Source organism: Calypte anna, chromosome 1 (genome assembly GCF_003957555.1).
Source record: "Calypte anna isolate BGI_N300 chromosome 1, bCalAnn1_v1.p, whole genome shotgun sequence".
In the NCBI taxonomy this organism is placed as follows: Eukaryota; Metazoa; Chordata; class Aves; order Apodiformes; family Trochilidae; genus Calypte; species Calypte anna.
Genome location: NC_044244.1, coordinates 87,055,417 through 87,114,451, shown reverse-complemented (window position 1 = coordinate 87,114,451; position 59,035 = coordinate 87,055,417). Strand labels below are relative to the sequence as shown.

The window sequence follows — 59,035 nt, the reverse complement described above, 5'->3', positions numbered from 1 at the left end:
AACTCAGGCAAGACTGTGAAGTATCCCGGTGACCTGTCTAAACATAACTAATTCATTATTAGTTAGAACGAACATAATTCATTTGTTATGTTTAGGTAGCTTGCAAGGGTGCTGGGCCATATAATTTAAATTATATCATTACCTAAAAAGGTGAAGAAGACCTTGAGGTCCCCTCCAACCCGGCATTCTTTTAATCTATGATTCTATGATTATGATTCTATGACTACATCTAAGTGGGAGGAAAGATTTTTTTATCAAGGACCTATATGAAAGTATAGATAGTATAAACGAGTTAATGCTACTATGAAAATAATAGTTCTTTAATTCTTTATTAATGTATATTTCCCACTAAGCTTTAAAATATCACCTTATACTTTGCAATTGCTGGTGTGTTGCTTTTAAACAACCAACCAGCTAAAAATTTAATTTTTTAAAAACTGTAACAAAGATCTGCACAAAATAAGGACCTAAAGAGCACTGCAATAAACAGAAATTTCAGGAAAAAAGGTCATCCACACCTGTAAGAATTTACTTTACATTCCAAGTAGTTTTCTTCATACAAAATTATTTCTTGTTATTAATAATGCATCAGCTTCTACAAGCCTGAACACAAAGCAGGATACAGTGGTATTAGGTGTCAAAAGGAATTAAAGACTGTTACTGCTCCAAATACATTGATAACTAACTATAGACAGTATATGTAAAAGTGAACATCAGACCACACAAGGATATCCTCAAACCACAGAAGAAATATTTCAGAAAGTAAAGCAAATGTAATGGTGCCATGTAGTGTCATCTAAATGTACGACTTCTGTCTAAACATAACCCTGCATTTTATGGCCTAATACAGCAAGACCTTTTATTCACATCAGATCGAAGTTCAATGGTTTTCTCTTTCACTTTATCTTCTTGTTCCTTTAAAATCCTGGGGGAAAGAAATAATACTTTTTAGAAAAAATGTCAATAACACCCACAGAGTGCACACCAAAAACATTTCCCTCAAGCCTGAAGAACTGTCCCGTTATTAACAGAAAATGACAGAATTTAATGAACTTTCAAACAAACAAATGAAAAAATACAACCACCTTGTTCATTTAGTGAGAAAAATGTAGTTGGTGCTGTTAGCATTTGTATTATACTACAGATGCTCAAACAGTGATATTAATATGTTATTTTCAAGGCTGGAGCAAACCAAACCCACAACTTGCTATCTAGACATTTTTCAATTGGTAATTTCACTAACTTCAGCAAAAATACTGATTTGCCAATTCATTACCAATGCTTTCCCCCCTGCAAGTAGCTCTGAGGGACTGTATTTTTACCACTAGCCTTTATATAATTCAGAAGTCCACCTTTGCCTCTCTCCCAGCCCGCAGACACAGCAGAATCTGAGCTGCAATGAGCAGAGGGAAGAAAGAACCACATCCAGCATTGTGCTGCAAGAGCTCACAGCAGCATCCATTTCCTAGCATATTTCTCCACATCTCCAAGAACTTCCAGCAAAAACTTTCACAGCATTCAAAGCACTCAGCTTTCACAGAATCACAGAATGTTAGGGGCTGGAAGCTACCTCTCAAGATCATCTAGTCCAACACCCCCTGACAGAGCAGGTTCACAAGGACAGGTCACACAGGATGGCACCCAGGGAGGTTCTGAATGTCTCCAGAGATGGAGACTCCACAATCTCTCAGGGCAGCCTGTTCCAGGCTTTCCTAAGCAACATTTTTTTGCTTTCCTAGCAACAGTTCAGGCATTTCTGTGTCTATACAGTGCACCATCTTACACAGCACTCTTTATGAAGCTGAGCAACTGCTCAGTTGGAGCACACACCAGTTTAGAAGGAACAAATATTTCATCACTATAAGTTCCTATCAAACTTACTTAACAAATAGTGTTCACACTGTCATGAGTGACAGGGAAGTCAGGCACATACAGAACTCAGAATGTGTTTTCTTCTTACCTAGCCAAGTGAAGCACAGATTGTTTGGTATTGTACCCAGAATATGCACTGCATTCATAGAAAATTAAATTGTAATCCTAGAATCAAACAGAAAGACAATTTCAATTAACTTTGCACAGCATCTCCAGCTTTACAAAAAACAAAATAGTTATACTGAATTATGCAAAGAAGTAGAAAAAGACAATCTTAGGAAAAACAGGATTTAATTCTAGACCTAACAGTAAAAATTAACCAAAGGAAGTAAGTCCAAAAGTGCTTCCCAAATAACTATATGCATTTCTTGGCAAGTATTTGTTCTATACAGTGGCTTTTCCTTATCTCTCAAAGGCTCAAATGCAAACATGCCTTGTAAGGTACTGTAGTCTTGTGAAACTTCCTTGTGATATGAGGAAATTAGTGCATCGCCAAGTACTTAACAAAGCAGGTGAAAATAATTAAGATAAAATTTGACTGGCTCAAATTTCTTGCTAGCTATGCAAGTGGAAGTTTCAAATAAAAATTACACTTTTTTTTTTCTGCTCAGCTGATCACAACTCAATAGAAAACCTTCTGAGGTCAGAATCTAGGTACTTTATGTCAGTCAAGCACGAAGTGATACATCTTCCCTACATAAAACAGAATTTCAGTGGAGAACTGTCAGTGATTACATCATTTATGCTGGTATGGATCTGAATGAATTTTTCAACAAATTCCATGGATAGGGCAAATTCTTATTGGTGAATATTGGTGAATGATAACAATTTACAATTGTTATATACAGATAGCAATTTTTGCTTGTATATGATACAAGCAAATAATATTCATTGCTTATTTCTGTCAGTCTAGCAGTCAGATACTGATGGGGGAGTCAGGCTGGAAATACAAAGGGTCTTTCCTTTGAAACAGGGAGGAAACTACCTGATAGAATACCCAGCAAGAGCAATGTAATAGAATGCAGGACAGATAAGAGCTAAGAAAATGCCATCCATCTCCAGCCAGGCATACACTGTTAAAGCTGGGACACCACTTGCAATTACTTTATTTTTTAAAGTGGCATACAACTCAGCAGAAGTAAAGAACAAAGAGGAAAATGAATGATTACCAGAGGGAGCTGGGCAATTTCTGTCATGTAAAGTACTATCACTCTGAGAAGAATAGCTCCTTCATTATCAGTATTTGCCTAACAATGGCACTGACAGGTTGATAAAGGAGACACTTTATGAAGACAGTAAGTCTTCATCCCATGAAGCATGCAAAATCTGGAAAGTCAAGGCAGGGCATTGTTTTATAGCTGAGGAATAGAGATTGAGAAGGATTTATTGTCGCATCTAGGATCATTCAGAAAGTCTGTGCAGGGCCAAAATAAAATCATGCTGCCTGACTGCCATCATAAACCGTTTTATTTAAATAATTTGCAGTGGCTACACTAACCCACTCAAATAGAATATTGGCTGTTCCTGGATGCTCACAATACGATCTGAATACTCTCTGTATTGCGAACTCTTGATCAGCAAGCTAACTTAAGCAGAAATTTGTTAAATGGAGTTTTCCTTATGGACAATTTTCAATCAGGCCACTCATGTACTGCATTTAAACCTTTTGTTTCATGTCTGTTTCTCCCTGCAGTTAATACAGCAAAATTCTCCTTACCATCATGATCTTTATGCCTCAATTCAACTACAGATCAGCTTCATCAGAATCCCTATACCCTGTTCTCCTAATTCCTATTCCCTAATCCCTATACCCCATCCCTATAATCCCTATTCCCCTTTCTCCAGGAATACATACACAGTGCAACTACCATCTTCTCAAATGACAAGGAATTGAAAATTGAAAATTCAGGCTGCCATTGTTCCCTTCAATAATGAATTCTGCTGCCTGCTTTGTGTAGAAGTTATGTGGCACAGGCATTGCATTGTCAATTTTTGGATTTCTGACTGAATTTATACTTTGCTGGCTTGTAAGATGTGGGACTGAAGCATTCTAGCATCTGGGCTGGAATGCCCTCTTACAGTACACATTCCTCTCTGACTACTGAAAACCAAAAAATGATACCACCCTCGCAGACCCTGAAACAGGTTATAAAAACTGTTGGACTTCATGGTCAACAGGATGATGTGGTTCTTCGTCTGCACAAGAACAGGTTCAGAGTTGTCTTCACCAAATACGGATATAAATATTTGTATCAGCTCGGTATCTTAGTCACATGTATTTTGGATCAATTGTGAGTAACTCATGGGATTATTCACAAAAAAAGTAACCCAATTGCATTCATTAATAGAGGGAGAGGTATGTGGTTTCATAGGAATTACATGGCTATTTAGCAAGAATTAATATTTCATTAAAATGCATGGTTATTATCAGCTCAGCAAGTGAATTGTTAGAATTTAATAATATCTATGCTGCTTTTCAACTAAATCGTTGTCATTAATCATTCCTCCCCTTAGCTACCTCAGGCAGCACATTCAAACATCCAAATGAGTCATTCAGATCCATTTATTTAATTATAACAAGATTTAATTTGACAACTTTCATTGTTTTACCTCTGCAAAAGATTTTATTTTCTTGCATTATATGTTAGAATTCACAGCCTGGTGGGCTGTGAGTTCTACATACTAGAATGATTCATCTTTGTTTTACTAGTATAATTTTTCAAGTGAGTTAAATGACATGTAAGACACCTACTCTGCCATTATGTGTCATTTGTTTATTTCACAGACTTAGTGTTCAGGAATCAGGAATATGTGAAATCCAGCATATTGTTTAATTTAGGGAAATTCTGAACAACTCAATTAATTTCACTAGAATATTTGGATTGTTTGTTTCTAAGTAAATGAATATTCTGGAGGCATTGGTAGTGAAACTATATGCATTGCATAGAGACATTAAAAAGAAAAATGGGTTGGCATGGCACACAGGAATATAAATAACTATCTGCTATTTGCAGTCCCTTAATGCCTAAATTATGGCCACGGATCACCAGTGCTCTGGTAGATGGACGCTGTAAGCTCTACTTATTTTACCTCCTTGATGGAAAGTTACTAAAAGTAAACATGTTTTCTACTCCTACCATAGGAGTAACAGATGGTCTGCTGTGGTTTTACAGGAGGTAGGAGGGAGATAAGATCCGCAAATAATCTCTTATTTAGGAATCCATCCACAAAGAGGGGAAAAAAGAGAGAAGAGGATGGGGAAGAGAGTTACAGAATCTGCTGAGTTGGGAAGGACCCATCAGGATCCTCAAGTCCAACCCCTGTCCCTGTGTAGGGCACCCCAAGAATCACACCGTGTGCCTGAGAGCATCATCCAAACAGTTCCTGAACTCAGGCAGGCTCGGTGCCATAACTGCATCCCTGGGGAGCTGTTCCACTGTCCAGCCACCTTCTGGATGAAAAACTTTTCCTAATACCTAACCTAAACTTCTCCCAGCACACCTTCCTACCATTCCCTTGGGTCCTGTCATCGGTCACCAGAGAGAAGAGGTCAGTACCTGCTCCTCCTCCTCTCCTGCTGAGGAAGCAGTGCGCTGGCATGAGATCTCTCAGTCTCTTCTCCAGGCTGAGCAGACCGAGTGCCTTTAGCCTCTTCTCACATGGTTTCCCTCTAAAGCCTTCACCAGCCTTGCAGCCCTCCTCTGGACACTCTCCAGTAGCTCTGTGTCTTTTTGTCACTCTGGTGCCCGAAACTTCACACAGCACCCAAGATGGGACCACACAGGTGCGGAGTACAGAGGGACAGTCACCTCCCTTGACCATCTAGTGATGCTGTGCTGGATGCACCCCAGGACTTGGTTGTCTCTCCTGGCTGCCAGGGCACACTGTTGGCTCACATTCACCTTGCCATGGACCAGAACCCCCAGATCCATTTCTGCAGGGCTGCTGCCCAGCCTCTTGCTCCCCAGGGTGTATGAATACCCAGTGTCACTGTGGCCCAGATGCAAGATCTGGCACATCTCCTTGTTCAATTTCATACTACTGGCAATTGCCCAGAACTCTGATCTGTGTATATCCCTTTGCAGGACCTCTCTGCCCTCGGGAGTGTCAGCTGCTCCCCCTAATTTGGTGTCATCTGCAAACTTAATCAGTAAGCCTTCAAATCCTGCATCTAAGTCAGGCATGAATATATTAAAGAGAACTGGCCCTAAAATGGATCCCGGTGGAACCCCACTACTAACACGTCACCAGCATGATGTGACCCCATTTACTGTGACCCTCTAAGCTTGACCCACCAGCCAATTGATCACCCAACGTGTTATGTGCTTGTCCAGCTGGATGATGGACATTTTATTTATCAGCATTTTAATCATCAGTACTTATATCACTGAGAGCTGAACTGATGAGTGTGGTGGGGGTTTCCACGACTTTAGGAACATTCAGAGTTCATTTTAAAACCTTCACCTTCTGTAAAAGGCTCCTCCCTAAGTATTAGTACCTTAGCAAGATGCTCTCCCATTCCCAGAGGGACCTCACGTTCCTTTTCATTATCAGTTTTATTTCCCAACAAAAGCACAGGTACATTTTCCCCAGTTGTCTCCTGCCGAACAAAGAATAAATATAAAAAAAAAAAATACTGAATTTAATATTTCACAAATCAACCAGATAAAAACTAATGAATGTCACACTGAAAAAAAAAATTTAAAACATCACATGAGCCAGTTATTTGTTGCTTTAATTACAAATATGTTAGAAATTAAAGTTGGATAAAAGATAAGCAGAAGACAGAATGCTAGACATTGCACTAACAATATTTTTAAATTGCAACACAGAAGCTTACCAGACCCTGTATTAAAACAGGAGGAGAAAAATACCATGCTACACAGGCTCTAACATTGTGTTTATAGCTACTGCTTTTCTAATTACATGGACAGGAAAATAATGAGAACATCTGGATAAAATTATGCCAAATAAATTACATAAAGTAGTGGAGAGATACACACAATAGCTGCCAAAATACATAGAATTGGCACAAATAAAGTTAATTATGAAAACGAAGTTAGAATTATCACAGTCAGTACATTCAGAAAATGGGCTGAATGCTGCAGCAGCAAATGGACTTGTCTGTATATCTTCAATTTAGCAATAGCTTGTAACAAACAAAATTAGTCAGTGAAGAGGAGTAAACCATTACAGCTTGGAAAAAGATTTTGACCACAAGATTTGAGTTTTCTCATCTAAAACCCGGAATTCTCCTCTAGCTTTTACAATACTGACTTATATTGAGGACCTGTTCTTACAAAATACATGCTACTATTAATTCAGTAGAGCTACTTGGATGAGGAATTACTATGCCTGTTTATAAATATTTGAATGAATGAGTCCTGATTTCAACTCGCAATGCCACCTATTGGCCATTACAGAAAACAGTGTATAATACTAGAACACACACCAAATAAAATCACGCTAAATTATCTTTGCATACACGTTTGTTTCCTACTTTTTCAATACCAATACTCTGCAAAAATGAGCAAATAGCAAGTTATACTTTTTTGCCTCTAGTTACTCAGTCCTTTACAGCAGCAGCCTCAGTTTTATTTTTATTTTGATCCGAAGCAAATTTAGCTGCTTGCACTCTCAGTTGTCTATAAGCCACAGAGACATATCAAGAGAAAAATAAAAAAGCAAAATTGTAATTAACTGAAGCCATTCAATGTAATGGACTATGATTTTTTTTTTTCATGTGGTTGAAATGATGATCCCCAGGAAACTGTCTGCCACAAGACAGCTTTATAGGACTAATGTAAATACTATAGCTTTAAGTTTATGGATCATATTTACAACACAATCAATTTCCCGTGAGCTACACATTTGGTTATCAAACTGCTAGTGATGAACATTAATTATCAGACCAGCAGCACGGATCCAAAACACCTCTCCGTGCCAGTGGTGATCCAGTGAGAGTCACCGGCTAGATAATCTTTATGAGGGGTCAGGCTGGACTTTCCCCACCACTCATTTAAAGTCCTTTAAATTCTGGACCTGTGATTATTATCATAGACACAGATTCAAAAAACAGCTTTGCTGGTAACTGTGCTGACCAGAACTTAGATTTAATGTTATGCTTTCTTACCTCGATGCTTATCAGCCACTGCTTCACAGCTGTGAATGTGTCTTTTGCTGTTATATCATACATCACAATGACACCATCAGCTTTTCTGAAAAACTGCTTGGTAATACTTCGGTACCTACAAGTAAGAACCTGTTTACAGCTCTCTTCAACACAAGTATCAGTACAACAATACAAGTAATTCCCCCTAGCCCTTCCCTAAAGGAAGATGTTGCTATGCAGTTTCTTCTAATTGTCTAGTCTTAGTAAGGATTAAACTCCAGCTAATTTATTTTACATATGTATTCTAAAATTCTATTAACTAGACAAGGGAGAAGATGTAAAAATGATCTTCACTGCAGATCCTGTTCAAAAGGTGAGCTTTAGTAAGAATTGTAGTAAGCAATCCTACTCTTCCTGAATCATCAGATCCCTGTTCACATTCAGCAGAAGATTTGTGGAAGACACTGCTACCACAAATTACTGCAAATTCCCTCTGTCTTCATTAATTGATTTTGTGTTAGTCCAGATGATCAGCTGCATATCTCACCTTTCCCATCTTTCATCTTAAGCTTGGAGCAGAAATTTCCCCCTCACCAAGTGCCAGCTGTTACTAGCTAGATTTTTGTTTTAGGCTTTTTTTCACAAGCTTCCTTCGGAAAATATAGTTCATCATTACCATCCTTGCTTTTAGTAAAAGAAACATACGTGATAGGTGAGGAGATGGGGAAGGAATTTACCACTGGAAACTCAGAAAAATTGGAGATCTTCAACTACAATGGGATTACATTGGTGAGGAAAAAAGGAAAAAAAAGTAAAAAGAAAAAAAGAAAAAAAGAGTAATCTTTATTTAAGTATTAATTCATTTTCTGCTATAGAAATAATTCTAGGTGCACTTTTAAATCAGGCTTCCTCCTAAAGAAACTTTGCAGCACTAAATCTTCAAGAGCTTTATTAAGAATCTCTTACAGATTGTCAGTTTTTCAATGGACACTTATCAGCATATCAGCATGCTGCACCTGCTAGGGAAAGACTGTGAATTCACTGGCTCTATTAGGAATACTCCTATATTTCTTCATCTCCCAAGAAGGATTAGACCCATGCTTACTAGTCTTCAAATAGCAGAATCAAGGAAGCAAAACCTGGGGTTGGTTGGGATAGAGTTTTTGTCATAATTTTTTTCTAGATTTTCATCATTCTATCTTATATGGTGCTATGTTTTGGATTTGTGATTGAAACAGTGTTGGTAACACCCCGTTCCAGTTGCTGATCAGCAGTGTTTGCACTGTGTCAAGGCCTTTTCTCCTTCTCAGGCTGGCCTGGCAGTGAGTAGGCTGGGATGGGAGGGGACACAGCTGGGACAGCTCACCCCAACAGAGCAAATGGATATTCCATTCCATGTGACACCATTCCCAGCAATAAAACTTGAGGGGAACAGAGGAACAGAGGTTGGCTGGGGCTGCAGTTGCCTAGGAACTGCCTGGGCATCGATCAGTTGTTGGTGAGCAATTGGGGAGGGGTTGCATTACTTGGTTTTCTTGGTTTGTTTTGGGGGTTTTGTTTTGGTTTTTTGTTTTTTGGTTGTTTTTTTTTTTTGGTTGGTTGGTTTGGGGTTTATTTGTTTTGGTTTTGGTTTTCAGTGGTCAATTTCGGTTTTCTTCATTACTAAACGTTTTATTTCAAGCAATTCACTTCCACCCTTCTGATTCTCTCCTCCACCCCACTAGATAGCAGAATGAGCAAGCAACTGTGTAGTGTTTCTCTGACTACCAGGGGTAAACTACAACAGAAGGTATCTCACCTTTCCTGGCCAGCAGTGTCCCAGAGTTGCAGGGCTACCTGGGTATTATCTACCGTGATGGTTTTCACATTGTAATCCACCCCTGTAACAGAAATAACAAGGTAGGTTGTCTCCTTGTATGCCCAGTTTTATTTGGGGGAAAAAAAATAATATTTGGATCAAGAAAATTTGATCCAGCAAATAGGAACAATTTCAGAAGTGTAACAAGATAGATACTATATGAAAATTTACGTCCACAGTCTCTGTCAGAGAACAAGTACTTTTACTTGCCATAAATTCTTCAGTAATAAAATACTAATCGTTAATAGTTGAACTTCATAAAAGTTGTCAGTAAACTTCTAAAACAAAATGCACATGTCTAAGGTCCATATGACAGTCCACAGCAGTCCACAGTCATTTAGCCTGGAATTCATGCTGTACAACTTCAGTTGTCTGAAATACCAGTGTCTGAGATATCTCAGAGTCTCTGATAGCTACATAGGCACTTTCTACAGTTAATGGAAAAACAAGAGGGACCACACTAAGGGGACAGTGGAACGTAAGATAGATCCTGAAAATGGATGCTCTCAATATGTGAAGAACCTCCTCCTCTCTTCAGAATATAGAAGGAGACAACATGACTACAGTCAGGTTAGTCCCCTAATGTTTATGTGGCTAAATATAAGTGAGACAGACAAATCTCTCTGAACTTTTAAATGAATATTCTCCCTGTGATATAAGTATCTTCTGGATATTTACAACAATAATCAGAGTCTTAAATATTAGCCAGTCCCTGCTCCCTCCAAATGACAATCTGCATTTTTTGTATCATAGAGTCACGGAACCATAGGATGACTCATTGTTGATGACCTCAGTAGGTCATCAACAATTTCTTTTGGGCCATTTTCAACACCAACAGGACTTTTACCACTGAAATTAATGAAGAAGCATCCAAGCCCACATTCCTTCAATGGTCAATTAAGAAATCTGGATGGGGGGTATATCCACTGCTTATATCTCCAGGGAAGAAATCTGAGGTATTCTGAAGAAATTCAATGAGAACACTTCTCCACCTTGTATACTTGAGCTTTCACCTGTATGTATCTCTCCAGCTGTAGTCTGTACCTGTGAAACACTCTGTAAGACCTCAGAGTCTGGAGAACCACATCAGCCTTTTACAAGACAACATGGATAGGACGTACCACCAGAGTCTTAAGTGGAGACAATTGGATAGAGGTCTCTAAGCTCCTATTATAGATAATGAAGCTAAAAAGATTTAATAATGATACTGAAGGCTCGTCTAATTGGATTGATTTGGAGAGGATGGCAGGGTAGAATTCAACTGTTTGCTCACAGGCACTTAGTGTTACTTGAGATGCCATTTAGTATTCAAAATGTCTGTTTCAATCTGGCACATGACCCAGGAGACCTGCTCTTGTAAAAAGCAGCAGCAGAAAGGCAGGTGAAAATTTACCAAAATTAATTTAAATCCCTGTACTAAGATCTTACACTTTTAAACACTTGATGTACCAGCACTAATTTAAACTCAGGTGTCTTTGTCCTGTAAGCCAAGGGAGCTACAGCAACTGCTCACCTGAATATTCTTGGGTGTCACAAATGCAACAAAACCCCATTAATTTAAATACTTTTTAATGTGAACAACTTCTGTTTTGTATAAGCTGTGGAATAAATAAGGCCTAACCACAGGCTAAGTACAATGAATCTGGTCATCTACAGTAACTCAGCTTCTGGCAAGTTTCTGTTTGGACACAAGAGGAAGTTTTTTCACTATGAGGACAGCTGCATTGCAATAATCTATACATACATTTTTGCACCTCGATTATGTGTCTGACTTTCAAAAGTTTGGTTTGTAACTTCAGGCAATGTAATTACAACATAATCATTGAAAAGTTTGGCTATGAAAATGCTGGTCTAACATATTTCTTTGGTACTTAATTTAATGCTAAATCTTAAAAAATAATTCAGATATTCTGCTTTCTCTTTGAAACTAATTCAGATTTTTCAGAGGGATAGAGATGTGATATAGGGGTGTATTAGTAAAGTACATTTCAGAGGACAAGGTACTAGTTTCAGCACAGTAAGATCTACAAGGAAATTCTAGCTTCACTGAAATCAGTAAGATTTTTCTTATTTTTTCCAGAATTTCAGTATGGAATCTCCACTGAAACCTCTTCATCACTTACCTGCTTGCAAGTTTAGAACTCAATGAGCATGTCCTACTCTCCTTTTACAACATCTCTATGCTTCCATTTTGTAAGGCAGGGCCTGATTTCAGTAGAAGATGTTAAGGACTTTTGGAATAAAAATGATAAAAGTACTAATGTTTATTTAACTTACCTACAGTAGCAGCTGTACCTGGGAAAAAACGATCGTCACAAAATCGCCTTAAGAATGAAGTCTTTCCAACACTGGAATTGCCCACAAAAATAATCTTGAATAAGCGCTCTGGGACAGTGTTTATTCTCTCCTCCTTCAAGTAAGAGCAAACATTAGTCTCCAACTGATCCATAAATAGTGTTGCATCTCCAATTTGCCTTGTCTTGAAGGCTGAGATGTGAAAAAGAAGATATTTTGTCCTCTACTATGTCTCCATAATTCATAAAGCTGTTTCTTAAAGTTACTCAACATTTCTGATGCACACAATATTCCAGATCATTTGAAGTGCAGTGGACTGAGCTCTGGAAGTACACTGAATATGAACATACTACTGCATTGAAAAATGCAAGAAATGTTCATACCTGAAAATAAAACCTCATAGACCTTCACTTACTTTGCTCATTAGTTTCATCCTATACCAATGACACAGAGGAAACAGAATACCCTTCAACTTGATAACAGAAGCAAAGCCGTAATTTTTTTTAGTTTATGCCAGCTATCACCAGACTCTTCTCTCTGCTACTACTGTGGAACCAAGAGTTTCCATGGAATTGCTGCATCAGGCAGAAGCATGGGCAAAAGTGATAGGCAGAATTAGACACAGTTAATCAGGCTGTAAACATTCAGCTATCTTTCTGTCAATCTGTTTTTTAAGCAGAGGGTAGAATAACTTGTTCTCCCTATCCACATCTTGTTTACTGCAGTCTAAGCTAAGTGCATGCTGGAGAGAATATTTATATCCTCTCTTAATAGGTCCTTACTGCCCAAGACCTTTGTATATCGATCAGGACCTGCTTAGGGAAGAACACAGTAGCACCAGCTGGCTTGCAGGGGATGTCTTAGCTGGCCTCCTCTTCTACTTTGTGCAAAAGTGAAGGAGGAAGGACGAGATAGCAAGTTTGCCCTTAATTCTGCAGAGGAGGAGAAAGATCAAAGATGCTACTGGCATTAGTTTATTGGGTCAGGAACTGTGGGGAAGAGGTCAGGAGGGAGGGAGGGAAAGGCCACCAGCACTGAACTCACTGACTGACACTCCTTTGAATGAGACATTGAAGTCTGGCCTTGCAAATGTTTTTTACAAATACACTGAGGACTTGTAAAGAAAAGTAAAAACAATACAGAGCTGTACTTAACAGGGAAAAAATAAAGACAAACTCAAGCCACTGTCCTCCTTAGTGTGCTCTAGGTGAATATGCTTTAGCAGGGAGGGTTGAACTGGATGATCTCTACCATTCTATGAGTCCATGAGATTCTGTGAAAAAAAAATCATTCACTGCTGTAAATTTTGGGGACAAAATCTATGTATTTTTCATGAGCTGGGTTAATAGTCCATTACAACTACCAAGAGATTTCTTACCTCATTGTTTACTTCATTCCTATCAAAATTTCGAACTCCAGTGCAACTATAGGCTGCTAGTAATACATATACATCCATAAAAAGCATATTTTCAGTTCTGCAGAAAATATTCCCAGCTTATTAGTCTGTGTGCTCTGGGAAATAAAATAAGTTAACATGCAGTCATCAGCCTGGCACCATTTTCACAGTGCTTCTGAGAAGGGTAACTAAATACAAGGTCTCCATGACCTGAATTAATACTTTGTCCCCTGTGGTCATACACATTTCAGTAGCACTAAGACTCAAATACACCAGAGGCCTGCAGCTCAACTCCCAACAAAACAGGCAGTCTTTTTTCATTGAGATGTATTAAGTCCACTCAGGAAAGCAACCTTAATAATCAGACTTTATGCTAAAACTTCATCTGAACACAGTACCAAAGGATGAGCTATTCATAGTCAGATTCAACAAAGTGGTTATGGAAAAAAAAATTTGCAGTTGAATGCAAATTTACTTATGTTTACAATGAAGTCTGAAAAAAGTCTTCAGTAGATGTGTCTTTTGAGTGTCCTTCATGTAAACAGTAGCATGGTCAAACTAGCTTTTGTTAAATTTAATACAAATGTGGAAGATGGCAGGTATAAACATAGTTGTTCATATTCCATATTGAAAGAACAGAAGGGAGAAAGCTGCATCTCAGGCAAGTTTCAGACAGGGAATCTTACTTCAATTCCCATTATCATTCCTTCAGCTGCTTTCCCCATTACATTTCTTTTTATAGTAACTGCAGCTTTGTCTTTGCAGTTACTCAGAAAAAAAGTTCTACCTGACTGGTAACTCTGTGTTGCTGGCCTCATGTACTGCTGCAAATTCTTAAGACTTTCAGAAGTCACCTGCCATAGGATGGAAATAGACTTTTCAGTTCTAAAAGAAGAGAAAATTACATTTGTTCTACTCACCTACAAGATGCAGTGGTCAGAAAGGATTAGCAGCTAAATGACTGTGAATTAATATGGTGAATGGGGAGGCTTAATGCCAGTAGCTCTGAGCCTGAGTTCAGTACAGTTAGCAACAAGATCATGGAATGCAGTAATACAAAGCCATGTAGGCTACAGGAACACAAGTGGTGACAAATTACAAAAAAAGTTACAAAGAAATTACAAAATACAGGTTGTCTCAAAGCCTTTATCATGTCTTAGTGAGCTATATATTTAAGAACTTAATGAACAATCATTCAGCCTCCTTTGCTCCAGTATTTCTATATCCTGCACTCCTGACCCATTGAGCAGCCAGATGAGGGGAGAGAAGGACTGGGTGCAGAACACACTCCAGTTGATATATGGCCCTGAGACTCATTACCTCATAAATCATCATGCATCGAGCAGGGATTTATCTTTTTCTGAAATTTTCCTGCAGTTGAGATTTCTATGAAGAGATGCCCTGAAAACACTTACTTAGATTGAATACCACTCCTCCCAGCCCAGGTATGCTGTCAAGAGAGGGAACTGGTGTGAGAGCACTGTAAGGAATAAGATCACTTCTGATGTCTAAATGCCATGGTCAAAAAAGCAATGATCCTATGAGTCAGCACAATTAGGAAACAAAAATGTGTAAGAAAAACATCTGACTACAGCTAGTGAATGGAAGGAGATGAAGCACTACTCACACAAAGTGGCAGTGGTCAGACACACAGCCTGGAGACTGCCCCAGGCAACAGAATGCCATTAATTAAATAGTCATTTGCAAGCCTAGTCATCAGGCCATGCAGGATCATGCACGTATTTCAGTGACACATGGAGAGATTATCAGATTCTGCTGTGTATTCTGCTCTGTTTTTAAAAACTAAATTTGAAAAAAAAAAAAAAAAGCAAAATAACAACCCAAACTAAGGGCTAAGGCACTGACATTTCATTTAAAAGAAACAAATAAAAACAACCAGGCAGGATACATTTATTGTTTCCTCTCCCATTCCTGTTTGCTCTCAATTATTTTAAAATATAAGAAACAAGATTTGAGGGAATGTCATTTCCTATCCAGATGAGAAGATGTACCTTCAAGAAGAGCAAGCAGGCTAAGTTTGTCCTAGCTGGACCTAATGATGAAGTCCAATGATGCCATAATTTGAAAATGTGATAAAACCCAAGTCATACTGCAAGGAAAAGGTATGTATTACATTAAGTAATTTCAAAGTATGAAGCTCTGTCTTGTGCCCCAGACTTTTTATTAATATGTAACACATAGAAGTTATTATGTAACTATGACATAATTCTATCATTTTTTAAGGTATGCTTCTCTATTCTAGAAGAACTGTATAATTATGAAAAAGCCTACCTACTTTTCCTATATTTTAACCTTTTTTAAATGTGCTTCAAGAATCGAAAAATGAGTAATACTTAATGATAATACTAAAATTAGAATACAAGAACAGCTAGATCTGAAGCAATAACAGTGCAAAGAAGGCCTTTATATTCCAAGAAATGTACCTTCCAGCAGATTGTTTAAAGGAATATTACTGCATGGTGAATTCATTGCTAAATTGCACATCCAAGCTAGAGATGAAAAAAAAAAAACTGTATTTCAATTTGCTAATCAAAAGTCTTCTCAAAAAAATAAATCACTAAAAAGCATTAAAATTTGCTTTCATTATTTCTCAGGCAGGGTAACAGCTAGCAAAGTGGATTCAAAAGCATCAGAATATTGTGAAATGTCACTTTTTAGAAAAAAACATAATAACCCTCAGCTCCTCAGAAAAATAATTACTTCTTTTTTTAGTCAATTTCTACGTTTCAGTGGATCTTCTTGTGCCATCAATTACAAGACTTAGCTTCACTTTCTCTAAGCAGTGCTTCAGGACGTAACTCTATGCATATATTGGCTACAGCTACTGCTTCTTTAGGTTGGGTTTCCCTTCTTTGCACCTTCAACACTCATCTTCAGTGTATTCCCATCTCCCTCTTCATTCAGTCTCTAAATTTCACAGAATCACAGGAAGTTAGGGGTTGGAAGGGACCTCAAAAGATTGAGTCAATCCCCCCCGTGCCAGAGCAGGGTCACCTACAGGAGGTCACCCAGGAACAGATCAAGGTGGGCTTTGAATGTGTCCAGGGAAGGAGACTCCACAACCTCCCTGGGCAGCCTGTGCCAGGGCTCTCTCACCGTCACAGGGACAAAGTTTTTCCTTATATTTATGTGGAACCTACTCTGCTCCAGATTGTATCCATTGCCCCTTGTCTAGGCATAACTGAGAAAGAACTTAGCCACCTCCAGGCACATACCACACTGATTAGTAACAATAACAGGTTTCTCCCAATGATTTTGATTGATAAGAGAACCCAGAGCAAGTACTAATCCACTGTGTGATGGAGAGTACTGAAGGACTCTCATAAAAACAAATGTGGGAGGGGAGAGCAGGAAGTCAGCAGACAGAAAAGAACAGAAAGATTTTGTCATGCTTTAACTTAAAAACAGAAAACTAAATCATTTTAGATTCTAAGAATAATACATTACCCTTCAACACCATTTCATATTTTTCAATGTCCTTTAGAATAGAATAGAACAGAAAGAACAGAACATAATGGTTTCAGCTGGAAGGAACCGAAAGCCATTATCTAGTCCAACTGCCTGACCACTTCGGGGCTGACCAAAAGTCATGCCCATATTATTAAAGACATTGCCCAAAAGTCTCTCAAATACTGAAAGGCATGGGGCACTGATCACCTCTCTAGGGAACCTGTTCCAATGTTAGAACACCCTCTCACTAAATACATGCTTCCAAAAGAAATGCCTGAAACTCCTCTGGTACAGCTTTGAAAAATTCCCCCACAGTCTGGCACTGGATCCCAGGGAGAAGAGACCAGCAGCTCCCTCTCTGCTTCACCTCCTCTGAGGGAAGCTTCAATGAGCTCACACCTCAACCTTCTTTTCTCACACCAGACAAACCCAGATTTCTTGGCCACTCCTCACAGGACAGGCTTTCCAGACCTCTCATCCACTTTGTTGTCCTCTTCTGGATGCTTTCAAGGACCCTAACATCCTTCTTAAGATGTGGGGGTCCACAAGTGCACACAATATTCAAAGTGAGGACCCCTTTACCCCCTTACATTTGACAGTGTTTCCTTCCCTACAGGCTGCTCTCTGGAAGATGATGGTGAGTGTTCTATTAGTTGTTCTGTGTTTTTCTTATCTTTTTCCATCTCAGAAGAAGTATTTCCAGCTTCTCCAGACCATCTGTTCTGTTCTTTATCAACCAGCCTATCAAGAAGCTGGGGTAGGTGATCTTCCTCAATTGATATTATTCTTTGGAGAGGTGATGCTTTAGACATTCCTCCAGTAGCTCCAGCATCAGGCTCTACAGAGAGAATTCCATTCAGTCCAGCAGAATTCCTTCTCTTTGAGTTATTGAAAACATCATCTTCTTCAAATGAATGGCTTGACAGAAAAAAGAAAGTATGTCACAAAAAGATATTGGACCTGGATTCCTACTGTTTTATTCTGTTTTTTGTTATAGTGTTTTATTCTAGAATTTAATCTCCCATGGTTTTATTACTCACAGCAGGCATGGTAGATTCAGTACAATATCTACTGAAAAGTAAGCTCATCATGTATAGGCTATGTTGGTATATATATATATATATATATATATCTAGAGTGTGTGTGCTTGATAATTATAAGCATAATGGGGAAAGCCACTAACTTATGACAAAAAAAGAATTAATCAGAATGCAAAACATAAGAGTACCCTCATTTCTAACTTCAAGAAATAGCTGAATAGTAAAAGTCTGTACTGTGATTTTCTACTCCTCTACTCTGGAAGAATGAAGTACTCTTCCAACGCAGACCCTTTCTTTGTGTAATCTGATTCTCTATTTAGCAAATAGAAGATGGGTTTGTCCAATATGAAAAAAAAAGGGGTCAATTTTGGCCATCTATCTTGTCCACTCCTCCACAAAGGAGGGCTGCAGGTGTAACCTCTTTACTCCTTCTCCTTCCGGGGGGGTAAAATGTTCCTCAGAACTGAGCAGTGTCCTTGGCTCTGCATCCCAATCTCTTGCAGTATCTATAAACATCAAGTGCTATCAGTTCTAGAAGCAGACACTGTCTGAGAAACTTGCTGTTAATTTCTACTTATGAGAGACTCAGCTGAAAGCAAAAGTACAGGACAGAAAATTACCTTTATCCTGGCCCAAACCAGGACAGATCCCAATCCATGTGTTTCTGAACTTGTGTGTTCCTGCATCCAGCTCCACTCTACCGCTGACTCCAGGAACCCAGTCTGGGACTTGCCCAGGGCCTTCCCCGGTGGTGATGTGAGCATTATGGGGACTACGGGGGAGTGGGAGGATGGGGGGAGCTCAATATTAGGTTTGTAATATATTTGTATATATGTCATGATTGTCTTTTTCCATCATTTCCATGTCATTAAAGTTGTGTAGTTTAGTTTTCAACCTGCAAGTCTTTCTCCCTTATTATCTTTCCTTTCCCTTTCTGGGTTAAGAGAGAGCATCTTTCAGTCATGTAATTGCTGGTGCAGTGTTAAACTCTAACAGCTCTGTCACTGAAAGATTTCCCTCCTCACCCTTCATGATCCTGTGCCTGCAGAGACAATGTCTTAGCTGCTATTTCAAAGTGAAATACAAATCCTCTTCCCAGCTGCTCTTGTCTAGGAAACAAGCTAGTATTTCACTGAGAACACCATCCTATTCCTGTTGATTTCAAGTTTACAACCACACAGTTGAAAATTAAATTCTCCATGTTTTGATAGTTCCACATCCCATACTTGATAACAAGGCTTCTGTAATTTACAGTGGGATGGGAGAAGGTGCCTCCAAGCGTATACTCATCCACAGTGGGGAAGTCCATTGCCTTTGCAAGGGGAACACTTGTTTTATGTGAAAATTTCTCTTTTTATTTCCAAATTCTTCCAAATTTCAAAGTAATCTTATAATGACATTTGAGAAAAACATGCTTTGAAAAGACCAAAAGTTTCAAAAAGAAAACATTCCACATCTTCTTCCTATAAGCCTCATCACATTCAAACAGGGAACACATGAAAAAAGTTCTTACCTGCCAGGCAGCATCTTGCCCTCTATGTATTTCCCAACAACAGACCCTGATCTTTGCTTCCAGCTGGGTCTTGGAACACTTGTTTTGCATTTCTGCAGAAATAGAATACTTCTTACTAAATTACTCCTGTTGATTTGCACTAGTAGTTTACTGAAGGAATAAGAACAAACATAAATTAAGTGGCCTTGGCCTCCTTAAGCAGGGGTAATTTTGAAACTTCCTAGGGGGCCATTCACTGCTGCTAGACACAAAGTTAACATGATCTGTTCTTCACTAGTACTGACAGGTATTCAGGTACTGATTTGAGTAGTCAGATGTTGTAGTGTTGTATAAATGTTTCAAGACATTACATGCTCCTGACTGAACAGAATTTAAGGTTTTGTCGTCTGATGATTGCATCCTTAGCTTCTCATAAAATGCACTCATCTCCCTCAAAATAGTTCCCACTTTGTAATTCTAAAAATGTAGCTCTTAAAATTGTTCAGCATATATAAAAATCTTATTCTTAAGTGAGGACAAGAACACAATGAATTAAGAATGTGCAAGATTCAAGTAGCGCAAGAGTCTGTCTTCCACACAGATTTCTGATAGCTTTCTTTTGAGGTTGTTCTGATCTGTGTTTGCTCAACACTGGGGTTGACAGTAGTGGTTGTCTACCTGTAAAAATATGTCACGTTCATCTTTGAGGTGTTTGTTCCTCTCCCTGAAAAGAGAACATAAATAATAGAAACATTAAGGCCAAGTATTTAGAACTGCTGACTTTTCTACTCAGCACCAACAGACAGATTGGACAGTTGGCAGTGTAAAAGGCAAGACAAATGCACTATAATTTGGCATATTTTCACCTTTGATCATGATTTATTTATATTCTCACCACAGCCAGTTCCCTGTCTGTGCCAGTGAATCTCCCATAGGGCTGTGCTGACTAAATCCTCTTGGCATCTGGCCCTCATTCTGTAGTTTATCAAAACAAATGCTTTAACACATAGAAATCAGTTCTGGTCAAGATGGCTTCACTGAATTAGAACATTTAAAGCTTTTCCCTTTTTTTCACAGCAAAGATGATTTCCTAATGTGAAGAGATTGTAATGAACACCAGCTACTATTAGAGACAAAATACTCTGCGAGGTGTAGAGAAACAGAAAAAACTAACAATACCTTCTTCACACCCCATCTTCATCCCTTTTTCCCAGGATCAACTTCTCTTCTGCACTCATTTACAGTCCTGAGTGGTGCAGAAGGATGGGGGAATGGAGTGGTTGTGGTCAGTCATAAAATCATAGAAGTGTTGGTTGGAAGGGATGATAAAGAACATCTAGTTCCAAACCACCCTGCCATAGGAAGGGACACTTTCCACTAGATCAGGTTGCTCAAAGCCCCATCCAACCTGGCCTTCAACACTTCCAGGAAGGGGATATCCACACCTCCTCTGTCCAGCTTGTTGCAGTGTCTCACCACCCTCACACTAAAGAATTTATTCCTAATATCTTATCTAATATACCCTCTTTCAGTCTAAAACTGTTATCCTAGTCCAGCTTTCTTGTAGTCCCACTTCAGGTACTGGAAAGCCACTAAAAGGTCTCTCTAGATCCTTCTCCAGGCTGAACAACACCAATTCTCAGCTTGTCTTCATCTCCTATGAATGTGCTCCTTCCCTCTGATCACCTCCTTGACTCTCCTAGCTTCTTTTTCACACAGTGTTTCCTTACTCCTCTCTCTCAAGTGCTGCACAGTGTTTTTTACCATTTCAGATGTATGTTTTCCCAGAAGCACCAACATCTTGCTGAGACGCTCAGCTGATGCCTTGTGGTTAATCCATTGGAGCCCACTGGAACTCCTGTGTCTGTGCAGCCCTCTCCTCTCTGGCACAGAGGCCATCCCTGCGGTGCCTCCCTGCTAATACCCAGGTATCTACACCCAGTACATATCCCAGCATAATTTCATCCCTTAATGGGCCTCTTTAGAGTGACACAAGAAGTTCTTGAATGTAAGGTCTGCTTTACCTTAAAAAGTCCAGCTGCTTCAGAAGTCCTGACTTTTCTCTCTGTAAGGTTTCAGTCACTCGGTACACTTCCCTGTAATGAAAATAAAGAAATAACATTGTTCTAACTATAGTACAGCACTGCTAAAATGAGCATTCACATTTGAGACTTCAGCTTCTCCAAATCTTCATTCTATATGAGTGGTTATTCATTAAAAAGTTTTATTTAGTATAAGGCCCACAGTACCACAGCAGTTTGAAATACCAGAGGAAGAAACAGATCTTCTTTTTAAAGAAAGTTATAGCTTTATAATTTCCTCATATATGCTGATACTGGCATTTGCATCATTCAGAGAAGACATGCTGCTGAAATCCTCCTCATTCATGGATACTAAAGACCATTAAATGTTGTATTAAAAACTAGAATTTATCTTGCTGCCAGAACCATATGTCAGGCTGACATATCTACATTCTCTACAACTTCTTCTCAGTTCCTGTCTTTAACAGTTATGAAGCCTTAAGCATTGGGCACAGCATCTCGGATTTTTAGACTAGATTTACACTGTTTATCTTGACTAAATGTAGCTTGGTGTCTGGCCTTAAATGTTATTTGGTTTTCAGTGAAACCTCAAGTTCTTCCTGTGCATAGTCTGAACATTACACCAGCTTCAACAGCTCAGGTCTTACCAGACTGTTACAGATGTTTAAAGCAACACTGCAGGTGTAGTTGAATCGGACTGAAATCTAATTCCATAAAACACTATTAAATCCAAAGTTTTTTGCAAAGGCAGCAGTATTATTCAGCAGTCTGACTACTGGGCAGGTTTCCTTGGTAGCTTTACCATAACATTCTACAGACTTTGCTCTGTCTCTGAAAAGACATAACAAACCACCTTGAGGAAGAATATTCCTACTGCATATTTCCAAAGTACACATCAAACATATAAAGCTAAAAATAAAGTTGTAAATGCAGTGGCTGTTCTTTAACTATGATTTACAAAAAAAGTTCATTATTTACAGTCTAAAGACAAAATAAATCTTTAATAACTAAGCACTGTTTGGCAAAAAGCTTAACAGAAAAAAACAATTACATCTGATCTAATATTCTGCTCTATCATGAAGTCTGCCAAATAGCCATAGCTCTGTATATCATTGCTAAAATATAGCCTGGCAAGATATGCACCACAGTCTGCCATCTGTTTACTTTCATTGGCAACAAAAAGGTTTTACAGATACCTGAGCATTTTTTAAAACCAGTCTTCCATTAAATGGAAGTAAGCAGTAAGCACTTCTTCCAGTTATGGCTTTAGGAAAAGGTAACTTTTGCTTAGTTCAGAAAGCTGGACCAAGACAGGTAGATTCATCTGCCACTTAAAGGACATTTTTGTCCTTCAAATATGAACTGTAATTATTTCTTCTTGAGAAATGTAATTTAATGCAGAGTCAGAATCTGAAATCCAAAACACTTCATCTGGAAACACCAAAATGATGGTTCTGGATCAACTTGTGTAAACTGTGGTTTAGCTGCATGAGCTAGACTGTATCAGACTGATAAGGCTCCTTGGTCAGAAATTATGTATTAGACTTGCTTTTGATAAAGAAAAAATTCTAGTTGCCTTATTAACAGAGTACATTCTAAGAAGATAGTTTTAGATAGACTTAGTTTGATGAGGACGAGACACCATGTGCCACTGCCACAACTGTAATTTCTGTAAGGAATCACATGGATATTTCAAAATTAAGACATATGTTTTCACCAATTAGACTGATTTTCAACTTCAAACACCCTCAACAAATGGGGGTGAGAGAATGCTGAGTATTTTAAGAAGGAGCAAAAGATTCTGTAGAAGACAAATACATTACAGAAAACATGTTGAATTACTTGCAGGAAAAGGACTAGAACTGACACTTGGTTTTGCTTGGTTTCTTCTGCTGACACAGAACACATCACAGCACCAGATACCCTGAAAAGGCTCACTGACACACTAAGCAAATGTGCTATAACCACTGTAGCAGGAGGCATACATTTCCTTTTCCTCATGGAGTCTTGATGCCTCCTCCTGAAGCAGCTGTAGCTGCTGTTGAGCGAGGTTTAGTTCATGAGAGGTTCTCTCCAGGTCTTTCAGCAGCTCCTGGTTTGTCAGCTTCAGCTTGGTGTTCTCTACTTTGGTTTCTTCCTTGCCACTGAGAAGTTCCGTACATTGCTGCTCTAACTGGGGTGGAAGAAAAGAGAATGGAAAGTATTATAACTAACTGAGAGATCTTGGGTTTAAGGCTTTCATCTCAGGTCTTAGAGGTTAGTTGAATAAGAATGCTATTTCTGTTTAAGCTAAAATATGAATAAAACACATAGGGTGCTCTTCCACTCTGTATAGATATCATTTCAGTACACAAAAACAAAGTCATTCCACTCCATGATTTAATTTCATGCAGTTCAAAACTGCACCAGGATTAACAGCAAAAAAGCTATTAACAGAGAATATTGCCAGTATTTAGTAGATACTCACAACTGCTATTTTAGACAATTTTTTACAATGACAAGGCCTATAAAAAGTGATTCAGAGTTCTGTTGAAAAACTGTTAGATTTAAGTCTTGTATCTGATAAACGTTCTTCAGTAATATCAACACACAGTGACCTTTCTTCCATCTTAGCTATAATCTGCCAAAAAGTGTGAATAATTCCCTAGTTATTCACTTTTATGCTCATTCTCCAAAGTATATACAAAGGAAAAGCATAACTTCCCTGTGAAAAAGAGAAAAGCAAATGACTTCTGGTAGTTTCTAGTGTGTAAAGAAGCTCCATTTGCTTCTCCCTGTCTAGCTGAACAAATTAAGATGACACAGGAAAAGTTAAGTAGACTAAAATTAGTCCATCTCATAATAAAGAAGGCACTGCTGACCTGAAGATATAAATGCTTTTTCTTAGTTAAAAAAAGATGCTTTTCAGTATTGATTTTAAAAGATACAAAATGTACTAGGAGCATGACAATTACACCATTTCAGTCCTCCAGATGTGAGACACAGTGGAAGACTGTGTTAGAAATTTCATTTTGCATATACCGACACGCAGCGGGCACCCGAACCAAAATCCGTCCCCATGCAGCTCTGCCAGGCTGTTCATGCCCTACAACACTGTTGCTGTTCTACTCCTGGTTTTGAACGCAGCCTTAAGGTCTGAGTTTATAACAAAAGCAGAAAATACTCCCAAGCTGGGGTTGTGAAAGGTCAGGATCAAGAGTAGAGTGGGAGCAGCAGCAGCTTTAAGTAATCTCCGAGCTGCAGCCTCAGCAGCCTCACAGCTCATACAGAGCCCTGGCAAGCTGGGCATCAGGCTACTGCTAAGCTGCACTGGTTTACACTGGGAGATCACTTCAGTCCCTGAGTATTGATTCCATCCCGCTCCAGAATTAAGATATTTATTCTAAGTAAAAGAACAGATGCTTCAGGTACTAGAAGACAAGACTTTCTTACCCAGATAAATGGTTTGGGGAGAAGCAAAAAGTGTTTGCATGACGATCAGCTTTCAAAAAGCTTAAGAGCAATAAATTACAGGCAGAAATCCCACTTACAGAATACTGTGGCCAGCTGAAAATTTACAGAGAGGCTGGCCTGGAAATGTAACTGCAATAGTGACCTTCATTACCTTCCAGCATCATAGGTACTGATGTTAGTGCTTATGAAAACCACCTAAAACCTGGTGATTATTCTTGTGAAAAAAACAGTTTTTCTGAAACTGAGCTTTATAGCAGAGGCTTATGATACATAAACCCCAGGACACAGCAGGAGGAGGAGAAAGGGTTATTTTACAGCAAATATAGAGCTCCTTCCTTTCACTGTATCTATGTAATCCTTTAGGTAACATCAAAGATAATGCCAACAATTTTAAAGCATTCACTTAACTCCCAATACAGTAGAATAACTCATTAGGTGGACGCTCAGCTGGTATAGAATAGTTTAGTGCCTGCTGCATGTTGGATCTGTAAATTTGCTCCCATGGTCATCAAGATGATGAAAATTGACTGCGAAATATTCATGGCCCACAGTCATGCTCAGAAAATCTAGGAAGCAGAGAGAATTAGCCAAAAGCCACAGGCCAAGCAGAGACACAGTAGCTGATGGTGTATATTTTTTCTTGACTAAAATGGAAGGAAAACCCCACAAGTTTATAATCAAGTAAAAAGCTAGGATTGTCCAATATTAACAGTTACTGATGACAGCTATTGCTGTCCCTCAATGATATGTACATTAAGGACTTTCCCAGCATTCTCTTGTTCTCAGCTCAACATCTTTTTGTATTTTTTTATCTTTCTTTCATGTGCGTGTGATAGATGAAACATTTATAGTGTTACAAGGCTGGGGTTTATTCTGTTCTTTATACTTTTCTTGACAGTTCTATCACTTGTTTTGGATTTTTGAGAAATAAACTGATTTATGTTCTCATGGATCTCTCATCCAGAATTCCAAGATCATGGTCTTCAGTGGCTGTCATCAGCACAGAATCCACCATTTTATGTGAGAACTCCAGTAGCTCTCCTGCACTTTACCTGGTCCACAGCTGCTTTCTTTCTCTAATACAGAATTCTGTGCTTTAGATGTTATGCTGGACATCCTCTGTCCCCAGTGCCTCCTTCCAAGACATGCATCACACATCACTTGAGGAGCACTGCTGCTCCTACTACTACCTTGTGCTTTATTTAAGCCTTGAAGAGCAAGTAGACAACACAAGATCATGGTAGCCACCAAAAAGGCCTATCCAAAGGAATCTTGACCTGCAGAAGGCCAGTAAACGTGGAATCAGATCAGTCCCATCTGGCAGAATCCACATCCCTCATAATGGAAACTCTCTCTAGCTTTGTCAGCAGAAGCAACACTGAGCTCATCTAGAAGTTCCCTTTCACATTTTTGCTAATAATTTCCAACAGAGGAATAATTACATTGTATTTAATAAAAATATTTTTTTAAGTCACAACACTTTTCTATTACTCCCAAGAGGTTCTCTCATAATCAAGCATGGAAGATGCAATTAAACCAAGCTACTGTTACCATCTGCAAGAACAGATTTAATTATCAAAGTGTATCACTGTGCAAAAGGAGGTGAAAGTGACAGAGCACTCTGGATAAGGCAAACAATACATAGGTGGAATCTAACTTAGCACACATTTGTAGCTATGTGGATGAGTAGTACCAGGAGATAAATGAGGTTATATTATTATAAAAACAGATCTGAGGAAAGACAAGTCACTCTTGGAGATGATCATTAGGAATTAGAAAAATACATGTACAAAACACTGTCTCTAACTACACTGTGTTAAGAATTCACATAAGCAGACTAGACTAGACTGTTATACCAGAAAAAAAAAATTTCATATAAGGTTGACAATGGGAACCATTCTGATGGTTAAATGACAGAAGTTTCAAATTACATCAATCATCTGAATAAAATGATCTCTCTCATCACATATGTGATGATTCCTTTTATACAACATGCTTTTCTTTCCTTAAAAACAAAATGCAGTAACTTTATTTTTATGGTAGTACTAAGCTTAATATTTATGGTAGTATTTATGTAGTTATTATGGTAGTATTTATGATATTTATGGTAGTATTTACAGTAGTTATTTATGGTAGTATTAAGATCCTGTCCTTCAAAAGCACCCTGGTTAAAATTAATGCAGACTCATAAGGGAGCATGGAAATGAAAAAAGTATTGAATTTACAAATAAAATAGAATATACAGTAATAATATTAATAATTAAAAATGCAATTTGTAGAAAAATAAAATATAAAATTAGATTTTAAAATAATACTAACAAAATAACATAGAAATTGTTTGATATTCTTCAAGGCAGGCAATAGTAGACATAAGCAATGTAGACAATAATCACAAAATAAAAGATAAATCATATGCTAAAACTTTGTGATACTGCTGCCTGTATGACTTGATTAGACCAGGCTTAAAAGTAAATGTAAGCCTTTGAACAGCTTCAGTATTTTTTATACCAAATTTAAAACACATGCTTTAGAGAACGACAGGAAAAGGTACTGATTGATAACTAAGTTTTCAATAGTTCTAAAGCAAAAAAAAAACCAAACAAAGAAATCCACAGCCAAAAAAGGAGAATATTAAAATAAAATCGTTGCGAAAGTATAGATTGTGTTGCACTGGGATGAGCAGTCTGTATAAAACTACATCTATTCTGATGTGTATTCAGTGGTACTTGAAAAAAGGTAATTAATAGCAGGCATCTGATTTCTGTCATGTAATGGCTTTTTAGTTCAATCCTATATCTTCATCAGCTAAACTGACATAATTATAGTAAGCTGGAGGTTTGCCTCCCCTCTTACTCAAGTCCAATCCTACAGTAACCATCAGCTTGAGCTGCACTCAGATTCAGTCCTCAGAAGAGGATCTAAAAACTACACACAACCAGAAAAGCATCCTCAGACCTCTTTTTCCTCTTCCTTTGCTTCCCCTCTTACTTCTCTCCTAATTCCCAAAATAATCCCAAGACCAGCTGCCAAAAAAAGAAACTTTATATGTATTTTATATTCAGATTCCACCAAGGGAGTTGGTTTCAGCGCATTTGATTTCAGCCTTTTGAATTCCAGTGCTACCTCCTTTCCTATCTCATGTCTGTCATGCATTTTGCCTTTACAGCAAGTTTACATAAGCAGAAATACTCTGCTTTCCTGAGCAGCCCAGGCTTTTTGATAAATAAAACACATTAGGCCTTAATATGGGACCTTGACAAGCTGTTACCGTGCAAAACAACTATGCACTGCCAGCAAAGTATTAACACAGAGAGATGTATTTTGCACATCATTGCATAATATTTTTCCTAAGCACATATGTAGAAGACTAGCAGTGATAACTCCACTTTTCAATGCAGTCAGGTATCTACAGTCAGGATACAAAAGCACCAGAGGGTCCCAGTTTGGCAAAACCACGCTGCATCAGTTGTCCCATTTTGGGGGATATAAATTAGCATGCAGAGAAAATCATATGAAAAAAAAAAAAAACAACAAAAAAAACCACCCCAAAAAACCCGATCTGTTTTTTGGGTTTTTTTAAGTCTGAAGGATATTGGGTAATACCCTTTCGTGTTTCTGAACCAGTTGTTCCAGTTCTTGTTCTTTTGACACGAGCTTGCACTCCAGATCTTGACTGTAGGACTGAAACCTCTCTGTGTCCTGCAAAATTCAAAAGGTAAATGGATTAACAGAACAGAACAGAAGGAGACATAAAGAATCAGGCACGAAAATAATAGGCAAACTTTTCACAGTGAAGATAATAAGCTACTGAATTCAATTTAGGGATGGTATCCCACATGAATCTAGATTCAGAGCTTCTATAGTCCAGCAACTTCAAAGAGAGCAGCTGTCACAGGATGTGCTGATTGCACATGAGTAGGCATCAAATCTACAAAGTGGAGGCAAAAGTCTTCTATCTTAGGTACAAGCCTTAGGAGATTATACAATCTAAATCAGTGAAGCTAGAATGCATCCTCCCTTTCCAGCCACATACACTCTCATCCTCATATACACTATCATTCATGCTCATCTGTTGCAGCAGGGACCTGTTTCAGAGTGCTAAATAAGCAGAAGAAAACTAGCAAAAAAAAAAAAAATTAATAGATTTCTGCACATTTTTTCCTGAGTTAGACAACTGCTGGCACAGAAAAGTGATGAGAATGCATCGATGGAAGGAAGTTGGTCAAATTTAAAGTAATTCACAAAAAAGATACCAGGATTGACATGGGAGATACAGGTTACTGACAGACAGCATAGTAAGTTAGGTTGAAATAAAAGAAAAAAATACCTGCTACCTTTAAAATCCATCACTATCAGCAATTTGTCACAGATGTTCCACTAGTATAAAAAGTGATCTGGGCTTCCAGCTCTGCTGTTCACATAGCAATTATATCCATCTGCCCACTAAGTACCCTGCAATCACAAGGAACTCCAAGTTCTATCTGGGATTGCTCCTTCAGACACCCCTCAACTGAGACAAATTGTAAGACCTCCCCTGAGTAAAACTGAGTCCCACTAGTTCATATCAGATGGGAACCAGTCCTGTTCCTCCACAATAGGATTCTGCTCTCTAGGGTCCCCAGGAATATGCCTCTAAACAAAAATAAAACTTTCCTCAAGACAGCAGTGTAAACCACAATCTTCTCCCCTTCAGCATTACAGATAACAGAGTAACCCAATCAATGTTAACTGGCTTTTCATGTGAAAAAATAGATAGCCAAGAGAAAAAGACAGAATAATTGTCCTTTTTGTACAACTTTCAGTCATCAGGGTATTGTTTATCATAAATAGCTACAATTTTTAGTTATTTGCATCCTACCAGTGTTTTAAATGTATTCTCCAAGAACTGCTCTTCTTTCAAGCCATAATTAATTCCCCCTTTATATGGCATCAATGCATCTCTCCAGGCTGTAAAATCTTTGTGAGACTTTGCATTAGAGAAACAATTTAACAGTCAGATCTCCCCAAATCCTAAATTACTCATGCCAAGAAACAATACTTCTTGAACGTCTGAAAGCCATTAGTGTGAATGCTGACTAAACCATAAATAGCTTCAGTGGGAAGCTTTAACAGCAAAGACTGAAAGAAATGGCTTTACCACTTATATACAATTAATTAGGAGATCCAACGATAATTGCTTGTGCAAAAGCCTTAGTTGTTTTAGGATTTTCAATACATCATCAGTTGTGGGCTATTAAGATCATATAAACCATTTTGTCCCCAACAACTGCTGTCAGGAACGTTGCAAATACATTTTATCCTTCAACTGATGTACAAATTTCATATAAAGGGTTCATCTTATTCACCACTAAAAGCTTCTTCCAGCTTGGTATGAAAAAAAAATTATTGAAATTTATCAGTCAAGTTCATTACTACTACTGTGAAAGCAGTGAAAAGTGTAATTAATGAACATCCATTAGTTTTGACAACATTTTGTGTACTGTGTGTTCTCTGAAAATATATATTGATTTCATTTTTATGATTGCTTTCAAGGCAACAAAAAGGCATAAGCCAGTAACTAATAACAAGTCCCAAGCCAGCCAGAGAAGCTATGACACTTCCATCATTTGCATACTCAGAACTCAACTGGACAAGTTTCTGAGCAATCTGATTTGTTTTAAAAGTTACAAGAAGCAAAGATGCCTTCCCACCTAAATGATTCTAAGGTGATTCTTTCTTAGAGCATACTGGGAGTTGTTTTTTTAGTTTCCTTGGTTTCAGAGAAAAATAGGACAGAAAAAATCCAAAGAACAGAATATAAAAGCAGTAGAGGAGATTTAAAGGAGACTTAGTAAGAAAAAGGAATTTATTGGCAGGTGCTCTGGAAGCACCATAGCAGTGACAAAAGAATCTGACCTATGTGTTTATTTTGCAAATAGCTTTGGTGGTTTCAGAAATTACCATCACTTGATTTATCTGCTTTTGCTTTTCAGTGAAAATTTATACCCTACCCAAGAGAAGAACTCAGCACTCTTAGTGCTGCTCTGAACAACTTCAAAGACAATTTTTCCTAATTGTGACCAGAAGTTATAGCAGCATCAATAATACAACTGAGGCTACAGTTCAGTTGACTTTCAAAAGAATTCCAGCTGTTACTGTATTCAGTACCAACCACTCAGCACAAGACATCAATGCTTCCAATAAGTCACCGGCTGCAGAGATGACTCAGCATAGAAGTAGCAGTGAGGCAAATTATGTTTTTTTCTTATTCTATTGTTTCTGTTGGTTTTTGTGTGCTTTCATTTCACACTGTAATTGTTCAGTAACAAAAGACCACGTGGCCACTCTCTCCCCATCTTCCCTCACCCCTCCCTTTGCCCTTGGGATGCCGAGTAGAAAATCCACCTAAAACTTTGTGGTTCAAAACAAGGATAAGGATTAGGAGGGTTCCACTCACCAGTTATAGTCCCGGGCAAAAAAAGACTCAACTTGGGGGAAAAAAATCAGTTTAATTTATCATTACTGAAATCAAAACAAGGCAAAAAGAAAACAAAAACCAGAGCTGAAATACCTTACGCCACCCCTCCCTTATTACTGGGCCCAAATTACTTTCCTGTTATCTCTGCCTCCTCCCACCCAGCCACACAGGGGGACAAAGACTGGGGTTTACGGTCCGTTCGTCACACATTTTCTGCTGCTCCTTTCTCCTTAGGGAGGATTCCTCACAGTCTTCCCTTACTCCAGCACGGGATCACTCCTACAGGAGAACTTCCTTCCTTCAAGAACCCCTCCAGCGTGCGAGTCCCTCCCAGGAGATGCATTCCCTGAGGAACAGACTGCTCCAGTATGGGTGGCCCACACAGCCATGGACTACTTTGAGATCAAACACCTCCTCTGGTGTGGAGTTCTCCACTGCTTCAGGCCCACTTCTGTTCCATCGTAATCCTTCATGGGCTGTTCCTCCATGGGTTACAATGGCACAGCTGTCACCTACCCATGGGCTGCAGGGAAACCTCTGCTGAGGCACCTTCTCCTCCCCCTTCCTCGTTGACCTTCGTGTCTCTGCTCCAGCAGTGTTCTCACCTCTCTGGTATTGCTTTCCTTATCTCCTTTGCACTGAGGTCTTACAGCCCTGGTGCTGGTTTCCCCTTCTTGAATATGTTGATCATTAATTACAGAGGTGCATCCGTAGTCACTGATGGGCCCAACATTAGCTGGAGGTGGGCTGGACTTCCTTGAGCAGCAGGAGCTGTGGGTAGCTTCTCATGGGAGCCACCCCTGGCGCCCCTCCCTCTCTACATCAACACCCACCCATCCAGAATAAATACAAAGGCACTGGGAGTGAGAGCAGAAAACGTGCCCACAAGAAGAAGGAGACACTCACTTTCAAGAGAAACTGCTCTTTCTCCTTTTTGATTTGCTGTTCCATTTCCTCATAGAGATGTTGAATTTCTTCATCATGAGCAGCAATTTTCCTAGTAAGAGACAGAAGAAATAGAAGAGATAGTAAGAGACTGAGTAGGTCTTTGTAGCACTACTTCAAGTTATGGCTCCTGTTACAATGTAAGCCTCTTATTTCTGCCTTAAGACAAGACTCCAAAGAACGTTGTAGATTTAAGTATCCAAATATTTAATTGAATATCATTGCATTTTGATACATTGTAGGATCACACTGAGCAGTTGCCTTAGTTTGTGCAGAAAAAAATAAACTGTTGAAGGGGAAAAAGACGGTTCATAGAATCATAGAATCATAGAATTGGCTGGGTTGGAAGGGACCTCAGAGATCATCAAGTCCAACCCTTGATCCACTACTGCTGCAGTTAGCAGACCATGGCACTGAGTGCCACATCCAGTCTCCTTTTAAATATCTCCAGGGATGGAGAATCCACTACTTCCCAGGGCAGCCCATTCCAATGCCTGATCACCCTCTCAGTAAAGAAATTCTTTCTAATGTCCAACCTAAACCTCCCCTGGCACAACTTAAGACCCTGCCCTCTTGTCTTGCTGAGAGTTGCCTGGGAAAAGAGACCAACCCCCTCCTGGCTACACCCTCCTTTCAGGGAGTTGTAGAGAGTGATGAGGTCTCCCCTGAGCCTCTTCTCCAGGCTGAACACCCCCAGTTCCCTCAGTCTCTCCTCATAGGAGCTGTGATCTGTGATCAATTCTACTCTACTCTACTCTACTCTACACTACTCTAATTAACCCAGAAACTGGAAACTTTGCATCAGACTCATCTAGGGGACATCCCAGAAAAATTTGGAATATAAATTAAAAAGGTCTTTATATGACACTCCTCTATATTTCCCTACATTCCTCTTAGATCTGACCCTTAAGTAATCTGCAAAATACATCTGTTATAAATAAAAATACATGATCACCTAGGTTGTTCCTATCAATCAGAAGATGACAAGGAATATACACTAGGAAAAGAAGCCAAGTGTCTACTGTATCCTTTGTTCCTAATGCTCTACATACTCTATGTTTTCACTTTTTAAAGGCCTAATGATTGTCTTCTCAGTTAAAGTCAAAGTGGAAAGAACCTTCAGGACATTTACCTAAGCTAAGATGATTGAGGAACAATGGAAACAAATCTTTATTTTCCCCTTTTAAACTCTTGACAATGCCAGGTTGCATTTTCAATCACAGGTAAAAAATTAGAGGGGGAGGAATTTTATCAGCAATAAACAAATATCAAGCTACAACAATTTGAGGAAAAGTATTGATGCCACTCATATTTTTTCAAACTCTGATAAGCTGAGGAAAGCAGCCTACAAAAAGACCTCTTCATGTGACTTCAATGCTCATAGTATGAAGTCAGGTCATGTTTTGATCTTAAATTTTAATTTCTTAAAATTAAAAAAATGCTTCCTAGGAATCAGTATTCATCAGTGAAATAAAATAGCACTCCTCTGACAAATCTGACTTCTTCGAGCTGTTGATTACAAATAAACCAATATCTATATGCTGAAATTAAAGGTGTTATTAGCAGCAAGAGAAAGAAGAAATTAGCTAAACCTTATTTTATTACAATAACATAAAAATCCAATGTATTTTTAAGGCAGATTTCATGTCAGGCAGAAAAGTCAGGTAATGCTAATGAATTCTCTGTGCACCTCTGTGCTAATCACAGCTATTAGACAGAAAAATACTGACAAGAGATTAATTGACATTTTTAAATTGAAATAAGTAGCATCCTATTTCAGGACAACAGTCTGACCAAAACAAAACCTTACACACAGTCAAGCAAACCCCTTACCACACATTAACGCTTGTTAATAATCTCTAGACTAAAACAGACAGCACAACTCTTAAGTGTAATTTTGCATTCTATTTAGACTTACCATCACAATTTTTCTTTATATAGCTACATAGTAAAGGATGATCCAAATTTTTAGTTCCTATACCTGCGTTTTATAAATTTGCTTATAAATAAATACAATATAAAAATCTAGGGTCTTCACACAAACCCAATATATATTGTTTGCTATATTTCATTTCATAGAATCATAGAAAGTTAGGGGTTGGAAGGGACCTTGAAAGATCATCAAGTCCAACCTCCCCCTGCCAAAGCAGGGTCACCTACAGGAGGTCGCACAGGAACACGTTCAGGTGGGCACTCAAAGTCTCCAGGGAAGGAGACTCTACAACATCCCTGGGCAGCCTGTGCCAGTGCCCTGTCACCCTCACAGTGAAAATATTCTTCCTAATATTTATACAGAACCTACTATGCTCCAGTTTATAACCATTGCCCCTTGTCTTATTGTTAATCACCCCTGAGAAAAGCTTTACTTGTCCCCCTGGCACTCACCTCTTCCATATTTATAAACACTGATGAGGTAACCCCTCATTCTCCTCCAAGCTGAACAGACCCAGCTCCCTCAGCCTTTCCCCATAAGGGACATTTTCCACTCCCTTCATCATCTTGGTCACTCTGCACTGGACTCTCTCAAGCAGTTCCCTGTCCTTCTGGAACTGAGGGGCCCAGAACTGGACACAATATTCCAGATGTGGCCTCACCAGGGCAGAGTAGAGGGGGAGGAGAACCTCTCTCGACCTACTAACCACCCCCCTTCTGATGCGCCCCAGGATGCCATTGGCCTTCTTGGCCACCAGGGCACATTGCTGGCTCATGGCCATCCTCCCATCCACCAGCACCCCCAGGTCCCTTTCACCTTCACTGCTCTCCAACAGCTCAGCCCCCAGCCTATATTGGTGCTGGGGTTGTTCTTTCCCAGATGCAAGACTTTACACTTACCCTTGTTGTAGTTCATTAAATTTCTCCCTGCCCAACTCTCCAGTCTGTCCAGCTCCCTCTGAATGGCAGCACAGCCATCTGGGGTGTCAGCCACTCCTCCCAGTTTTGTGTCATCAGCAAACCTGATGATAGTGCACTCTTTTGCCTCATCCAGGTCATCAGTAAATAAATTTAATAGTACTGGTCCCAGTACTGACCTTTGAGGGACTCCACTAGAAACAGACTTTCAACTGGACTCCATCCCAGTGACTACAACTCTCTGGCTTCTGTCCTTCAACCACCTCACTAACTGGTCATCCAGGCCACACTTCTTTAGCTTTGCTCCAAGGATGCTGTGGGAAATTTTTTTTATATATTTGTTATCTTACATTTTCACTAGTATCTGTGCTTTGTACTGCTTTAACATCTTAAACCTCTCATTTTTCTGGCCAGTTAATTCAGATTTATAGCTTTTCTGTACACAGTGTTTGCAAAGCAGACAATTTACCAGCTTTACTGTAAATCTCAATGCTAATCTAATTGCTAATATTGTCTTAGAACTGCAATGCCATAATAGGCATCAGCAAAATAATCTAAATCAACTAAATCTGTTAACTCAAACAGGAAAGCTACGTTCAGCCAGTTCTGCATTACAAATAATTTTACTGGTATTTTCATAACTAATAAAAGTTTACAAAGAGAATTACTAACTTTTTTAGAGCACATTCCATCTTGTTCTTTTCATTATCTGCTTCTTGGAGCTGGGAAAAAATTCTGACCAGAAGCTCTTCAAAACTGGGAAGTAAATGAGGTTTGTCTTTTCTCAGCTGCAACCAAAGTTGCTTCATATCACTCTCACTGCAAGAAGAGATAAGAAAGAATTCATTAAGAGATAAGATTTTTCAGGCAGCAATGAATGTTCACAGCATGCTAGTGGATGGAGGCTTTAGGGCATCAGTGGTCAGAACACAAGGTTTATTAAAAACAAAGGCTATTTAGGCAGAGACAGGTTGAAGTGAGTGAGAGAAATTGAGAAACTGTAGTGGGTGAGAAATTGTGGAAATTGCATTTATTAAAAAAAATCATCACAAACGTTGGCCATGCATGGCTGAAAAACATCACAAGGACTGCTTGTTAAGTGGGTCCCTTGCCACGCTTCATCTGAACAAGAATGGATAAGGACACATGAGATACACTGTACCATCCTGTCACTTCTATTAGAAGTGAAGAATTTCCCACAAATCTAGTGCAGAGGGGGCAGTGGGAAAGCTAATAAAAAATACTTCATCATGATAAATGAATGAGACTCAATCTTATAAGTTACACAGACAAGTTAACAAAATGCATTTGTACTATCTACTTTCATTTTCAGCCCATTCTAATTACACAGTGAGACCACTACAGAAGTCAGAACATCTTGAAAAATTTGATTTAAAGATTTACCAAGGTAATGTGTTATTTTGGCTGGTTGGTTGTTTGTGCTTTTGGGTTTTTTGGGGGGTTTGGTTTTTTTGTTTTGTTTTGTTGGGGTTTTGTTTGTTTGTTTTGTTGGGGGGGGTTGTTTTGTTTTTTGTTTTGTTGGGTTTTTTTTCTTTTTTCTGTTCATCACATACTGGAAAAAATATTTTCTTTTCTGACTGATAGTGGATTTTTTTAGTCCTTTGCCAAAATTCTGCTGAATAACTTCTTTTGTTTGTTTCTTCCTGACTCATTCTCTTCTATGCACATTGTAAACTTGAACCTAGGCAGTAAAGAGTGAGGATAAGGATACAAAAAGTAGGTGATAAAGATCTTTTCATGATGAAAGCCTTTCAAGGATGATTGATGGTCAACTCTTTCCTGTAACAGGCAATCAGGTGAGAAGCAGTGAAGAGCACTCCTTGGACATGGCAAGGATCACTGATGCATTTTCTAAACACTCCTACTCTTTCTCCAGACTCTCCCATTTTCACCCCCTGCTTTTTTTTGTCATCTAGAGCATTGATTGTGATTGATCAATCAGTGTCAGGCCAACACACAAGAAGCTCTTTATGCAGCTTTTGCATTCCAATTCAAATTAGTCATCTTGGTCCTGGAAGAGGTAGTGTTATCAGAGTAATCACAAAATACAATGTATGGAGGAGAGAAAAAACACATTTGTTATTTCTTACAGTTAACTGGTGCACTTTAAACACAGCCCTTGCCAAAAAAGCAGTCATGGTACATTGTTTAATTGCAGTGGAACCCGTGGATTAAATGCTAGTAACTATCTATGTTCAAAACCCATGGCATGTAAGTAGAGTAATAGTATAGTTTTCATATGGCACACACGTTTCTTGTGCCTGCAATACAAAAGCTTTGCTCTTGGAAATTTTGGTTCAATTACATTTTAATGTCTCTGACAACCAAGAAAACTAATTTTTAAAGAATCAATGTGTTACTGAGCAGTGTTGGTTCTCATAATTCTCTTTGGATTCCATAAAAATCAAAGCCAAAGCTGAATCATAAAAGGCATACAATCTGTTACTATTGATGTGAAAACTCACTCATCCAAAATGTTTTTAGCCCCAAGCTGATCCATCAGATTTGAGAACTGGAATTCTTCATCCTCATCATCACTCGTGGTCTCTTTGCATTTAAGTGGGCAGGCTGTTTCACCATCTGATTGCTGCGTCATCTCATTATTCAAAGCCATCTGCCCCAAAAGAAATTGGCCTAAGAATTAAACATAAGACACATTAGCACTTTCAGAACTTATTATAATAAGCAATGTTATTGAAGATCAGCACACTAAAGATTGGATTTCACAGTAATTACAGCTTGTGAGGGAAACACCTACATTTGTTGACAAAGAAAGGAAGTAATGAAACAACAAAAGGATAAGGCATGGCAAAAGGATCTCTGAGTTCTATGCCTGACTGTGTCCCAGATTTAATGGCTAGCCTTCCAGAAATCACTCAGTTCAGAACTGACAAACATAATGGAAAAAATCAGACTTCCACAAGCAAAAGGCATAAATTGTAGGAACAAGCACTTCGTCAATTCCTTACTTCTTAGTATGCTTGTAGAGAAGTCAGAAATCTAAAATAACAGTGTTGATACTGATACAATGTACCTCCTATTTTAACATCCTTTTTAGTGCATGACTAGAGGCATACCTTGAATACTCTTGTATAAACTGCATATTGAAAGCTACGTTGTAAGCTACACTTATTTCCCTCCATCTGACTCACATGCATTTTAACTCCTCTAAACTTGACTCCTGCAGGAGTTTCTTCCATCTATTTGGAATATTTCTATTAATAACAGAAAGGCTGGATCACAGTGATATGGTGGGATGGCTCCCATGACTGGAGTGTTGCAATGGAGGGATACAGACTCTTTAGGAAGGGCAGGAAGAGAAGACATGGAGGGGGAGTTGGTCTTTTTGTGAGAGAATATCTGGAATGCATGGAGCTCTGTGTGGGGACAGAGGAGGAGCTGATGGAGAGCTTTTGAGTTAGGGTTAGAGAGGACAGGCAAAGGGGACAGTATAGTGGCTATCTGCTGTACCCAAACAGGGCAACAAGTGGATGAGGCCTACAGACAGACAAGAGCAGCTTTATGTTCACATGACCTAGTTCTCATGTGAGATATCTGCTGGAGGGACTATGTGGCAGGACATAAGCAAAGCAAGAGGTTCCTGGAGTGCATTGATGACTCCCTCTGGAATTAACAGAGTAGCCAGTGAGGAGAGGTGCTCTGCTGGACCTCATATCCACCTACAGGGAAGGTCTCAATTGGGTTGTGCAAGTCAAAAGAAAGCCTTGACTGTAGTGACCACATGTAGTGACTGCAGTGAAGTTCAGGATCTGGAGGGCAGGAAGGAGGGTGAAAAGAAAGCTCCTAACTCTGGTCACAAGACCAGACTGGCCTATTCAAATATCTGCTTGAAAGAGCAGATCCCTTGGGATCAGGTCCAAGAGGGAAGAAAGGCCCAGGAAAGATGGTTAATATTCAAAGTCTCCTCAGTGCTAAAAAGAGCTCCACCACAATTAATAAGAATCCAGGCAAAAATGCCAGGAGGCCTGCATGAATGAAAAAGGAGAGCTTGGCCAAAGTAAATACAAAAAGAAAGCACATGGAGAGTAGAAGCAAAGATGGGTAACCTGGGAGGAACACAGAAACATTGTCTGGGCATGCAGAGATGAAGTTAGGAAAGCTAAAGATCAAATGGAAATGCATCTGGACAGGAATGTTAAAAAGAAAAAGAAAAAAAAACAAAACACCCCCCCCTCCAAAAAAAAAAAAAACCAAAAAAACATTGCAGGTCCCAGTGGCCAGAGAAAAAGGTTGGAGCAAGGAATATACATGCTTAATGGAAGAGGATCAGTCAGGTCAGAGAATATTTGAGTAAACTGAACATATATAAATTCATGGTCCCTGATGGATGCATCCAGGAATGCTGAGAGAACTGTCAGATGTCACTCTGAGACCACTCTTGATAATCTTAGATTGACCACTGTGAGAAGTGCCAGAAGACTGAAAGAAAGCAAATGTCACCTTAGTCTTTAAGAAGGGCAAGAAAGAGAACCCAGGGAACCACAGACTGGTCAGCCTAACCTTGATCCCTGGGACGGTGGCGGAGCACCTAATGCCAGACATATTTCCAGACAAATTAAAACCATATGACCGTTTCCAGACACATTAAGGATAAGAAAATCACAAGGAGTAAAAAGCATGGATTCACCAAGGGCAAGTCATGCTTGATGAACTTCTACAGTGAACTGAGTGGCCTGGTAGATGAGGGGAGAGTGGTGGATGTTGTCAACTGAGACCTTTAGTAAGGCCTCCAACAAGATGATTATAGAGAAGTTGTTGCTGTACAGTCTGGATGAGGTGGATGGAAAAGTGGCTGAATTGCTTGGCCCAGAGGGTGTTGATCAGTGGTGGGAAGTCTAGTTGGAGGCCAGTGGCTAGCAAGTACCCCAAGGATCAATACTGGTCCCAATCTGGTTTAACATCTTCAGTGGTATTGACACATTTTCAACTTTGTCGTACATTAATCTCAGAGATAATGTTAGTTATCCATTGGGCCTTATTGACCTGATAAAAAATAGTCTGGTTCCCTGTGTGCATCATGAAGTGAACTGTAAAGATAAAATGCTTCTTTACTGATGTCAAGTATAGAAAAGGAGGAGAGTTTTATACAGGAGACTCACTGAATCCTGTGGTGAATTCCTTTGGGGTAAGAGAGCCATTGCCATCAGCATCCAATGTAATAAAAACTTTTTCAAGCTCTTCCAGGCTAAGAGGTAACTCAGGATACAGTCTCTGAAATGACAAAACATGCAGCAGTTTTACCCATTACTATGGAATGAGAGGAAGACTCGATTCTACACAACATCTATAAGAAAGAATAATAGTTACTTTTTTCTTTTTCCCCAGAGTGAAAATTCACATAGAACACAGATTAAAACAGCATTAACTGAGGGTGAATAATTTTTATGACTTTATTATTTGCCTTTATGAATCCTTTATGACAAAGTAGTGCAAACAATCTCTTTGTGACACAGATTTCAGAGGCAATGTGTAGAATCTGAGACAGTCTCAACATGCTGGTGAAATGGCTTGATTACCATGCAGCTGGACACAGTTGGCAGCAGAACTCTTCACCTAATTCCTCCCATGTCATGAGGTGCAAGAGACTCTCTAAACAAGAGCACTGAAGAGAGCATATTGTCCTAAATCAAATGTTTTAAAACGTGCAAATAAACAAATAAATTAAACAAAGCTAAGAAAATTGCATGGTCCAAGGAGCAAATCTGCTGCTTGTCTAATGAGTTAAATGTAGTTTATTACCATCTGTTTCTGAAATGCAGCATGCTGACACAAAAAAGGGCAAAACTTAATGAAACCAGTTCCACAAAATCACTTTTTTTTTTTTTTCCTGAGAATCTGAAGACAGGAACAAAACAAAACAAAACAAATCTTTAAATCTACTCCTAATGCTTTTATTGTAATTATTTTAACATTATAGATGGATTCCCAGAAACAGGAAGAAATTAAGAATGGCAAACTGCAGTAGCAGAGATTTCCACTGGGAGACAGCACTAAGAAGAGTAAAAGCTTTCCTCAGCTTGTGAAGCAAAATAAATTTACACTGGTGAAGTCCTCAGCTTTATTAAATACTTTAATCCCTTCCCTGAACGCCTATTGCATATGCAGCATATTAAAATTTCAAGCTGATAGGTTAATAAAGTTCATCAAAACAAAAGTGCTAATCTCTTCCATGCTGGGGAAGGGACTTGGAGCCAAAGAAAGTCTCTCCTGCAATCCAAGAACAATAGAAACCACAAGTCAATACACAAGGCCACAGAGCTGAGGTAAGAATTGGCTGAGTACATTAACCATTGGCTGCAAGAGAGAAGAGAAGAGAAAGCAGCAGAGCTTCTAAGGCACAGAACCATCTGGAAAAGTCTCGAAGGAATTTCTGAGCAGGATTAATTGTGCACTGCTGCCTACTTCCAAAAATGAAGAAAACTTGATGTACATTCAGTCTTAATCCATTAATTCATCAGCAATACACCCGACTTATTATGAGTTTCTTACTTAAACACATCCATCTTCCCACAGCTTTAGATTTTCATCTCCTAGATCTAATTGAAACTTTTTAAAATTAGCTTACTTTGTAAAATTCTTACAGTGTACACAGCACTGGGGAGGGAGGAAGAGCTTCACAGAAATTGCTCTTTTTACACTTAGAGAAACAGAAACTGTACTCCTACTGCCGGATCTCTGGGACCTACTGAAGTTGTGCTTCTGAGAGCTGGATCATTTAATAAACACAGACCCACTTGCTATTCCAGTACAACTGCTTGTGGGTCTTACTGCAAACGGAACTGATTAATGAATTTATCTTCTCCAACTACAGCTGAAGCCCCTTGTGGCAGCATTCAAATTCAGACACCACAGTTACTTGCATTTTATAGAAAGAAAAAAAATACATAGGAGATTGTGAAGAATGTAACAATGTTTTGTTTCATAAAATTCTCTGAGCATAATTTACAGATTTTGATAACTGAGATAACACCGCTGTTACTAAAATTAAGTCTATGTTTTCCCAGCCTATTTTTTTCTATTAAAAAAAGGTTAGGCTGGGTTATTTTGGTTAGGAAAACAACATGTCACTGTTGGCCTCATGATTGCGTTTTCATTTATCGGCTCATTTTGGGCTTGCTGTAAAAATAGAAAACATTTCAAAAACAGCGTCACCAGCAGGTCCAGGGAGGTGATTCTTCCCCTGTACTCAGCGCTGGTTAGGCCACACCTCGAGTACTGTGTCCAGTTCTGGGCCCCTCAGTTTAAGAAGGATGTAGAGGTCCTGGAACAGGTCCAAAGGAGGGCAACCAGTCTGGTGAAGGGACTCGAGCACAGGCCCTATGAGGAGAGGCTGAGAGAGCTGGGGCTGTTCAGCCTGAAGAAGAGGAGGCTCAGGGGAGACCTCATTGCTGTCTACAACTCCCTGAAAGGAGGCTGTAGCGAGGTGGGAACTGGACTCTTTTCACAGACGACCTTCAACAAGACAAGAGGACACAGTCTTAAGTTGTGCCAGGGGAGGTTTAGGTTAGATATTAGAAAGAATTTCTTCACGGAGAGGGTGATTAGGCTATGGAATGGACTGCCCGGGGAGGTGGTAGATTCTCCGTCCCTGGAGACATTTAAAAAAAGACTGGATGTGGCACTCAGTGCCATGCTCCGGTGGGTCAAGGGTTGGACTAGATGATCTCTGAGGTCCCTTCCAACCCGGCTAATTCTATGATTCTATGATTCTATGATTCTATGATTCTATGAATATGAATATGAATACTGAACCTTTCAATACGAATAAAAGAATCACCAAATTTCTAGGGTTGGAAGGGACCATAAAGATCACCTAGTTTCAAACCCCCTCCAATGAGCAGAGACCCCTCCCACCAGACCAGGTTGCTCAAGGCCCCATCCAACCTGGCCTGGAACACTTCCAGGGAGGGGGAAGCCACAACTTCCCTAGGCAACCTGTGCCAGTGCCTCACCAAACTCACACTAAAGAATTTCCTCTTAACATCTAATCTAAATGTCCCCGGTTCAAGTTTTAAACCCCTTGTCCTCTTGCTACACACCCATGAAAAAATACCTACCCCAGCTTTCTTATAGGTCCCCTCCAGGTGCTGGAAAGCCATTGTAAGTCACCTCAGGGCCTCCTCTAACAACCCCATCTTTATTTCAAAGTTGAGGACCTCTGATGTTTTGAAAAGCAATGAAAAATTCCAAACAACCATTATGAACGTAATCTCAAAATAATAAACCACATGATATAATCAAGGAGGAGTAAAGCTTTAATATAATTACTATGTTACAGACACATCAGTAAACATTTTACAAATCTGTCCCAATGATTGGATTTTATATACTTAGCACTTGAGATACACAGAACTCTCTGTCGAAAATCATGTCTCATATCACTTCACTGAATATTAAGAAGAATGTTAGTATCTTGCATTTGAAGCAATGCATCGCTAAGGGTAATTAGTACTGAATGAACAAAGAGCAAGATGATAATGGGATGAGTACTTGGTATATTATAAGGAAAAAACTGATTTTCTTGATCTATGTCTTTTCTATAAGGAGTGAATATAATGAAAAGTCCAATCAAAATCAGCTACTTCACAGTCATGTTTGCAATACAGGTATTAACTAGATAATCTAGCTAGTGACTAGTTAACTAGTAATTTTAATCAAGAATAATGCATAACTGTAGCAGTACCTGTCTAATGTAAAGCTGTTCAGTACAGAATTTCATTATTTTGTATATTAGTAAAAAATGGGTTCCAAATTGATTGGAATGCATTTGAGATTATTGCATTTTGTGTCCAAATAAGTCTCTCTTACTCCACTACAGAATTGCAAGGAAAAAGGGAAGAAAATTATGACTATCTTCAAAGAACCAGGGTTGCTGAATTGCTGGTATTAGTGTAAAAGACTTTGGCTTATAACTTTTATTCACCTTCACTGAATTATTTTAAAGTCAAATGGAGGAAATGGGTCTCACCCCAGTTTTTTGTCAATGTACCTGCACCAATTTCAGTTGAATTACTCTCAATTTACTAAAGTGTTGAGTGGAATAATGATAATTCACTATATCTAAAACTTCTGTATCTGTAATATTATCTTTAACTGATTAGGAAATAAAATAAAATTATAATTAAATAACAGAAAATTTTAAAAATATCTTAATTGTTCTAGGTGCCCTTATTTCTGTGTTTAAATGAACCAGACACTTACATAATGAAGTTGAGAGATATGATAAACAAATACTCCTGATGAAATAGAAAATATATACTTTATCTGTTCTTTGCAATCTTTTTCTATTGCATCTTTCACAACGTTGGTTTTAGAATCAGAAGTATAAATTTCTGTCTAAGAATAAACTCTATAATCCAAAAGAAATATGTTTTTAGATTCCTTGCAGAAACAGACATTAGATTTTTTTATACACACACACACATATATGTACATATGTGTATTTTATATATATATATATATATATATACATATATATATTCATATATATATGGATCTTCCATTTGGTGAAAATATATGCCATTCTGCTTCTGGGAAGACAATAAAATTATAATCCATTACATTTTTTATGATCCTGGATTTACCAAAATCACATAGAATCTTTTGTTTGTTTGTTTGTTTGCATTCAGTTGCTTCAATTAGATAACAGATGCTGGTAAAGCCTACAGCACAGCAAGCACCTGCACTCCCATCTTTTTTCAGCTTTGCAGAATTAGCCCAGGTCATCATAAAACTCAGCAACACACAGTGGAATAAAATCTCTTGAGAGCTAGTAACCTCAGCAATTTACTATGAGGTTTTTGCTTTTCCAGCATAGTTAAAAGTGTTTCTCTTGCGTTTTCCTACGTGCACACACATCTTTCTTTCTGAGGATACAAAAGGTTTCTAAATTTTATATTAGATGCTTCCACTGGTAGTAGTTTGCACTGAATTTATTTTGCTACCACTCCAGTCCTGTTTCATCTCTAAGTATTGAATTAGAAATGGATTAACACAATGAAATTTTGTCAAGAATATGCGTGTCAAGTAGGAACATATTCTTGTTTTCTGCCACATACTGGTTCAACTCATAGAGTCATTTCTGCAATATGCACCCAGACCCATTTTCAAAAGATTTTGTTATATAGCTTATATTTTCCAATCAACATTTTTTCCATCAGCATTTCCAGCATATCTGATTTTGAAACCTCAGACAATTTAAGAACAGTTTGGTGAGATTATTGAGAACACTGACTAATGCCAAAATGCTGTTCCTCTATATTTCCTACATACACACACACACATATATATATATATATATATATATATACACATATATGTGATCCAGATGAATGTTCACCATTATCTGGCAGTTGAAAGCAAACTGAAAGACTTTATTTGCAAAATTTTGCTGAAAAACAGCAGTAACTCTGGACTGAACCCATTCATTATGCTATGGCAAATTGTGAAGTAATTAATTTACTGGAGTTTCTAGTTTCTCATCAAGAACGGAATTAAATTTCTGGGACAAGTTTTGTTTGTTTGTTTTTTACTTTCCACTTTTTTTTTGCTTTGTCCATGGAAACAAATGCAAACATTATGTAACATTTCACAGAGATGATTTAAATCTAACATATCTCTTAAAGTTATCAGGAGGAAGTCACAGTTTTTAACTCTACATTAATCAGTCTCAGCTCACTAAGGGCATCAGCATCTTCTCTCATTGTGCATTTAACATTACCATATTTTACCTGCATGTCTTGTTGAGTGATGAAGCCTTTCCCTTCCTGATCACAAATTTGAAAGAACTCATGTGCTCTTCCCAACACTGTTAATTCTGGGTCTTGTTCTCCAGTCCTGCTGCTCGCTTCATTTCCTGGGGGCACAGGACCAGTACAGTCTCCTTGTGCTCTGTCCATTGTCAGTGTCTCAGCACAGGAATATTCAGGGATATTGCTGTCCCATTTATTCACAAAATCTGATCTGAAACCTGTGCATGGAAGATAAAGAGCAAATCATACCCTCTTAATGATGCTTTCCACAATCTCTTAGCAACTGTCTCTCTCTTTAATAAGGCACTAAAGCATTGAAGAAAACATTTGAAAATGCCTACACTTGATGGCTGTACCAAAGAGACTGCAAATGGGCACTGAATGAGGAGGATGGAGTCTGAGGGGAGGAGAAAACAAAACTATCTCAGAAATGGAATCTCAGAGCAAAATCAGCCAGTTCAACAAGAAAGCTAGACAATAGATTAACATGAACATGAAAACATAAGAAATACAGGTAAATGAAAAAATAATTTAAAGTATTAAACTGGTATGCTTTTGACTCTGATCATCTTCACACCACATATCACAATTTATCTCCAGTGCTCTGGAATACAGTTCATATGATAGCTAAAGAATGGAAGGTTGCTGACAACTGATGGAAACTGATGGACAATGGTGTTTAAATCAATTAAGTAAAATTAAGAGGATGACCAATTATTCTGGATTTCTGAAACGTTTCCTTAGATTCATCCTTATTACTTACGGCTTTGACTTCACCTGTAAAGAAGAAATTGCTAGTGAACTTGGTGGGAAGACTTCATAAGTTAATCACATCCTAAAGAGCCTCTGTGAAAATTTGTGTTATACTCCCTGCATGAAAATACTTGTACATATTCATGTCTATAATTTTATCTTAAATGCATTCTATGAGGTCAGATGTAGATTGCCCTCTCCAAACTTGCATAACACACAGCCTCCATAAAAAAGGAGCAGACTTTACTAAAAGCCTATGTACTCAAAGGTGTTATTGCCTGATCATGAGTTGTCATGCCTCACTTACATGCCTCTTGCATGTTTACAAGACTCCTTGTATGATCTTAATTCGTTATTATTTGTGTAAACTAAGTACAGAAACAGTTTATTTAACTGAGGTACTGTGTATCTGTGACAGGCTAAAACATGCATACAGATACTGAGGCTCAGAAGACAGGCAGAGAAGGCAAGATAAAGAATTTGTGTCTGCATCTTGAATTAGTACTTCTGTTTTTACAAACAGATCTACCTGAAGTAGCCACAAATTTCTCTCATAATTTTTATCAGAGATAGTTATTCTGAGATGTATTTGACTATTGCAAAGGAATGTAGCCTGGTTCTGATCCAGCATGACTGGCACTATCTGGAACAACACTCAGAGAGGCCGATGAGATTTATTTGAATCTGAAATGTATGTTGATTTTGGATTCCAGGTCTTGACACAACATGGATGTGAAGGTAGAATCTGAAGACACAAGAACTTCAGCATGTCTATTCAGCTTCTTAAGGAGAAAAGGCTCTGATCACATCAACAGAGCAATTGAGCTACAGTTATTGTATTTAATATATGTATTTATTCAATTTATTTTATTTATTCTGTTCTATCTTTATTCTATGCTTATGGTCAAACTAAAGCACTTTACCTCCTAAAACATAACATCTCCTAAGAACTTCTTAGAGGTACAGTTTGCCACTCTTGCAGCTTGCAGTACCTTTCTATGACAAAGTGACTTCCTCAAGAAATATGGGCCAGCTTGTTGGACTTTCCATGTTGCATGGAAGTATAAAAGGACTTCAAACAGGCCATTAACTTCAAAACCAAACTAGGACTTCAATTAGTAAACCAGACACCCCCTTTGAAACCATGTGGCAAAAATCTACAAACATAGGTAAGTTTCCCTGTCTCTTCCTTGCTCTCTTTTGCAGCTTGGATCATCTTAGGACTATTGTTCAGACACTCCCTAAAGGTGAAATAATTCTGGCTTAATGATCAAAGACCTCATCTGTCAAAATCCTTCTAAAAGCAGAGTTATGAGCAACAGAAGGAAAAACATTCTAAGAGAAGGCAAGGGGTGGCTATACTTAATACTATCCTGCTTTAGGAAAAACTCCTTCTCAGAATAAGTCTTACTTGGATTGTAATGCAGGGCAGTCAGGGGTGCTTTGTAAACCTCAAGAGCCACTGACCACTTGAGTGGGCACTGGGTACTGCAGGTATCTGTGGGGTTCCCCTTGCATCATGCTCCAACCAGTACGGGCACTGACAGAGTGCTCATCCCAGTGGACAAGCAGCCCTGGAAAACAAACAAGGCCAGGAAATGTTGTCACAGGGAATACAGGTCAGACACAGCAAGCAGCATCTGTTACAGCTGTACTCTTACAAGCAAAATTCCTAGCTGTGAAAGACTGACCAACAGTAGCTGGGAAGATAAATGAAAGAAAAGATCACTTTCTAACTGCCCTGCTTCTCAGCCCCTTTCCTGATGTTTCCAATATTAGGCATCCTAGCAAATAGTATATGACTTAATTGACTCTTTGCTCTGACTTTATGCAGCCACCCACAAGGGATCAGATGGAAATGCCACTGCAAGCCACACTTAAGACTCCAGTGTTATAATAGGCTGGATGAGATTCTGCTTTCATGCTGCATTTACACACTTAATCTTCATTACTTTTATACAGCTCATTTTTAACTGACACCAGTGTATGAGGTAATAAAGTCAGGCCATCAGTTTCAACTTTGCAATGACACTGACTTAAAAACAAGGTTAAAAATACCAAAAATCAGTGAGACAAGTGAAGCTTAAAGATGGTCTTGACAAGACCTGACTCCAATCCAGCTGTATTGGATGCAATACATTTTTTTTTTTTCTTTTTCACTTCTCAGCAATTTCTCAAAAGACTACAAGTGCAGGAACAGGCCAAGCTAACAATGATACTATGTGCACTAATCCCTATGGTTTCTGCACAGACTCCCTTAAGAAAAAGAAAAAAAAATTTAATTGTGCAAATCATAGGTAGCTAATTGCATATGAAAGAACAGAAACATGAAAACAGATTAAAAATGGTGAAACAAAAAGGCACTATATACAGTCTGATAAATTGTTTACATTTAGCAAACAGTGTAGGTATGATTCAGAAAACATCACCATACTTTCCACATACTTCCATACCACAGAATTAAATTATGTGCATCACAGGAGCCTCACCTTCTTTCAGTTTGCCCCACCTTTGATATACATCATAAAATCTTGCTACACAGCAAAAGTGTCTTGAATACAGCAGGAAATTAAATTAGACCATATACTAAAATTCTTAATCCTTAAGGCAGCTTCCAAAACTGGTACAGTTCATCTTAATTCCTTGAGTGTCCTGACACTTTGCAGATGCTAATAATAACATGAAAGATTAAAGCTGCAATTTGTCACACACGACTGGATCAGCAACATAATTATTCCAAGGAATGTTCTGAATAACATACGTAACTCCATTCATTCATCTCCTTTAAAGATCAAATGTCTTACAAATTCAAAAAGACTTCTGTAAGTCCTCAGACATCCATTCTTCTAGCTACAAACACTTCACTGTGTGAATTAAGTTGTATCATGAGCTGATGCAAGCAGCCATAGCTTCAAATAATAAGAGGATGTGGGCTTGATGAGGCTTTTACAGATGATTAATCATGAGTTATTTTTGGACAGGTTTGCAAGAGGAAGGTCACTGTTAGTATTTCAGCTGACATTTTCATCATGATTTTCCAGTCAGGTGTACTGTAAATCACCAAACTCTGAAGGTACAGAGCACTGCTGGCCCACAGATTTCACAAGTCATGACTTGTGATAACTTCATTCTCCCTAATTGTGATAGCTAAAACTCACTGAGCTGTTTTACCTGCATTCAATTCTCTGAGTTTTAGGCTTCAGTAAAATAATTTTAGCATCTGTCTATAGGTACAAACTTTCTGCAGCACACTTCAAAAACATCAGCAAAAAAATGTAGAAAGCTTACTTAATACTGAAATCACCATGGATTTACACAAAATACTCTTATGAGACATTACATTTATGTTTTATAAATTCTGGAAAATAAAAATTAGATTGCATTTTTTTGCTTCCAGACATACATATTCCTACAACAAAATTATCGTTGTTAAAGTACCCTGCAACTGTTCTGTAGTGTGCCTGACAGGGACCTCTTTAGAACTAAGTTAATGTCAGTTAGGTATCATTTAGCATTATGATTAAAAGATACTAAAGCTGCTAAAATGTACTATCAGATTATTTTAAGTTGGCACAAACCTCCTGAAAAAAAAGAATTCTGTTCCCTATTACTGTGCCTTGCCCTTGGATAAGTGTTGATCCAGTTAGACAGGGAAGTCTGATGTAGAATCCTTTCAATTTAATCTGGAAAACGATAGTTTATTTAGCCTAATTAAGGTCAAGTGGCCCATCAAGGAAATACATCAAAGAAAAATCAAGAACCAAAAAAGTAGGATGTCCAGAGAATGAGAGAGCTATGGGACTGCAAAGATAAAAGGGAGCACAAGAACCATCCTCAAGTACATAGAAGTTCACTAGATACAGGACTGGAAAAAAACACTCCTCATGCACATAATGCACATAATACACAAGAAGTAACACTCGTGCTGTAACATGGTAGATGAACTAGACGTGAAAAACCAAGGATAAACAAAGGAGAGCCCTGAGTGCAAAGGCGGTGCATCTTGTCATGGACAAACAGACTGAATGCACATCTGTGAATAATGGCACAAGTGATGGTACCCTGAGAAAGATTCATAGATTAGTGGACTTCAGTGTTACTGTCAGCCATCTTTTGAGCATTTTATGACAGATCAAGGTAAAAAAACAGGTCTCACTTTTAAAACAACTAACAGAGATACAAAGTTGTACACATTTTTTTTTACCCTTTAAGCTCTCATGAAAGCACTGTAAAGGCTGACCTAACCACATGAACACCAGTACTGGACTACATAAAAAATGGGACTTTAAATCCTCCAGTTTTGACTTTTCAAGCAAAAACATGCAAGTGTCATGCTTTTGTTTTAGAAAGGCACCAAAATGTGTCATAAATGCCTCTTTTCTTTCACAAAGCCTAGTTCCCTGGATACGTAACTTCTCATGATGCACATGACCACTCCTCATCTTATGGAACCACATAGAATCCTTTTGGCTCGAAAAGACCTTGAAGATCATGAAGTCCAACTGTTAACCTAGTATACTTTCAAGTCCACCACTGAACCACGTTCCTAAGCACCCCATCTACAGTCTTCTAAATCATAGAATCATATACCTCTAGGGATGGTGAGTTGACCTGTTCTAGTGCATGACAACCTTTTTGGTAATGAAATTTTTCCTAACATGCAACCTAAATCTCCCCTGGAACAACTTGAGGCCATTTCCTCTTACTCCTATTCTTATTCCTTATTTTATTTCCTCTTATGGCTTGTTACCTGGGAGAAGAGACCAACATTCACATCACTACAAGCTCTTTTCAGGTAGTTGTAGAGAGGGATTTGGTCTCCTGTCAACCTTCTCTTCTCTCATCTAAGATACCCTAGTTCCCTGAAACACTCCTCCAAAGACGTGCTCTAGACCCTTCACCAATTTTGTTAGCCTTCCTTGGACATGCTCCAGCACCAAAATGTCCTTCTTGTAGTGTGAGGCCCAAAACTGAACATAGTATTTGAGGTGTGGCCTCATCAGTTGTGGTGGTTTGGCCTCAGCTGTCAACAAAAACACACCCCTCAGCTTGCTTACCACTCCATCCACTCTGGGATGGGGAGGAGAAAACCCAACCAAACCCTCCTGGGTCAAGACAGGGATAGGAAGGGTGCACTCACCAGTTGTGATCACAGGCAAAACAGACCCAGTTTGGGGAAAAAATAATTTTGATTAATCACTAATCAGATTAAAACAGGCCAAAGGGAAACAAACAAACAAACAAAAAAAGGAGATTAAATACTTTGTCTCAACCGCCACTTCTTAATGGGGCCAAATGACTTTGGTCCAGATTTCTCTTCCTCCTCCCACCCAGAGGCAGGGGGCGACAGGAAGGTGGGTTTACAGTCATTTCGTCACACATTTTCTGCTGCTGCTTCCTCCCCAGGGAGCATGGGAGGGAAGATTTTCAGCAGTTTCTCACAGGCACCACACCTAGTACCCCTCCCCAGCTACCCAAACCCTGCCACACCAACCCAACACACAGCCTTTCCTCTGTATGAGCATCACTGTTGCTACACTGCAGTCAGCTGGGACCTCCCCTGTTAGCCAAGACTGCTGACTGATGATGGAAAGTGGCTTGGTGAGCACCTCTGCCATCTCCCTCAGTACCCTTGGGTAGATCCCATCCAGCCTCATAGACTTTTTTGTGTCTAAGTGGTATCACAGTTCACCATTACCCCTGAAATTATGGGAGCTCCATTGCTGTCTTCCAGCTCAGGGGCCTGGGTACCCAGAGAACAACTGGTCTTATTACTCAAGACTGAGGCAAAGAAAGTATAAAGTACCACAACCTTTCCCACATCCTTTGTCTCCTTTGTCCTTAGGAGATAGATAATGGGGTAGGTGTGGGGAGTGTAAATGTAGAGAGATCTGCAGCTGGTTGCAGTTCCTATAAGGGACTGCAACAGGATAGTCTGAAAGAAATGTGTCATGAAAATCATACAGGGGAGAAGCAAAGGCAAACAGCATAGGAATACTGCATCCACTCACCTAAAAAAGGAAAAAAACTTTCAATTATGTATAAAGTCCTTTCCTGTGAATTAATGTGAGTGGGAGAACCAATTTCTGTTTAAATTAAGTCCTATTAGAAATTCTCCAGCCAGCCCTGACTGTAGCTTTTAAAGATTAAGTGAACCATTAGGATCGCCTTCTTCAATGTTCTACATAATGCAGACTCAGAGCTTCATTTATACCACAAGATTTTAAATTTTCATAAAATTCCTTTTAATTTATTTCAAGACAAGGGACGTGAGCAGAAATCAATGACAGAAAAGGCCTGGGAGATGCTGTGACTTATAAATACATTGTAATCATACAAATTAAATTCCTACCTCATTTTCAGAAGATGGCTGGCCAAGTTAAAAAAACAAACAAACAAACAAAAAACAATCAAAAAACCCAACAACAACAAAACCCCCATACCTAAAACTAAAGAAGGCAAAAGAACCCAGGTCATATATTAGAAGCACACTCTCCACAATATGACTGGGAAACAGAAGAAAACCAGAAAAGATTAATAAAGAATAATTCATTAACAATTCCAAAAAAAGGCTACCAAAGCCTGGAGAGAGACCAATCAGCACTTGTCCCTAGATGAATCCACATTCTAGAAAAAAAACATCTATATCATTTCTGTGCACAATGATGGAGGAACCCAACTCTTTGACTACTCACGAGGTCCTCGTTAACCCTTTTTATTTTTAACATCTCCATCCAAGCAACTGGTTTTCACTGGGTTTGTAAGGAAATGTGCCTGTCCCAAAGGCTAGCAGCTTCCTAAACAGATAAAAGTTACCTTCCTAGTTTCTTGCTGGCCTTTATGGAAGTAGTAAACAGAACTCTCCATGTGTTAAAATTCAGATGTCTAAAGGTAACAGAGGTAAGCAAAGGATGTAGGCAGATCAATTTATTCCCCATCCTGCTCCTTCCAATATAGAAACACTAATGAAGAACAACTAATATGCAGGCAATAATAAACTCCCACTTTCTTTCCAACATTACTTCCTCTGAAATCTATTGCTTAAATATTAGCAGTACTTAGGGATTCACACTGAAGAAGTGGGGTGAAGTTAAAGGACCTGATTGGTGCTGCTAGGCTCCTTGAAAAGTAAAGCTACTCTTACTAGTTAGGATTTTAGTGGAAATGCATCTTTTCCTCATCATTGCTTTGAATGCTTCCTTTGTAATGTTATGTAAGAAATGAAAAGCTAAGAACTGTTTAGAAATACAAACTTCTTACAAAAAGACACTGTGTTTAGGGGTAACAATCACAGAATCACAGAATCATAGGATGGTTTTGGTTGGAAGGGACCTTAAAGGTTATCCAGTTCCAACCCACCCTGCATGGGCAGGGACACCTCCCACTAGACCAGGCTGCTCAAACACCATCCAACCTGGCCTCAAACCCTTCCAGGGCTGGGGTATCCACAAACCCCCTGGGCAAACTGTTCCAGTCTCTCACCAATCCCACCGTGAAGAATTTCTGCCTAATGTCTGACCTAAATCTACCCTGTTCCAGTTTAAAACTGTTACCCCTTATTGTATCACCACATGCCCTAGTAAAAAGTCTCTCCCCAGCTTTCCTGTATATCCACTTCAAGCACTGGAAGGTTCCTATAAGATCGCCTAGGAGCCTCCTCTTCTCCAGGCTGAACAGCCCCAGCTCTCCCAGTCTGTTCTCATAGGAGAGGAGCTCCAGCCCTCTGATCATCTCTGTGGCCCTTCTGTGGACTCACTCCAAGACTTCCATGTCCTTCCTTGTGTTGGGGCTCCAGAACTAGGCACAGTACTCCAGGTGGGGTCTCACCTGCATTTCCATCATTATGGAAATGATTAAAATGGAATGAAATCAGATTATTGAGATGAAATTAGATTATTCAAATGAAATAAAAAACATTTCCTTCATCATCAAAATCATTGCTGCAGGATAATCACAGGATCATCAGAGCTGTGAAAGCACCATGCCCTTAGTCTCTGTATGCATCAAGGACCCACAATTTCCTACTCTCCATCTACTGGTTCTTCTTGCTTCATTCAAGGACATCATCTCCAAGAGGACCTGTTCTCCCTCCCTCTAGTTCCTTGCCTACCTGTTGGTTGCAAGAACCTTGAATCTTCAAGAAACTGTTGACCTACCTAACACCTGAGCAGGATGGTGGTTTAACTGCGCACGTGTATCTAAGTGTGTGTGGGGGGGTTTTTTAAATTCCATCTCTTTCTCTCTAGCTTATCAATACATTTTTACTGCATGCAAATACAATTTGACCGGTTCTCTATTCTGGGCAACAAATCTGAGTAATATTTGTGGGTTAGCATTAGTTTTTATGAATGTTTGCATGTAAACAGTGACATTAGCAGTTATAGAACTTGCATCAGAACTATTACAGAATTTTGTAGAACTGTTCGGCCATTATTCTGACTTCTTTCCAAAACACAAAATGTTAGTTCAGAGAAATAAAATCTGTTGTTAAGAAGGAGTATCTCACAACATATGTAACACATTCCAAGCATGATAAAGCCAAAACCAAGCTGACTCCAACTGGCTGCATAATTTATTGTTTTGCATTGTTCCCAGCACTGAAATTAAATGCAACAATATTAATATAGTTATTATTATATAGTTACTACATTAACTATATTAATAACAGTATTATGTCAGTAAATTGTTTAACCCACAATGTGATGTTCTGGCAGGGGTGTGTTATCAATTCATATGAGCTGTTGACAAAGCATTTGCTTTGGAAACAGACCTCCTCCTCTTAAGTAAATGCCTGGGAAAAGTTTAAGTAAAACAGTACATGTTCTTTTTAATTGTCTTATCTTTCAGGGTTTCCTAATGATTCATTGCTAAATGGAGCTGCTTTCAGCTGATGAAATGTGAGTGACAATAACATCCTTGAAGTGCACCATTTTCACAAAGAAATCTTGATTTATTCTGCCTCCTCCAGAAGTCCCTGCTAAAAATATAACTTCTGGGGAAAAAAAAATTAGAAAACCTTTTATCTGCTTGAAAACCAATGAAAATTTGGTCTGAACTCTAAAATATATCTTCTATTTCTTGTTTTCTAGTTTCTCAAGAAATGTTACATCTTTAACCTAAATTAAAATATTTAGTTAAGTAGTATCTTCAAATAAATATTAGTTTTCAATGGAAAAAAAACTAATGGAAAATTTCAGTCTACTCTTCACTGAGCTTAGTGGACCCAAGGTAATGAAGATTGCACTACATAACCCAAAAGGCATGTTCCAAGTGTCTCCTTAATTATTTGGCTCTTGCTTTGCAGTTGGGTGTGCAAGAATTCCCATGTTCAAAATTTTCAGAATTTCTAAAACTAAAACTTGCTCTTGGAAACCACTTTCATGTAAGTCAGAGGGAAGTTTGTATGTGACAAAAGCATGTGAATAAGGCATGAGAATAGTAATTTGCTAGTCCACTGTTTTTCCATTGCAAGAAGTAGTGGGTAGAATGCAGTAGAAAACAACCTTCACGCTATCTCTCTGCATGGTTTATTTCCGAGGTCTGGGAAACACACATCAACATACCCACTTATCTATATTTGATTAGTAGGCTTGGTGTACTTCAGCCTGTTTAGTTCTACATGTAACTCCAGCATCAAACAATTAAAAAGGTTTCATTATAGATTCTTAACTGGATTTTATTTCATTGCTGCTTTCAAGTGAAAATACAAATTCTACATTCTCTGTGAGTCAACTATTCAACTACTCCCTGCCTTCATTTATGCTGCTCTCTAATGAGTGGAAGCCTTTCAGAAAGAGAGTTCCAAGTCTTAGAGCTTCAGTCAATTTCTTGATACAGGCACCCTGGTGCTTCTGTGTGGATAAGTCATGGACTGTGGAATCTATTCCAGTTTGACTTAAACTGATTAAACCTTCATTTTAAACAAAAGATTTAAGACCCTGAAGATGTATTACTCCCTCCTCATATGTAGAACTGTACATTCATATATAATTACACTGCAATTAGCAAATGATGGAGAGGGAATATGGGCAGACCACTGTATTCTTTACCCTTCCATATGGCCACCACTTACTCATCTAGAAAATCATGACAGTATGTCATTTGTCAGTGAACAGAAACAGGAGGAGGAAAAGAGAAATTTGCTAGAAGCAGAACATGCATCCTGTGGGCTGAAGAAACCACAAGAAAAGCTTTCAGAGTAATGCTCTTTATTGCATTAATTTCTGCTGCTTTCTTTAGAGTTCTCTTCCATCACAAAACAGGAGGAAAGGAGAAGGAGGTGTTGCAGAAAGAATCTTACAAACCTACTTCATTTCAGTAGCAGTAAACTTAAGTCTGCAGGACCTGGCAGACCAGAAGACTGTAAAATATTATTGCCCTAAATCTCATTTGCTACTTATTCCATTTAGAGAAATACATGTTCTTTACACTTGAAACATTACCTTTTGGTTCCTTTTCTTGATATCAATAAAGATGAGAATGTAGTGAAGGGAAAACCAATGTTTAATTTTCACTTTTCTGGATGTAACGATTACCTTTTGAGTTGTACAGTACTGAAGACCCTAATGGTAAATTTGAGGACCAGATATCTGAGACCTTAGGGAATCCCACAGACAACAATAGAATAATTCAGAATAATTAATATATGCCATCTGAAAAGATAAGTGAAACTCACCTGGAAACTGTTGTACAAAACCACAAAGTTGCAACTAAGAAAACAAAACTACATTACTTTAGCTGAAGTATCCCAGAGGGATTCTACCTTTCTTCCAGTTGTAGCACTACCCAAGTTTAATTACATGCAGTCATAATCTGTTCTAGTGGTACAAATTAAGAAATTTAATACCCTGGCAGCAGTAAGTTTCCTTTACACCTGTCATTTACAGTCATCATAAGCATTCATTATCAAGAAAGACAGAAAACTAAATGAGATACCACAGCAATGTAAGACTGACACCAAACTATGGTATTATGCTCCCCTATATATTGTGTAGGGGGACCCAAGAAACATTTTTACAACCATCAGTTGTAGCAGGACTGCCTTCAACTTCATTAAGTCCTTGGTGGGCCTGTTTCCACCCTGGGGTCTGGCAGGAGCCACTATTATCTTTTGTATGCACAGGGCACAGGGTACACTGAAACCAACGGGGCAGCTCTTGAAGTAACCAGGACATAAAGAGATTTCTCTCTGACACTGTCATTGACTTGGCACGAAGCTACAAATACAAAGAATAAGAGTCAACAGCACTTTGGGACACCACCTTTATCAAATATTCACTGCCTAGGAGGAGCCTCTGTAGGACACCTCGCACTCCAGCGCACTCAGCTGTCGCTTGACGTGCGAACTTCTCCCCCATTGCTCCAGGGCTGGTACCGGTGCCGTACCAAGAAAGGGAACAAGGCAGAGTGGGCTCCGGCCGGTAAATGATGCGGAACCAGGGTCAGCTTGTTTGGCAACCACTGCGGTTCCAACCCTGCTGCTTTCCAGCCTGAGAGCGAGGTGAGGTTACGAAAGGATCCGGCGCTGAGACTACAGCGTGTGACCCTCACAGCGGCCTCGGAACCGCTCACGGGCCGACCCTGCACCGCTGCCAGAGGGGAGTCCCGGACAGTCCAGCAGGCAGATGGGATCCACCGCCCACTCCAGCTCTGCCAAGCTTCCTGCCACGGGAGACACCGCCTCCGAGAGGAAGCAGGGGCGGCGATCGGCACCTGGGGAGAGGACGTGGGCTAGTAAGGGCTATTCCTTGCCGGCTGCCCTGACCCTGCTGTGCCCTGGCCCAGCCCCCCAGAGTCCGCAGACGGCGATGCTCTCTTGCTGGCAGCTCCTGGCAGGAAGCGGAGCTTGCGACAGGCGGAGGATCGGGGTGCTGTTGAGACACCGGGGTTCTGCACCGAACGGTACAAGAAGAGGCCGCCGGTGCCTTCCTGCCAGCAGCTTCGCTAGAATGATCTTGCCGTGCACGGTCCTTCTCTTTCTACTCCCCATATTTTTTTTGTCCCACGGTACTTTCCCTCCACTCACCTCCCGGCCCTTCCCGCGGGCGCCCGGGCGAAGGAGCAACAGGAGCTCTGCCCGCTGGTCCCCGTGGCTGTCCTCCGCCTGCCCGCGCCCCAAGGACGAAGTCAGACCGCAGAAATGTGGAAACAACTTTTTAAACTTTGTTTCGAGTACGGGTGGCACTATCAGCGGAGGCGGGCTGCGC

The 59,035-nt window shown here is 39.1% G+C and overlaps 1 protein-coding gene across 1 annotated transcript; it reads right to left on the bottom strand.

Moving 5' to 3' along the window:
* Positions 1-459: 459 nt before the first annotated feature.
* CRACR2A (calcium release activated channel regulator 2A) lies at positions 460-58,114 on the bottom strand. The gene is made up of 19 exons (XM_008503230.2): positions 58,091-58,114; positions 48,241-48,403; positions 46,056-46,294; positions 40,425-40,536; positions 37,770-37,938; positions 35,956-36,102; positions 32,395-32,485; positions 28,635-28,730; positions 23,564-23,751; positions 21,561-21,632; positions 20,215-20,260; positions 19,558-19,649; positions 17,595-17,922; positions 12,120-12,252; positions 9,783-9,864; positions 8,006-8,120; positions 6,371-6,472; positions 1,961-2,037; positions 460-925 (listed from the first exon to the last, which is right to left on the bottom strand). The coding sequence occupies exons 3-19, from the start codon at positions 46,221-46,223 to the stop codon at positions 835-837; spliced, it is 2,109 nt and encodes a 702-aa protein (XP_008501452.1). The 5' UTR covers positions 46,224-46,294; positions 48,241-48,403; positions 58,091-58,114; the 3' UTR covers positions 460-834.
* Positions 58,115-59,035: the final 921 nt, after the last annotated feature.

Coding starts and splice junctions, on each gene's coding strand:
- CRACR2A (XM_008503230.2), bottom strand. CDS start 46,223: ATGGACAGAGCACAAGGAGACTGTACTGGTCCTGTGCCCCCAGGAAAT. Junction 40,537..46,055: donor TCACTCAACAAGACATGCAG/GTAAAATATGGT, acceptor TTGTCATTTCAG/AGACTGTATCCTGAGTTACC. Junction 9,865..12,119: donor AGGTACAGCTGCTACTGTAG/GTAAGTTAAATA, acceptor TTTCTGTTACAG/GGGTGGATTACAATGTGAAA.